Source organism: Scardinius erythrophthalmus (genome assembly GCF_964197995.2).
Source record: "Scardinius erythrophthalmus genome assembly, chromosome: 6".
NCBI classification, from domain to species: Eukaryota; Metazoa; Chordata; class Actinopteri; order Cypriniformes; family Leuciscidae; genus Scardinius; species Scardinius erythrophthalmus.
The window spans coordinates 43,726,628-43,798,716 of NC_138226.1; the positions used below are offsets into that span (position 1 = coordinate 43,726,628).

Sequence of the window (72,089 nt, forward strand, 5' to 3'; positions counted from 1 at the left end):
CAAAAAAACTCTTGAAAAACAAGCTTTAAAAGCTTGAAGTTTGAAGGTTTTCAATTGGAAAGTTTTAGATAGATAGATAGATAGATAGATAGATAGATAGATAGATAGATAGATAGATAGATAGATAGATAGATAGAAGCAGCCTACTTCAGTGTGACATTTTACCATATTATCATGCTTAACACTGAGAATTTGAATAATTTTGTGATGATCAAATATCATAGGTTTGGGCGGATGGCGGGTGGATTTTTTATTTTTAACAGCAGATCCGGGTGACTCAGTGTGCACCAGATTAATGAATTTATCTTTAAAATGTCAAAAATTTCTTCCGGGGGGGCATGCCCCCGGAACCCCCTAGAGGTACCGAGTTACACCCACAAACACAGTAGGCTATATAATGGTCTATGAAAAATACAAATTTTATTATCTTATTATTAAAATACATGATCAGGATTTTACCACCTCAGCCTAGTTTGGAGCCTGATATAAAGTACTGAACATCTTTCTTTCTTTCGTTCTTTCTGTTTTATTGCTTTAAAAATAAATAGCATATTAAGCCAATTAAGCAAAAACCTGTCAACAAAAGTCTGAAAAAAAAAACTGGTATTACACTTGACATTCTGTCCCCCTCACTTTTGAAATGATGGCTACGCCCCTGCTCCCACTGTATAAAAAAATGCCTAAACACAAGTTAAAAAAACTATACGCACCTTTACAAAGAAACTGACATAATTTCATAACAAGCATTAAATATTCCTCTACCTACCTAATAAAACTAATGCAATATAAATCACTATATTTACTATTATACTATATAATATTATAGTATATATTTACTATATTTATTTATTACTACATAGTATTCAATATAAATATTGCACATTTCTGCCCAACCATGGTAAATTACTACAGTAAATGTGGTAAATGTTTGTAAGGGTGATTAGGGGATTTAAAGTCTTCTAATTTCGTTCATGCCACAATGTTTCTCCTGCTTTCCTCATCAGTCTTGTTGGGAATGTTGAGGCTGTTTCATCCGATTTAATACTAATTAAATCATCGAGTGATTTGTGGTTTGTAACAGAAATGTTTCTGTCGAACTGAAACGCTTCCACTGGTTGTCGCAACGCTGTTTAATATTAGTGTGTCCGGGACCGGGAGTAAACGCAACTCCGCGCTGGGCCGTGTTTAAACAACTAAACAACTGAAAACATCGCTATTTGTTGTAACTGTACTGAACGAGAAACCGCTTCAGATGATTCAGTGACGGAGCGGTCCGAATGAATCCGAATAGTTTTAGACCGTTATGCAAGCGCGTTTAGAAAGAATCGAACCAAAAGAATGATTCATTCACAAATGATTGGTAGCCTATCGCTGGTTCAGTCGACACAAATTCGGGACACATATAATAACTGCTGAAATATTCACACGTAAAACGTTTCTCAGGTCAATCGGAGCAAAAAGAGGAGGAGGGAGGTTGGTGCCGTGGGGCCGCATGGAGATGATTGGCGGGCCGCATGTGGCCCGCGGGCCGCCAATTGAATAGCCCTGATCTAAACACTTCATGTTCAATATATCATCAGCGTCTCAGTGCAGTTTACCAGATATCCTGAGCAAATCATCATTTACATGATCAACTCACTCTAAAACTCTTCTGTCCTGTTTTCTTTCACTTCTCCAGGAAGAACATGAACACACTCAGTGAGTTTTTCTGCTTGTTTTCTCAGTGACTTACATTGTAGGAAGTCGTTCCTGGTCCTGGGAACAATGTTGGACAAAGTGACTGTGGAAATCAACAGACATGAAGAGTGTGATTATCATGTCAAGAGAAAATGATCCCTGCATCCGTTCCTAAGACATTTCTAATATGATCTTCTACATAATCTGAGATGATGGAGGATAATTTCTGAGAGCAGAATCTCCAGGACTTTACCTCTGTCAGAGATCTTCTTCAGCTCCTCTTTGCAGAAATCCTCCAGTTTGTCTCTCAGCTGACGGACAGATTATCTCACGCCATCAAAAGAGGAGAGAGAACTGAAGGGATTGTCATTTACGTCTGTAGATTCAGGAGGAGCTGAGAGAGACTGGAAACTCTAGAGAAAACAGAAATCAAAGCTCATCACCTCCACACTTCATCAATAACTTGCTCTACTGTCAGATTTGTGCGGCTCTTGTTGATCTTTAGTAACTCTCCTCAATCCAGCACTTTCGCAGCATCAGCTTCATTCTTCTCATATTCATTATGTGACATTAGAGACACAACTCTAGCGTTTGCCATTTACACTATATATGAACTTCCTAGGAAATCATTTTAAGATCAATATTAGCTTGAGAAATACATGATTTTAATTAGAAATACTGCGATCATAAATCCAAATTTATTGTGTTTTGAAATTATATATTTAAAGGGATAATGTGTAGTTTTTTAAGTATTTTATTATCAAATATCAATATTTTTATTCATAAATATGTCATCAATGGTGTACAAATACCTCTGCCAATGATCTGACTTTTCCTCATAAACAAAGAATTTATTATCTTTATATATATGGGACGGGTAGGTCCACGGAGGCTTCCATGCCGTTCCGCCATCTTGAAAAACTATAATAGCAGAGAGGGACAAAAAGTACTAGGCCAACGCGTTTCCACAACGCATTTTCGTTCAGAGCCAGCATCATGTGACTGAAAGCAGCTGAACCGGACAAAAAGATTTGAGAGACGCTTGTCACTGCCCCGGCAAGTTTAAAAGGCTGCACTGCACGGTTATTTATAATGGAGGACCATACTTATGTGGAGCCACAGGACCGGAGATTGCAAAAAACAAGGGTTCAGGAGAAAGCTTTCAAAAGAGATGCTGAAGTTGCCTGCTTTCTTCTCAACAGGTAAGTCAATGTTACGGTCTAAATTACAAGCTTTTTTTCATTGCTTGGTCGCTTCTCTGCCTTTGGAAACTTTCAATTCTATCAAACATCCGTTTGTTCATTGTGTCAAGTTGTCGTTTGTTTGAAATAACAAACCTGTTCACCCGAAGGAAAACTTGATGAAGTGCTATTAGAAGCATCCTGTCATAGCTTTTTGGTACATAACGGCTACCTTTGAAGCAACACGCATTTAAAAAAGCGAGGCGCTGTAGAGCACTATTCATTTGAATGCAAAATACAATTTCACCACTAGATGGGAGAAATTCCTACACATTGTCCCTTTAAAAAATAAATTGCCAGAATAAAAAATAAAAAATTACAGAAAAGAAGAAAGTGATTCATTTAGATGTGGAAATAAAATCGAGAGGTCAGTAATAAACCAACATCTATCTCATATTAAATATTTTAAATAATCATATTATTATCCTGATCAAATGCATCGATCTCTATCTTAGCCGTATTTTATCACGTAAATTGGACTTACAAGTTGAATTACATTCTTTAATGGGAATGTCATTGAAGCCTTTGTTTTATTCACAGAATTAAAGGGCCAACTTTGTTAAATTCATATTTGTGTGATGAAAAGGCATTAATATGTGATATTTTTGTCTTTTTAAATTAAATTTACTATAAAACGTGAAGTACTAAACAATACTTTAATAAATGCTTGGATCTGGGGTAATATAACTTTTAATAAAGCAACTTTTTTGAAAAGCTAGTTTTGGCTACTGTTGCATTATTGAAAGTGAAGAAACAATACTGTTGTATTATTAAATGCAATAATATAACATTTTTCATTTTATTCTAAACATTGTCCATTTATGTTTCGTTGAATACATCGTGTGTCTAGAGATTGGCTTGGAGTGAATATAGAGCGAGGTTTTTTATTAGTGATCGGCAGCGAGTGATGAGGAGAGAGAAATGATCAACTAGAAATCTCAATAGAAAGTAAACTGGACAATCAATTTACTATAAATGAGTTTAGATTTGGATACTGTGCAAACTTTCATTGCTAACAAACTACACTGAACCACCGAACGCTAATGTTGTTCCTACAACCAATATGAGAACAGAAAAAAAGGAATGAATGTACATCAGTTGGGAATCATTTCAATGTTAAGAAACAACTTATTTATATAAAGCCACTTTTCCACCGAAATTACTCTGAACAATTTTTCACAACTTTTTTTCTGCCAGACCTGTTGCTGTCTGCGTTTCCACCGCGGTCTAAAGTACCGTGAAGATTAGGCATATAGTCCAGTGACGGTCACATTGTTGATTCGAATAGCAAACAGTTGTACAACTGTTTGTTTAAAAAAAAATGGTGGATGAAATAAAAATGCTGTGTGGAGTCAACCAATCAAAATGCGGCATTAACGTTCACTAAGTTTAGTCTTTTGATCTTCCCTCATATTTTAAAATATAAAAAAATATATAAATATATATAAAAAAAATCCTCATTTGGTGGTTTAAGCAAACTTGTATGGTCATTTAAAAAAAGAAACATCACACTTCAATTTTGACCACTACTGTATGTTTTGTGTGGTCAGTGCCACAATAGTGCTGTTTCAGACCTGATCTGTATGAAATGTGTATTTCTCTCAGGCGCGTTCACTACTGCTAAGATCGCGAGTCAGCATCGTCAACTTCATCTTCAACTTCACACGTCAAATATCGGCCTGTTCACATCGGCCATATTTTGACATCGGAACGATACCGATGTGTAAAAAAAATGACCATATCGGCCGATATTATATCGGCGGCCGATATATCGTGCACCCCTACAAATTAGTTATCTTTTATGATTATTTAGAAAAGAAAGCTTTAGCGTAAGTTCGGCTGGGAAGACTCAATTGTTACGTCACTTATTACTTTCTTATCTAACCAATCATGTTCTAATACTTGTAGTATAAAAGATCGGTACTTACACATGTCTGAGTTCGCAGATACTGATGCTTTCATTCCCCTCCATCCCCCCCACCACCACTTCCAGGATGGTCCCTTCCCATACCTCCAGGGGTTCGGCTGCGCTCCGCCTTCGTCTTCAGGCAGGAAATGCAGAGCCCGTACTCTCGGGTTGCAAGCTACGGACGTGGCGCCAAAAAAACGTTATAGCATATATTGCTTGCTGGGATGTTAATAAATGTATAATTGTTACAGTATTTATTCTCCAGAGTCTTTCTGATAGAACTTTTTCTTCTAAAGTTCACAAAACCGACACATTGTAAGTAATCTGAATTGTTTAATTGTTTTCAGTTTTATTAAATTGTTTCTTGAAATTTAGACAAACTTATATTTAACTGAACTGGGCTGGGATTTCTATTTCTCAGCATGCTTTGTAAATGCTAAAATTAAGTGTTTTATAATATTGTTTGTACAAGATTAATGTTAAGTGGGAGATATAGCTATATTTTTAGGAGGGTTCCATCATGGTGATGAGTAGAGCATGAGTTTGGTTTGAGAACAGATATACAGTACGTTATATGTTCAATATTGTCATAGTCCAATTCCGAGTAAAATGTTACACAATGTTGGGGTGTGGGGGGCCTGAGATCCTGACTTTGCTTGGGGCCCACAAAATGGTAAACCCATCCCTGACTGGAGATCACGTCGGGGTCACCACTTTGTAAGGAGGTCTTTACATTATCATACAACTGCATGACCAATAACACCCTCTATAACTATAAATACAGTATGTCTTGTCATGTTACTTGTCAGATTGTCGCCCACACATTGACAAAATCCTGTGGGTGAGTGGATCAACCTACACAATAGAAGCAGTTTCTTTCTATCCCCACTGCCCTTCCAGAATCTTGTCCCGTCATGGCCGCCACCCTTCCAGAGTCTTTTCCCGCCGAGAACACCCTTCCAGAGTTTCTTCCCGCCAAGAACACACTTCCAGAGTTTCGTCACGTCATGTCTGCCGAGCCTGAGCTTCTTCACGTCATGTCTGCCGAGTCTGAGCTTCTTCACGTCATGTCTGCCGAGCCTGAGCTTCTTCCCGTCATGTCAGCCGAGCCTGTGTCTTCAGATGAGATGGCCGTCGCGCCTGAGTCGGCTACGGAGGATGCAGGCTCATCATGGTAGCCACGGCTGTTTTGAGTGTGTGGGCAGCGTACACATCGTTTCCGTTCCCGTGGGCCCTCGGCCAAGAGGGTCGTCGCTGTAAAAACAGCGTATAGACTAGACTATAGTGTTGACAGTGTTGCCACAGTTATTTTGAGAAATTACTGATTACTCATTTAAAAAGTAACTTAGTTACTTTACAGACTACTTGATTTTAAAAGTAACTAAGTTACATTACAAGTTACTTTATAAGTTACATTCAGCTGCTGCCGACAACACCCCCGCCGCCTCAACATAAAAATGACAACCGGTTTTGCCGACACTCACTTTATTGGAAGTGCATTTTTAACAGTAACGTCAACAATGTATCCCCTGATATTTTAAGTTGAACTTAAAAACTTTTTCCTGAAAAAAATACATGTTTCTACAAAAAATAAAATAAAGACAGTCTTTCTTGACTTCACTTAACATAAATACTTGTTTTTCTAAAAATAGTCTTTCTCTTTCTTTCTAGTCTTTCTTGACCTGACATATTTAACTGTTAACACTGTAATGGCAAAACTTACTATGTATAATCTACATTGCTTATGAATGTAACTATTAAATTATTTTTAACATGTTTTATGAACATTGAACCTGTTGTTCACAGCATTAGAGCAGCAAGGAGTGGTTTTACAAAACAAAACAAGTGTATAACACCACATGTAGGCTGATATCATGTCTACTTTTGTTACTTTGGCCTAATCTTATGTTATAATCCCATGTTATGAGTAAACCAGTGGTTGTACCTCATTTACAGAAGCTTCTCAAAACTTTTGTCATAAAGTCTATTTCTTCTAGGAGTGAGCACCAAACCCCCTAGACTGAAAAGCCGCTCCACAGGAGCACTTGATGGGGTTGGAGTGTTATACTTCAAGAAAATGTTCTTTATGTTTTTAACCCCCTGGGGTCGACGGTATCGCCGGCGATACCAGCTCGCTTTTTTTCAGTTCAGTTCAGTTCAAAAGAAATTAATTTTGCTCTGTGGACTTTGATATTACAAGCAAGTTTCATACATCAATCGATTCTGTTAAATGTGTATTATTTTTGTGTATACTCACAATAAAAACAAAGTGTTGTGCTTTTTGCCAAATAAAGAAAAATAAACGTGATGCGAGTTCTGCCTTCTCTCTGTCAGTGAAGACCATTCTGAAACGCGTCCGAAAATGAACTGTAACTCAGCGAATGCTCAGTCAAACAGGCATACAGACACACAGGCATGAAGCTTGAATTATCTTCTTTTAAATGAGGTAATTTATATAAAAAACAAATATTCTCATCTTGTGAAATCTGTATTAAAAGAGAGCGATTCCAGTCGAGCTAATTAGAGCTCATTCAAATGTAATGTGACTCCGCCCACGGAGAGCGTGTGCTATTCAAACGCAAATTACTGAGGCAATCCAAGCAAACCTGTGAACGCCCTCCTATCAGCTCGAGAAAACACAAGTTTAATCATATCATTGTAGCCTACGTGTTTACACCATCTGGCAGCGCTGTGAGGAATAATAATAATGGAAAATCTACCTCAGAGTGCGGGTATTGCAGGAGAGAGGATCCGAATATGTAGTAAGTTTTTTTTCCTCCTCAAGTTAATCGCGTTTCTGTGAATGAATGAACGGCAGCCGCAGAGATGCGCGCTGTTTATCACAGCTCGCAAAAAGACAGTTTAAATTTAAATTGCGTCTCTGTGTGAATGAATGATGATGTTTTAGCAAACTGTATTGCTATACTGAGTTGAGTAAAAATCGACAGAAATATGTTGAAATAAAATGTAGGCTATTTGTATAAGCAACGTATTAAACTGAAAATTAACATTTATATGCCCTAATATTTCATAAAAACAACGTTACAGTCAGGCGTTTCTGTTTGTGAATGAATGTTTCGGTTTTAGCAAACTGTATTGCTATAGTGAGTAAATATAAAATTTAAATAAAAGTTTATTTTTCTTATAATAAAAATGAAAGACCTATGTTACAGACATATGAAAGACCATTTCGTTGATTAGTTTTGGATAGATTATACATTTTTACTGTAAAATATCTGCCACCTCAAATAAGCTTTTGTTTGCCAATATTTGCTCATGTTAAATATAGTATGTTTTGTCAAAAATAAAGTTATCAAATAATCAATCAAATCCTTAATTTTGAAATATGTATGATAAATTGTAAACTTTAGTTTTTACAAAGAAAGATTACACTTGAATTGTTGTTGTAATTGTAACCTTTTTAATAAAAAAATATATATTTACAAGGTAGATGTAAACAAACTATTAAAAGGTAAATATAAGCCTTTTCTTTAAATAATTTTTATTGTGTTTTATTAGTGACAAATTTGGGGAGAGGAAAAATATTCCAAATCTGAAAATACAGTATGAGAATTAACTGCACAATTACTAGACATGTTTTCCTTGGATATTATAGGCCAAATTGCAAGCACAATATGTGGAAAAATAAAAAAGAATTGAGATGCTTCCAACTGTTGCTCTTGCATTCTTGTGGCTCAGTGACTCACCTGAATGAATAGCTCATTAAGTATGCAGGCCCCATTGTCTCTTCAGGTGTGAACCACTAAATATGCATGATCGTTGACGCCCACTCCGCATATTGCCTTTCCAAACAAAAAGTGCTTTGCAAAATTCAAATCAATGTATTGTGTTATGTGAATGATAAGGCAGGGTGATTTTCACATCATTTTGAAGAAAAAACACTAGGTGATGACATCCATTAGACAAAAGTCTTATTGGCACATGTGTTTTATGGCCTTATTTCAGAAACTTTAGTTTTTAGTTTTTTCAATAACCATGCATAAACATTATTCTCTCAAAAATGCAGACAAGTACATTCTTGTTGCTCACATATTATGGTAGCCCTGTTTGTGCTAAATAGTGTGTAATTTTTTTTTTCCATTAATATGTTTATAAGTGAAAAAAAAGAACATAAACAATACCAGGCAGAGGTCGAGGCAGGCGGCAATATCCAGAATCATAAACGGTAACAGGCAAAAGGTCAGGGCAGGCAGCAGACAAGGAAACGGGAGTCGATGAACAGTCACAGGTCAATATACGGAGAATCAATAACAGAGAGTAAACGCTTGGTAATGTTAGCCGGGGCAGAACAAGACTTCGCAATGTGTGAGAGTAAGAAGGCAGTTTATATGGAGAGGAGAATTGGGAACACCTGTGCGGGTGATTATACCTAGGTACGGGGCTTATGGGAAATGAAGTTCAATACTCCGGTGAAGGTGTTCTTTGATGAATGGAGAGAGCCACAGAGGTGCGATCTATGACAGAGCCCCCCTCCTGCGAGCGACTCCTGAAGCGAGGGCCGGTGCGACGCCGAGGTCTTCCACAGGGTCTGGGAGAAGGTCTCGTAGGGTGGTTTTGATGAAACTCTGTGGTAAGTGCGGGATCCAGTATGTCCTGTGATCTCACCCAGGATCTCTCCTCTGGACCATACCCCTCCCAGTCGATCAGGTACTGTAACTCCCTGCCTCGGCGTCTGGAATCGAGAATCTCCTTTACTCGGTAAGCCTCCTCGCCCTCGATGATGATTGGAGGGGAGCTCTCCTCCACAGCCTCATCCTGGTCCCTCTCTCCACTCGGAACACCAGCAGGTTTGAGCAATGAATAAGCGATAAGTGGGAGGTAATGCTAGACGGTATGACACTGGTGTTATTATGAGCGGTCATATAGGGATTGTCAAAGTTTTTTTTTTTTTTTTTTTTGTCATCTACTGAATTTTTCGTCAACGATACCAGGGACACTGAAACACCGGGGAACATGAAATTTGGTGGGCATGTAGCCCCACTAGACTTTTACGGAAAAATTTCGTTTGGTCCCCGGGGGCCACTCCCCCCCCCCCCGCGCTGGGCCCCCCCAAACCCCAAAAAATGCAGTTTTTCCTAAATAACTACCTGAACCGTGGCACCGAGGATGAAGAAATTTTTATGGTATGTTGGTCTTAAGGGCCCACATCAACCTAGCCCATAATCGATTGTCAAAGTTTTTTTTTTTTTTTTTGTCATCTACTGAAATTTTTCGTTAACGATACCAGGGACACCGAAACACCGGGGAACATGAAATTTGGTGGGCATGTAGCCCCACTAGACTTTTACGGAAAAATTTCGTTTGGTCCCCGGGGCCACTCCTCCCCCACGCTGGGCCCCCCCAAACCCAAAAAATGCAGTTTTTCCTAAATAACTACCTGAACCGTGGCACCGAGGATGAAGAAATTTTTATGGTATGTTGCTCTTAAGGGCCCACATCAACCTAGCCCATAATCACTCATTTGTGATTTGCGCCCCTCCCATAAAAAATGAAAATGCAATATTATTCTGCTTTAATCGCCCCTATCTTCAGTTGAGATGTTCATAACTGCACCATATTTCATGTGTATGATTAACTTGACATCCTCTGGGGGTATGCTATGTTTCGTAGAATTTAAAGGTCCCGTTGCATGCGATTCCATGTTTCAAACTTTAGTTAGTGTGTAATGTTGCTGTTAGAGCATAAATAATATCTGTAAAATTATAAAGCTCAAAGTTCAATGCCAAGCGAGATATTTTATTTAACAGAAGTTGACTACAAAAAACGGCTCGATTGGACTACACCCCTCTACATCCTGCATTAGTGACATCACCAGAACCGTTTCTTGACTAACCTCCGCCCACAGGAATGCTCCCTCAACTCTACTGGCTACTTGCGCACTTCTTATAACTTAGCCTACTGTGTTTACTCAGCTCTTACGGTGATTTTCTGAAGAAAAAAACTGACGCTTCATCTTTTGTGAGATGTACAATAAACTTTATTAAACTCATCAGTATATGTTTGATCATCATTCAAACAGCAGACTTGTAGGCTATTAATAAATAATGGATACATAGCCTACAAGCAGATGACAAATACGTTATAATAACCGTAATTAAACTACTAAACCATACCTGTTTCATCTCTATACAGCACTCTGACTCTGTAGGCATTATTGTCCGACTCGAAATGAACGCCGTTACTGAGAGTTTCTGATATTATCATTATCATCATTCCGTGAGATGAATTTTTCCTGACAGACTGAGCACGAGCTCATGAAGCTCCGCCCCCTGTGTCGTCCAGCAGCACCTCATTTGCATTTAAAGGGGACACACTGAAACGGCTCGTTTTTCTGAGCCCTAAAAAATGTCAATTTAAACATGCTGTAAAAAATGATCTGTTGGGTATTTTGAGCTCAAACTTCACATACACACTCTGGGGACATCAGAGACTTATTTTACATCTTGTGAAAAGGGGCATAGAATGGGACCTTTAATCCATGGGGGGGGTATAAAATAAATTAATTTATGTGCACATTTAGTGACTGTACACTCATCGGCCTGTAGATGGTGGTGTTGAGCGAAGGGTTGCTGGTTTAGGATGATACTGTCACTAAGGTTGCCAACTGTCCCAAATTAGGCGGGACGTCCCGTATTTTGGGCCTAATTTATTTGTCCCGTGCGTGACCTCCCGTGTCCCGTTTTTTGACAAGCTGATAAACCACTGACTGATACAACAGCAACAGCAGCAGTGCTGACCACGACACTTGAGAATGATCACCGACCCCTGTCATCATCCAATCACAGCTTTTTTTGATCACTGTTTTGAGACAAATCATTGTTTGATTTGCGAACATCCTCTGCCGTCTGGTCGCTTCCGCTTCAAGCCGGACTCGTCTCGCGCTAACGGTAATTTCCTTTCACTGTCCACGTTTTGATTTCGGCTAATCAATTTTGGCGAATGCAAACAACGTGATTATTGTTCATGAGTCTAACATCCAGCCACGCAAGAAAACATGTAATCTACCTGAGGGAATAATATGCTCAAAAACATTTCTGATCATTATTAATGTTTTAAAGATTTTAGAAAGTACATAGAAAGCTTTTGTAACATTATCTTAACTGTCACTTTTGATTAATGTAATGCATCCTTGCTGAATAAAAGTAGGCAATTACTTTCTTTATTTTTTTTTCCCAAAAAATAATCTTACTAACCCCAAACTTTTGAACTGTAAGCCTAGTGTATAATGTTAAAAAAGCTTTCTATTATAGACAAATGCTGTTATTTTGAACTATGGTTTGTTTGTAATGTGACTTTTTTCATGTATGACATTAAAATTATTTTTAGAATTAAATACATAAATAGGTTAAGCAATACAAATGTGTTTATGTCTGATAACCTTTTAAACACAAACTTAACTGCAGACACTGAAATGACGTACACTGTGTGATACAGTACAAATATTTTGAGTGTCCCTCATTTTCCTATAAATAACCACGATTGTCCCGCATTTTCCTTTTCTGAAGTTGGCAACCCTAACTGTCACACACACACACATGCAGGAATACAAACAAACGCAAGCATGCACACACACACACTGACATCCATACGCACAGACACACACCCATACACACACATACAAATCCACATGCACAGACACACACACGCGCACACACATGTATGCACGCATACATACACGCACAGACTGTTTTATGGTGCTTATCCCTAAACCTTCTACCTTATTTTGTTTATTCTCAGGTTAGGTAAAGTCAGTCAAATTCGTTCTAAACAATAAGTATATAAATGTCCATACTTACAATTCAGTCGAAAGACTGCTCCGTGGTTTAGTTCAGCTCAATATTTGGTAAAACAGAGACTTAAAGCAGGCGAGCTTCTTAAGTTCAATTAAATGTATTTTTTATTAAATACAGGTTAACTAGTTTACATAAAAGGTACTAATATATAAAATAAAAATAAAAGTAAATCAAAACCAATTAATCTACAATCTTTCATCTTCATGAGGCGCAATGGCAAGGCATCTAACACCGGAGAGGCCGTCCTTGGTGAAACAGTGTCTAACTTTGACATTCTTTACAATACTTTTTATAGTCCACACACCCTCCGCACAGATTCAGTCCTTTACAGACAATCTGTCCAATCCAAAGTGTTGAACTGTCCTCCGTTCTGGAAACCCCCTTGTAACTCTATATATAAAGCTCTTTCCTTTGTTCTCCTTTGTTTGCTGCTCTGGACCCTCTGCCTTTCTCCTGCGTCTCATGCTCCTCATCAAACGGGTAATGCTTGCCATTTCTACTTTGCTAAGTTACATGCTTTTCACTACTTAATGTTACTTCTATCTATTGATTAAATGCTTAAACATGAGTACATTATTGTCGTTTCTTGCATGCTTTATTACAATGAAAAGATTATTACAAAAACAAGTTGCAGTGTCTCTCTGAACACAACAGTTCAATAATAAAGACCTTCACAAAACCATCTCCATTGTCTTTCTTAATAAAACAATTTCACAATAAAGGCTTTTACCAAACAAGTTGCATTGTCTGTTCTTAATAAATCAGATTCACAAATAAAAGACTTTTACAAAACAATTTACAGTGTCTTTTCTTATACAACACTCTATTCTACTTGGTTATAAAGTTAGTTAGTAACATACATACTTTATATATGAGGGTTACAGATTAATACAGAATAAATTGCATATATATATTTCACTTCTAAAACTACAATGGTGATTAATATCATATCAGCCCATATATATGAGGCGTTCTAATAGAATAAATTGCATGTTTACTTAACAAGACACACACACACACATACAGACACACACATACACAAACACACACACATACACACACACACAGACAGACATGCACATACTACTACTTTGTTTAGGTGTATACATAAACACGCAATACAGCCAAATTGCTCCACGTCATTTATTTTTGTGGAAAGCCAGTGCAGGCCTGAGCGGCGGTCATATTTTGTACCGCCATGCGGTACATCTAGTTTGTCTAAGAATCTTAAAGGGACCCACGTACCTAGGACTTAGTTTCTTGCTGAGAAGTCGAAGACGGAGGTCCCTGAATGACAGCCACACCCACTGTCCTGGAACGTATTCAGGTCCCCTTCTCCGGTGACGATCAGCCTGTTCTCTGACTCTGCGAACCGCTCGTTGAAGGTGTACGTGAGCATTATTCCAGGTCTCTTCACTTCTATGAAGCCAAGTGTTAATGGCTGGGAGATCGGTGGGTTCCCCGGACCAGGGAAACAGAGGAGGTTGATACCCTAGCACACATTGGAAGGGAGTGAGGCCAGTAGATGGTTTGCGCAAAGAATTCTGGGCGTACTCGGCCCACATGAGGAAACGGCTCCAATCCTGCTGGTTCTGATGACAGTAAGTGTGTAGAAAGCTTGCGAGTTCCTGATTTAACCTCTCTACTTGACCGTTGGACTGTGGATGATAGCCAGATGTCAAATTGACGTTAATGTTAAGTTGACCACATAATGCCTGCCATACACGAGAGGTGAATTGAGGACCCCGATCGGAGACTATATCCTCAGGTAATCCGTACAATCTGAAAACTTGTTGCACCAAAGCTTCTGCTGTTTGTAATGCTGTAGGTAGTTTGGTCAGGGGAATGAATCTGCAAGCCTTCGAGAATCGATCAACCACGGTCAGAATGGTTGTGTAGTTCTGGGAGGGAGGTAGATCGGTTACAAAGTCAATAGCAATGTGAGACCATGGACGTTGTGGTACAGGTAGTGGCTGAAGTAAATCGGCCGGTCTCTGATGGGACGATTTGACAATGTTTGCAAGTGATGCATTGATATACGAAGGTGATCACATCGGCTTGAAGCGTCGGCCACCAGAAATGATTCATTGTTAAATGAGTAGTGGCTGTGATCCCGGGATGTCCAGCACTGTGAGTATTATTGTGCGGAGACAGGTAGGCACGTAGGTACGATCTGGAGGGCATTCAGATTGTTCCTCACTTTGTGCTGAAGCAATCTCAGTCATTATGTCTCACTGGACTGGGGCGAGAATCAGTGTTGCCGGAAGTATGGGATCAGATGTAGCAGGACTAGAGGAGCTGTCAAACTGATGCGACAGCGCATCGGCCTTGCCGTTCTTAGAGCCTGGGCGATATGTTACTTTGAAGTTGAATCTGGTGAAGAAGAGGGACCACCTTGCCTGTCTGGGGTTCAATCTTTTGGCAACCTTAATGTACTCTAAATTACGGTGGTCAGTTAGTTCCGTAAAGGGCAGATGAGCTCCCTCCAACCAATGCCGCCATTCCTCGAATGCTGTCTTCATCGCCAAGAGTTCTCTGTCACCCACATCGTAGTTTCGTTCTGCTGGGGTAAGTTTGCGGGAATAGTAGGCACAGGGGAATAATTTCACTGGATTACCATGCCGTTGTGACAGTATAGCCCCGACTCCTGTATTGGACGCATCCACTTCCACAATAAACTCCCGCTCAGGATCTGGATGGTGTAAAATGGGAGCTGTAGTGAACATTTCTTTGAGTCGTTGAAATGCTGCAACACACTCGGATGACCACTTTAACCGCTGACCTCCGCCCTGAAGTAGAGAGGTGAGGGGTGCTGCCGTGATGCTGAAGTTTCTAATGAATCGACGATAGAAGTTGGCGAAACCCAGGAAACGTTGTAATTCCTTCACATTGGTAGGCTGAGGCCAATTTACAACTGCTCGTACCTTGCCGTTATCCATGGTCACCCCCTCGGCACTGATGATGTAACCCAAGAAGGCGACTTGCGTTTGATGAAACTCGCATTTCTGTATTTTGGCGTACAGTTGGTTCTCAATGAGACGTTGAAGAACTGCTCTTACATCTTTCACGTGATCTTCGAAAGTCTCTGAATAAATAAGGATATCATCAATGTAGACAATGACGTTCTGATTAAGCATGTCTCGGAAGACCTCGTTGACAAATGACTGGAATACAGAAGGACTGTTGGCGAGCCCGAACGGCATCACGTGATGTTCATAGTGCCCCGTTGCTAAAAGACTTTCTGATTATTTATCAGTTTACACAGCAGAATTAGTGGCAGTTATAATAGGGTTACAATGGGTGTAGAGGTTAAACCGGATAGGGTTGTAATTTTCTCTGATTCAATCGCTGTTTTAGGAAGCATCCAGTCGAGGAAAAGGGATAGAGATGATCTTATCATAGAACTCTTTCAAAATTGGTTTAGGATCCATAGATATGATATTGATGTGCAGTTTTGTTGGGTGCCAGCTCATGAGGGACTGAAAGGAAATGAGAGTGCTGACTTGCAAAAAAAGAAATTACAATATCAATTCCATTAGGAAAAGGAGAAGGGAAAGCCCTGATTAAGAATAAAGGTATGGAGATTTGGCAGGAAAAGTGGGATGAAGATTTGAAAGGAAGGAGATATTATAAAATTCAAAAATCAGTTAAAATAAAGATCTATAAAGAAAAGAACAGAAGAGAGGAAATAATAATAAAAGACTCAGATTAGATCACACAGGATTAAATAGTTCGTTGGCTGCTCTAGTGAAAATAAATAGTAAAAAGTGTGTTAACTGTGTAGGGTTTTGGGAACAGAAGGGGAGGAAGAATGGGTAAGAGAGATCAGGAGGGCACTTTCAGCTTTTTAAAATGCACTAGATTGAATAATAAAAGTGACATGATGATTCACACTCTTGTACAGTAGGTGGCGGTATGCACCTTTAAAAGTTGTTTGCGATCCGCCAGAAAATGAAGAAGAAGAAGCAGAAGAAGAAGAAGCCGAAGAAGAAGAAGACGAAGCAGAAGAAGAAGAAGCAGAAGAAGAAGAAGAAGAAGCAGCAGAAGAAGAAGAAGCAGAAGAAGAAGATAATGCACCCTGAACTGGCAGGTTCTTATAGGGGATTATATAAACAGGTTTTAAGGGGATTTCCGGAACTTATGACTGTTCAAGACTTCGGATTTGTCCTTAAAAAAACTAATGAATTATGAGAAGATTTACAAAGATGAAGACCTCAAGAACTCAGATTGTGAACACAAGGCTGACATGAGAAGATTAAGGAACGGCCTCTCCGGTGTTAGATGCTCTTGCTATTAGCATTTCCTGCAGACAAAGCTTGTAAACGATTTGTCTTTGACTTTCTTTTCTTTTTATATATTAGTACTTTGTATGTAAACTATTTAACCTGTAGTTAATAAAAATATATTTAATTGAAACTAAAAAGTTCACCTGCCAAAAGTCTCAGAGATTGAGTCTTCTGTGACCGATTTACTGTAAGTATGAAAATTCAAATGCTTATGATTTAGGACAGATTTGACCTTAACATTACTAACCTGATAATAATCAAAATTAGGTAAAAGGTGTTTAAAAATTGTGCACCATAAATCAATACATATGCGCATATACATATACACACATATACATATACACAAGGCACACATAAGAGATGATGAGAAAATATTTTTATTGAGTTTAGCAGGGAATATTATATCATCTTCAAGCTCAGCACTCACTCAACCATAATCTGAACATGTTATTTCACTGACAGAAGCTCAGCTGTAGTATTAATGTAATAAAGAGAAAGTATGAGACTCTATAACATCTCAGCGTTTATGATTTATCATGCAGCTCAAAGCATTATGGATAGAATCTCTCTACAGTCTATCCTGATTCATCCACACAGTTTCACTGATGATGCAGGATAAACCCCAAACCCAGGATAAAGCGGTTGAGTGAATGTGGTCTGGACTGTGTGGATGAGGCTCATCGTGTCAGAGACGCTGTAGAAGGACAGAGTTCCTGCACTGTGATCCACATACACTCCTATTCTACTGTGATCCACACGCACTCCTGTTCTACGCCTGATGAACTCTACAGGGAGTTCAGTCTCTATGTTATTGTGTCTGAATGAGAAACTGCAAGGAGAGCAGAACAAACTCCAGGACTGATCATTAGGTCCAAACCCACACTCATTACCCGCTCCCTTCCTGCTGATGCTCTTATATGACACTGATATACACACACCAATAAAACCACTCGGCTCAATCTCCCAGTACCAGCGTCCACACACACTCTCTCTACACAACACCTGAGCATAATGATCAAATCCGTATGGATGATCAGGATACGACTTAACTTGGCAAGTGTTAGTAATCACTCTGTTCCTCTCAGACAGACGGAGGTGTTCATTCACTGTGTTCAGATCCAGATTGAGCTCATGGGAATCTGATGGAGATAAAACACATCAGAATCAGGAATTATGAATCTGTATAAGGAAAAAGGTTGACTTATGTCCACTATAAATTAGATAATTGTTGTTTACTAAAGCTGCTTTAAAAAAAATTCTATTGTATAAAGCGCTATAAAAATAAAGGAAACTTGACTTGAGAGATAAAGTGAATCAATGCATCCCTCACAATTCCACACTGTGAAATAAATGAATTAAATTATCATTGCTCTTATAGCATTGATCAGGAAAATTAGGCTCACATTTAATAAACGTCACAGGGTGAAATGTACTGTAACGAACTTTCAGTCTATATCCACCTTTTTCCTGACAAACGTTTTAGATTAAGAGTGGCACTTCCGGTTTGGGGAATTTCCACACAAAAAGACTGAAACAAATCATTTGAGATCATAAGGTTGTGCCACAAATAACCATTATCCAAAGCGCCTTTGCTTTCCATTTCTATTCCTCCTGATTATTTTCTTTTTTTTTCATTTGTATTCCGCCTACATATGAAAAAAAGACAACATATACTGCACATTTGTCTTCTGCTCTCCCGATTTAATTTATGATATATCCCATGAATAATTAATTAGAATACACTGAGAATTTCTAGTTTCCCCCCCTAAATCCTTACGCCGGATGCTTTAAAACATACTTCTCTCCCCTTTTAACTTCTAATCTCTATAAGCAGTGTTTACTGGAATGCTTTATTTACTGGAAAGCGGAGGAATACAATATTTATTGTCAAAATGACGGAAATATCATCTCTCAATCCTTCCGTTAAAGGAGAACTCAGGTCAATTTTAACATTGAGCTCATTTTTTTGTACATTTGGAGTGCTGTCAGTACAGAGAACAACGACAAAAATCAGTGTTGCCTACACCGTGTTATCCTCTTTTTAAAATGTGCACCCTGTTGACTTCAGTGGGGCAAGTTTTAAACCTGCTTTTAGCCTCTTAACATCCTTGATGTGTCATTACAAGTGCACAGCTAATGTGAGTGATTCCTTCAGAGTGAACACGGTGAATCTGTCTGCAGTAGATGTGAAAGATATGGATAAAAATTATGTTTATTCAGCCAGCGCAAATACCTGTGTTTACTTCCCGTTTTCGGTCGAAGTCCACAGTAGTCGATTGTCAAGTTCACGCGCGTGATCATAGGTAACTAAGCAATAGTGGAGAACTCGACAATCGACTACTGTGGTCTTCGGCCGAAAACGGGAAGTAAATACAGGTATGTGCGCTGGCTGAATAACCAGTAAATCGAGAGCTTCGCCTTGCGGCTCAGCTCTTTCTTCACCACGACAGACCGGTACATCGACCGCATTACTGCAGAAGCTGCACCGATCCGTCTGTCAATCTCCCGTTCCATCCTTCCCTCACTCGTGAACAAAACCCCAAGATACTTAAACTCCTCCACTTGAGGCAGGAACTCTCCACCAACCTGAAGTGGGCAAGCCACCCTTTTCCAACTGAGGACCATGGCCTCGGATTTGGAGGTGCTGATTCTCATCCCAGCCGCTTCACACTCGGCTGCAAACCGTCCCAGTGCACGCAGAAGGTCCTGGCTTGATAAGGCCAACACGACAACATCATCCGCAAAGAGCAGAGACAAAATTGTGTTGTCCCCAAACCTGACACCCTCCGGCCCCTGGCTGCGCCTAGAAATTCTGTCCATAAAAATTATGAACAGAACCGGCACCAATATGCACCGGGAACAAGTCTGACTTACTTACTGCCGGCAATGCAAACCAAGCTCCTGCTTTGGTCGTACAGGGACCGGACAGCCCTTAGTAAAGGACCCCGGACCCCATACTCCCGGAGCACCCTCCACAGGCCGCCGCGAGGGACACAGTCGAATGCCTTCTCCAAATCCACAAAGCACATGTGGACTGGTTGGGCAAACTCCCATGAACCCTCCAGCACCCTGAGAGAGAGTATAGAGCTGGTCCAGTATTCCACGGCCTGGACGAAAACCACACTGTTCCTCCTGAATCCGAGGTTCTACTATCGGCCGTATTCTCCTCTCCAGTACCCTGGCATAGACTTTCCCAGGGAGGCTGAGAAGTGTGATCCCCATGTAGTTGGAACACACCCTCCGGTCCCCCTTCTTAAAAAGAGGGACCACCACCCCGGTCTGCCATCCCAGAGGCACTGTCCCTATCCGCCACACGATGCTGCAGAGGCGTGTCAGCCAAGACAGCCCCACAACATCCAGAGACTTGAGGTACTCAGGGCGGACCTCATCCACCCCCGGTGCCTTGCCACAGAGGAGTTTCTTAATTACCTCGGTGACTTCAGCTTGGGTGATGGACGAGTCCACCTCTGAGCCCTCAGCCTCTGCTTCCTCAATGGAAGACGTGACGGCAGGATTGAGGAGATCCTCGAAGTATTCCTTCCACCGTCCAACGGCATCCCCAGTTGAGGTCAACAGCTCCCCACCTCTACTGTAGACAGCGTTGGTAGGGCACTGCTTCCCCCTCCTGAGGCGCCGGACGGTTTGCCAGAATCTCTTCGAGGCCAGCCGAAAGTCCTTCTCAATGGCCTCACCGAACTCCTCCCAGGCCCGAGTTTTTGCCTCCACAACCACCCGGTTTGCAGTTCGCTTGGCCTGCCGGTACCCGTCAGCTGCCTCAGGAGTCCCACAAGCCAACCAGGCCCAATAGGACTCCTTCTTCAGCTTGACGGCATCCCTTACTTCCGGTGTCCACCACCGGGTTCGGGGATTGCCGCCTCGACAGGCACCGGAGAACTTAGTTTACTTAAAATTTAGTTATTATTATTAAGGAAAATACAAATTAATTATTTTCTCAAGCAAATATAATACACAACATTTTTGGAATTTAAGAAAATGCCATATACACTCACCTAAAGGATTATTAGGAACACCATACTAATACTGTGTTTGACCCCCTTTCGCCTTCAGAACTGCCTTAATTCTAAGTGGCATTGATTCAACAAGGTGCTGAAAGCATTCTTTAGAAATGTTGGCCCATATTGATAGGATAGACTCTTGCAGTTGATGGAGATTTGTGGGATGCACATCCAGGGCACGAAGCTCCCGTTCCACCACATCCCAAAGATGCTCTATTGGGTTGAGATCTGGTGACTGTGGGGGCCATTTTGGTACAGTGAACTCATTGTCATGTTCAAGAAACCAATTTGAAATGATTCGAGCTTTGTGACATGGTGCATTATCCTGCTGGGAGTAGCCATCAGAGGATGGGTACATGGTGGTCATAAAGGGATGGACATGGTCAGAAACAATGCTCAGGTAGGCCGTGGCATTTAAACGATGCCCAATTGGCACTAAGGGGCCTAAAGTGTGCAAAGAAAACATCCCCCACACCATTACACCACCACCAGCAGCCTGCACAGTGGTAACAAGGCATGATGGATCCATGTTCTCATTCTGTTTACGCCAAATTCTGACTCTACCATCTGAATGTCTCAACAGAAATCGAGACTCATCAGACCAGGCAAAATTTTTCCAGTTTTCAACTGTCCAATTTTGGTGAGCTCGTGCAAATTGAAGCCTCTTTTTCCTATTTGTAGTGGAGATGAGTGGTACCCGGTGGGGTCTTCTGCTGTTGTAGCCCATCCGCCTCAAGGTTGTGCGTGTTGTGGCTTCACAAATGCTTTGCTGCATACCTCGGTTGTAACGAGTGGTTATTTCAGTCAAAGTTGCTCTTCTATCAGCTTGAATCAGTCGGCCCATTCTCCTCTGACCTCTAGCATCAACAAGGCATTTTCGCCCACAGGACTGCCGCATACTGGATGTGTTTCCCTTTTCACACCATTCTTTGTAAACCCTAGAAATGGTTGTGCATGAAAATCCCAGTAACTGAGCAGATTGTGAAATACTCAGACCAGCACGTCTGGCACCAACAACCATGCCACGCTCAAAATTGCTTAAATCACCTTTCTTTCCCATTCTGACATTCAGTTTGGAGTTCAGGAGTTGTCTTGACCAGGACCACACCCCTAAATGCATTGAAGCAACTGCCATGTGATTGGTTGATTAGATAATTGCATTAATGAGAAATTGAACAGGTGTTCCTAATAATCATTTAGGTGAGTGTAGTTGCCTTATAGTTCTGCGCATAGTAGTTCTCAGATCTGCGCATGCGTCGCGACTGAGTGCGTTGTTGTGTTTGGAGCTCCGTCGAATTAATTCAGAAACCTTGTTTTTCTTCTTTACACTCTTTTACAAACGAACTTTTTTCATTTTTATAGCGTGTGAACATATCTGGAATACTATTCTCCTTAAAAAAACAATCGGATTGCTCTGATATCGCTACATATATCCAACCTTTCGAACTTCCGCTACTAGCCTTAGCCCGCTAGCATTACACGCGTGGTCGCGCCTATCGATCGACTTATTTACACCTGTATCACTGAAAGCTATAATTCGCCATTATAGCACATCTGCTATAATGGCGAATATAACGGATGTGTGTCTAACGTTACCTTTGAGTGCAGGTGAGGACACCTTCGAGCTGCATTCTGTGCAGTTAGAGCTGGAATCCGTGGAGAAGCAGATCCGCGACCTACTAGAGAGACAGGCCGAGCTACGAGATCGACGTTTCGCGCTTGAAACATCACGCGCCGATGCTCACAAGTCAGTGGTTAGTAACCTTTTGACTCCGACCTCGTCTACTCCATGTGTTTCTCTGCCCAGGATGCGATCATCCCTGGTTTCATTCACTCCGGCACTGACACAACAACATGGACCGTGGGTGATTCCACAGCGGAAGACGCGGGCCAGGACCAGAGCTAGGACCTCTCCGCCCCTCCTGGCCTTCGAGATCTCCACCCCGAACCGCTTCTCCCCTCTACGCGAGACGGAATGCGACGCTGTGATCATCGGCAGTTCCATCGTCCGGCATGTCCGTGCTACCATAGGTAAAGGTAAGGTTCGCACTCACTGCTTTCCTGGTGCTCGTGTTCTCGATGTCGCTGCACAGGTTCCCGGGATTCTGAACGGTGACGAGCCCGTCGGAGCTGTCGTGCTGCACGCGGGAACGAACGACATCAGGCTACGGCAGTCGGAGGTTCTGAAGAAGGACTACAGGAGCCTGATCGAGACGGTACGCAGTACATCGCCTGAAACAACGATCATCGTGTCTGGACCGCTTCCCACCTACCGACTAGGACACGAAAGGTTCAGTAGATTATTTGCTCTAAATGAATGGTTAATGTCATGGTGAAATGAACAGAGACTGCTCTTTGTAAATAATTGGAATCTTTTCTGGGAGCGACCTAGGCTCTTCCGTGCTGATGGCCTTCACCCCAGCAAAATCGGAGCGGCTCTTCTGTCGGACAACATCTCCAAGACGCTACACACCATATGACTAGTAAGTCAAAGTCCAAATCGCACTCTTTGCTGTCCAAACTTAATTGATATAAGTACCAATGTAGAACATTATATTGAAACTGTGTCTATTCCTCGTTTAGTGAGATCAAATAATAAATCTACTGCAGGATCTAAGAAAAATCTAATTGTGATTCAACCAGAAAATCTCAATATTAGTGAACAAAAACAATTTATAAAGCTAGGTCTTTTAAACATCAGATCGCTTACACCTAAGGCGGTTATTGTAAATGAAATGGTCACAGATAATAGTTTCGATGTACTTTGCCTTACTGAAACCTGGCTTAAACCAAATGATTATTTCGGTCTTAATGAGTCTACTCCTCCTGGATACTGTTACAAGCATGAGCCCCGTCTGATTGGTCGTGGCGGTGGTGTTGTTATAATCTATAAAGATATTCTTACTGTTACTCAGAAAACAGGTCACAGGTTTAATTCGTTTGAAGTACTTGTGCTAAATGTTACTCTCTTAGATGTAAGAAAGAAATCCATATTATCTCTAGCCTTGGCTACTGTATATAGACCGCCAGGGCCTTACGCTGATTTCCTAAAAGAGTTTGCAGACTTTCTCTCAGATCTTTTGGTCAATGTCGATAAAGCATTAATTGTTGGAGATTTTAACATACACGTAGATAATTCAAATGATGCTTTAGGGGCTGCGTTTACAGATTTATTAAACTCCTTTGGGGTCAAGCAAAACGTAACTGGTCCCACTCATCGTCTTAATCATACGCTAGATTTAATTATATCACATGGAGCCGATCCAACCGATATAGATATTATACCGCAAAGTGATGAAGTCACTGACCATTACATGGTCACTTGCATACTACGTACCGCTGAAATTTGTCATGTTGCGCCGCGTTATCGACCAGGCAGAACAATCCTTCCAACAACTATAGATAATTTCTCAAATAGCTTACCTGATCTATCTCAGCTGCTCAGTGAACCCAAACAAACAGATGAACTAGAGGAAATGACTAGCACTATGAGCACCATTTTCTCTAGTACATTAGACATCGTTGCACCAATTAGATTAAAAAAGGTTAGAGAGAAAACTAAAGCACCATGGTACAACAGTGTTACGCATGTTCTAAAGAGAGAAAATCGTAATTTAGAGCGTAAATGGAAACAAACTAATCTAGAGGTCTTTAGAATCGCATGGAAAGACAGTATGTCACGTTATAAAAAGGCCCTAAAAGCAGCCAGGGCTGAGCATCTCCGCAAACTAATAGAAAACAACCAAAATAATCCTAGGTTTTTATTTAACACCGTCGCTAGACTAACAAATAAACAGACGTTACCGGAGCAAAATATTCCGTTACAGTGTAGTAGTAATGATTTTATGAATTTCTTCACTGAGAAAATAGAAAGCATCAGAAACACAATTGTAAATGTACAATCTTTAATGGTGTCTTATGATTCAGCCTCAATTATCACCCCGCAAGAACAATTACAGCGCTTTGCAACTATAGGACAGGAAGAGTTAAATAAACTTATCATTGCATCTAAACCAACAACGTGTTTATTAGATCCAATACCAACTAAACTACTGAAACAAGTGTTACCTGTAGTGGAAGAGCCTCTTCTCAATATTATTAACTCGTCTTTATCTTTAGGTTATGTTCCAAGAATATTCAAGTTGGCAGTTATAAAACCTCTTATTAAGAAACCACAATTAGATCATAATAACCTAGCAAATTACAGACCCATTTCAAATCTTCCATTTATGTCTAAAATACTAGAAAAAGTTGTGTCCGCTCAACTGTGCTCTTTCTTGCAAGAAAATGATATCTATGAAAAGTTTCAGTCTGGATTCAGACCGCATCATAGCACAGAAACTGCGCTCGTTAAAATCACAAATGATTTACTTTTAGCTTCTGACCAAGGCTGTATCTCAATACTAGTTTTACTTGATCTTAGTGCTGCGTTCGATACTATAGATCACACAATACTCTTAGACCGACTACAAAACTACACTGGTGTTCAGGGACAGGCATTAAGCTGGTTCAGATCATACTTATCAGACCGTTACCATTTTGTCTGCGTAAATGGGGAAAAATCGAAGATAACGTCAGTAAACTACGGTGTACCGCAAGGATCTGTGTTAGGCCCTCTGCTATTCTCAATATATATGCTGCCACTTGGTAATATTATAAGAAAACATGGAATTAATTTCCACTGTTATGCTGATGACACTCAATTATATATTTCATCACGACCAGATGAAAACGCTAAATTATCTAAATTAACAGAGTGTGTTAAAGATATAAAATACTGGATGACATGTAATTTTCTGCTATTAAATTCAGATAAAACGGAGGTATTACTTATTAGTCCAAAAAACTGCCCACAAAACCTCTTACAATACAACTTTAATTTAGAAGGGTGTCCTGTTACTTTATCCTCTACAGTAAAAGACCTGGGTGTTATATTAGACCGCAACTTGTCTTTTGAAAATCATATCTCATATGTTACAAGAACAGCCTTTTTCCACCTTAGAAACATTGCTAAGCTACGTAACATGCTATCTGTTTCTGATGCAGAAAAGTTAGTTCATGCATTCATGACCTCGAGACTAGATTACTGTAATGCTTTATTAGCTGGTTGTCCTGCATCCTCAATAAACAAGCTACAGTTAGTCCAAAATGCCGCCGCTAGAGTTCTTACTAGATCAAGAAAATACGATCATATAACACCAATTCTGTCGTCTCTACATTGGTTACCTATAAAGTTCCGTATCAATTACAAAGTATTGCTACTGACCTATAAAGCCCTAAATGGTTTAGCTCCTGGGTATTTAACGGAACTTCTATCGCCCTACAATCCATCGCGCTCTTTAAGATCACTAAATTCGAGGCTTCTGGTCATTCCTAGGATATCTAAGTCCACTAAAGGAGGGAGAGCGTTTTCACATTTAGCTCCTAAACTCTGGAATGGCCTTCCTGATATTGTTCGAGGCTCAGACTCGCTGTCCCAGTTTAAAACTAGATTAAAGACGCATCTCTTCAGCCAGGCATTCACATAATACTTACATTTTATACTACAGTTGAATCAGATTGAATGCATTAATATTGCGAACAGCAGCTACGCTAATTATTTCCCATATGCTTTTCTGTTGTTATCTTGGGACGCTAGTCCCGAGGTAAATACAGATCGTCAGCTCCAGTTTGTATCCAGCCTCTCATGGAAACTACAGATTCTCCAACACCCGTGCAGAGACGACTCGGCGCCTGTGAAGAGACGACTCGACGCTGGCGATGTTTATGCCCTAAATCAATACATGATTAACTAACTGTATTTCTCTATGTACATTTCTGAAATGCACTTCCTGTAAAGCTGCTTTGAAACAATATGTATTGTGAAAAGCGCTATACAAATAAATTTGAATTGAATTGAATTGAATTGAATTATAGTTGTAACTATGCTTAATAATTGTGCTGCAAATATGAAACTAGGATTTTTGCTCAACATCAAAACTAAACTAAAAGTATCATAGGATTCAAAATTACTGCAAATTTTAATCCTGTTAAATATTGCAGTTAGTCTGTTGGCAGCATTTGCCATACGTAATGAAAGACAGAATGTGCATTCAAACTGTTGATTTAGTTTGGGCATCGGACATTCTGCTTCGAGATGATGAAAGTTTATTTCCCCCATAACTGAATAAGCGTTCAGCGGGAGCACTAGGAGGCAGTGTGGTGTTATACTTCATGAAGAGCTGCTTGACCAAGGGATAATAATTAGGATAATAATTAATAATTAATTAACTCTTAATGTTCAATATATCATCAGTGTCTCAGTGCAGTTTACCAGATATCTTGAGCAAATCATCATTTACATGATCAACTCTAAAACTCTTCTGTCATGTTTTCTTTCACTTCTCCAGGAAGAACATGAACACACTCAGTGAGTTTTTCTGCTTGTTTTCTCAGTGACTTACATTGTAGGAAGTCGTTCCTGGTCCTGGGAACAATGTTGGAGAAATTCACTGTGGAAATCAACAGACATGAAGAGTGTGATTATCATGTCAAGAGAAAATGATCCCTGCATCCGTTCCTAAACATTTCTAATAGGATCTTCTACATGATCTGAGAGGATCATTTCTGAGAGCAGAATCTCCAGGACTTTACCTCTGTCAGAGATCTTCTTCAGCTCCTCTTTGCAGAAATACTCCAGTTTGTCTCTCAGCTGACGGACAGATTCTGTCAAGCCATCAAAAGAGGAGAGAGAACTGAAGAGATTGTCATTTACATCTGTAGATTCAGGAGGATCTGAGAGAGACTGGAAACTCTAGAGAAAACAGAAATCAAAGCTCATCATCTCCACACTTCATCAATAACCTGCTCTACTGTCAGATTTGTGCGGCTCTTGTTGATCTTTAGTAACTCTCCTCAATCCAGCACTTTCACAGCATCAGCTTCATTCTTCTCATATTCATTATGTGACATTAGAGATACAAGTTCTAGCATTTGCCATTTACACTAAATGTGAACTTCCTAGGAAACCAATTTAAGCTCAATATTAGCTTGAGAAATGAATGGTTTTAATTAGAAATACTGTGATCATAAATCCAAATTTAGTGTGTTTTGAAATTATATATATATAAAAAAAAAAAAATTGGCAGAATAAACCAAATAATTAAAAATAAATTCCAGAAAACACAAAAGTGATATTTTAGTTATTAAATACTTTAAATAATCATATTATTATCCTGATCTAATGCATCAATCTCTATCTTAGCTGTATTATATTGTGTAAATTTATAAGCAAAGTTTGCCCTTTAATTCTGTGAATAAAACAAAGGCTTTAATGATCCAGCAAATATGCCACTGTGGGCCCACTGTGGGTAAGTGTGGGTTTTCTGTGGGACAGTGTGGGCAAGGGCAAACCCTTTGGGGCCCCATTTAAGAAAACCCACACGGGCCCCTAGTGGGTTAGCCCATGCGGGGCCCATAGCAGTTTTGCCCATTTGATCCCCCATTAGGATTTACTGTGGGCAACCCACTGTGGGACTGCCCACAGAAAACCTACACGGGCCCCCAGTGGGTTAGCCCATGCGGGGCCCATAGCTGTTTTTCACTGTGGGGCCAACTATGAGGGTTTACTGTGGGCAACCCACTATAACAGTACAGTTAAATCATTGTTTTAAGATTAGAAGCTCAGGGTTAATCAAACTATTTTAACGATCCCGTAAAATGTCATAAATGTTATTTCATTCAACAGTCCATCCCATACTTATCTAAAACAGCACACAGTCAACAAGATAGCAAGACAAGTACATCTTTACCTGTTTGCTTGTAGCAGCTGTTCCCAGACAGAATGATAAAGTCAGACATACCACCCAGTTAACACAGAACGTTCCCCTAACGTTAGTTTTTGGTTCCTGTTTGATTTTTTTGGGAACCAAATACTAACATTAGGGGAATGTTCTTTTTTGGTTTTATTTTTATGTAACCATAAAATAACGTTCCCAGAACGTTGCTGGGTGGTTACTTTTAAGTAACTTAAAAATAACTTATAGAGAACGTTCCCTAAAGGTTATTTTTAAGTTATTATTTTGCAACCATAAAATAACGTTCCCAGAACGTTGCTGGGTGGTTACTTTTAAGTAACTTAAAAATAACTTATAGAGAACGTTCCCTAAAGGTTATTTTTAAGTTATTATTTTGCAACCATAAAATAATGTTCCCAGAACGTTGCAGGGTGGTTACTTTTAAATAACCAAAAAATAACTTATAGAGAACGTTTTAATGGTTATTTTTAAATTATTATTTTGCATACATAAAACAACGTTCCCAGAACATTGCTGGAAGGTTATTTTTAGAATAACCTAAAAGTAGCTTATAAAGAAAGTTCCCTAATGGTTATTTTTAAGCTATTATGTTGCATAATTGACTGGAATCAATTGTAAGACTTAGTACCACATAGCCTACTGCCCTGTCACTAAACGGCACATCAGGGACCAAGCGCTGCGTATTATATATCTGTAGGCTGTCATGTCTTATAAGGGTACAGAAAGAGAGTTATAAAATAGGCTACTATGAAAATCTGGACAAAATAATACAAATAAAGAAACTATGTCATTAAGAGTGGAACACAATGTACTCAGCTCACTGAGGTTATAATTAAACAGGTTTTATTAAAATAGGAACAAATGGAACAAACCATCGTTTTCAAGATATTTTATCTGATTATCAAATGATTTATGTAAATGCTGCGTGACTTTTACGTTTTTTAATGGGAGCGCGCGCTGAACATTCGAGTTGCATTTGAACTGGAGTGGAGGGCGTTACCATGGAAACGGGATGACAGCTCAACTGACACAAGCAGTAACTCCGTCTCTCACTGTTGTTTTTACTACTTTCAGGTTAGTTTAGTTAGTCCCCAAACTTACACAAATAATACATACAAATGCTTCTGACACATTCTTTCATGTAAATGACATGCTTCCGTTGAATATTTACTTTATAGAAATTATTTAGTGTCTTCAGGAAAAGTTCGCTAGCATCTCAACTGTTAAGTTAACGTTAGCTGTAACTGTTACTAGCTAGAGGTAGGTTAACTTGAGCTGTAATTATATAGCCTGACTTCATCATACTCATATTCTAGGCAGAATGTGAGTCTGATACTGCTCCATAGCGCTTTCATTATGAGGCATGTCTTAACTGAAGCAGGAAAAAAAAACTCTGAACTCAATTGGATAGACCTACAACCAATCAGAGCAACGCAGTGAGCCACGCATAGTTGTCAACAGAGCTCAACTGCACACACACAGGAAGAAGTAGTGAAGTAATGAGTAAAGTAATAATAAAGCACTCCATGAGGGCGACCAAAGGAGAAACCACAATGACCACAGCATTTTCATTGCGTCCCATCTTCTTAGCGACCATCGGAGTCAGCTGATAAATTAAACTTATGCCGAATCCCGTAGGAAGGACGGCAAACACATCTTTTCGATCGACAAATACCTTGATTGCGGTTCTCTGTTCGTCTTTTAAAATGAATGCGCTGTCGATTTCTTTTAACCCTCTGAGGTCGACAAACGCGCCGGCGCGTTTTGCTGGATTTTCTCCACATTGTAGCACTTTAAACTTAAATTTCTCCGTCATTTATGGTCATACAGAAAAAATAAATATAAAAAAAGAATCTGTGGTATTTCTACTTTTGTATGTGTCCACTTCCAATCAAATCAAAACATTGTGCTTTTGTAAAATAAGGAAAAAAAACAGTGTGTGCGTTCTGCCTCTCCGTCGCGGTGAACTTTTTTTTCTTGAGCACGTCTATAAACTGAAACAAAACTCAGCGAATACTTGTTACACATTTATGAGCCATACACCTTTATAAACATTTAAGTGTGTACTTTTAAATGATCGGATTCAAAACGAAAACAAATATTCTCTGTTTAAGTAATTTGTATAAAACCAACAAGATTTCCAGCTTCTCAAACGCTTCCTAATTATTTTTAATTCGGCCACGCCCACTCGCGCAAAAGATATTCACATGCAAATCTCCACATGGAACGCGATCGCCCTCATTACCTCAACAACAAAACACTTCACTTCACTTTTCGTCGAGTTTGAAAGACGTGCCTGAGCTTACATTGGATTTACATCAGAAGAAGAAGAACGATATTTGAAGACAAGAAAGATAAGGTAAGAAATTCTTACATATTAGTTTGCTATTGTTGCATAAATTTCACATTGCAGTTGAACTGTTGCTAGATATATGGTGAATATTATAATATTTAGACCCGTGTTTACTGTTACTGTGTTTGTGGATATCTGCTCAAACGTAGATAGGCTATGTATATGGTAGGCCTAACCATAATGTTTTATATTTGATCGCAATCGCGTTTTAATGTATCATATTTTTGATCGCGATCGCGTTTTAATGTATCATATTTTTGATCGCGATCGCGTTTGAATGTATCATATTTTGGAAAAGCAAAACGCTCCAAACGGCTTCATGTTTTTACTATTATCTCATTTCATATCATCATAGCGAATGGAAACATTTGAAGTAACATGATAATCAATATATTTTTCTCTAGCTTAGTTGTTACTGAAATCTTTTTGAAAATATATATAGGCTGCTATATTGTTATTATTTTATGCAGCACTGGCATAGCCTATACCTACAAGGCACAACAAACCTGGTGTTCATTATATATTGTTGGAAACATTTGTGTGAGTGTGTGTATTCTGTGAATTTTAAAAAGCAATTTTAACAAGAAAAATCTAAAATGTATTCCCAAAATCGTGCAGGCCTTTCTCTTGATATCAGTATGTTCACTTTTTTTTTTTTCAGGGCCCAGATGCCACTGAGTCCTGCTGACTTCAACATTCACAGTACATGTCTCTGTACATGAACATGGTAAAGTGAAAATCAAACACCTTAGAAAATGAAAGGTATGTACAATGTTTTTAGGAATGGCACAAAGGTCTCTTTCTTCAATAAGTGCTTTTTTGTTGTGTATCTTTAGATTATGTTGTGTTGTAAATAAATCCAAACAATTTTAAAAGCCATTCTTTTTTAAATCTCCTCATTCTTTGTGCAAGGTTGGTCAGAATGATGGGCCCTGATAAGCTCCTAATAGGGCCATTAGGGAGGTTCTTTGTCTTTCTCAGGTGTGGAAAGCTTTCATATTAATGAGGTGATCCGCCCCTTCGCATATTGCTTTCTAACACAAAACACGTCGTAAAATTTTTAAATCAATATATTGTCTTCTCTGAATGAGCAGTCAGGGTGATTCTCACATCGTTTTGGAGCAAATATTCTAGGCTACGTGATACAATTTTCAAAAGTCTTGTGAAGAAATAATCAGTATGGGTTTCATGACCTTATTTCAGTGAGAATTTATTTTTGTATTTTCACAAACCACGCATAAATGTCATTATCTCAAAACTACAAACTTTTACATACATGCTGCTGATATATTATTGTAGCAGAGTTTGTGCTGAATACAGTGTAATTAGACTTTAGCCATGAAAATGTCACAAGTAACAGAAATAACCACAAATGTCAGAGCATGTCAGAACACCTCCAGGGCCCAGAAAACAGCTCAGACCTCAGAGGGTTAATAAAAGACATGATAGCGGAATCTAAACATCTCTATTCTCCAGCTGCAGTCGTCTTTGTTGAAAACCAGTTCAACCCAAGCGCTCTTTGGTGACGTGGGTGATTACGTAACCGCAGATCATCTGTCCATCATCGATAAAAGCCCGCCCCCGCAATTTGATTGGCCCGGCCTTCTGGGAGCCGGGCATAATTACTCCTCAACGGATCGAGTCCAGACCGAACTTCCCGACCAAAAAATGTTGTGGTGGAGTTCGGGCTGGCACCCAGGCTAGTAATTATAAACAAATCTAGTGTTAGGTGGGCGGAGACTTGGCTTCACACACACACACACATGATCTATACTCTACTCATTCATGTTTCTACCGTCAATGAGTGATGTATCATACGGAGCTTAAAACTAAACTTTAGTAACATATTGTATTTTAGTTGATGTTGTCTTGAACAGTTTTTTAAATCTGTAAGCGAAGGACCGCATTCTAACTTTTTCAGATAACGTTGTAAAACGTACGAATACTAAACCATTGCATTTTAACTTTATACATACATTGTTTTTAAAAAGTTTTTAAATGATTGTGGAAAACAAAACTCTTCTTTAATTAAAAACAACTCACTGATCTGTTACCCAATACATAGCTGGTGTGGGAGGGGTCTTGGTGTGGGAGTGGTCTAGGGATGGGAGGTGTCTAGTGGTGGGAGGTGTCTAGGGGCGGAGTCTACGTGTACCCAGTGTCCAGACCTCTGAGATCCCATTCTAACTTTTGGGGTGTAAGAGTGTGGTCACTTTTCGTTGAACTCCTCACAAGGACTTTGTAATTTTTGGAATTAAAATCTCTACACCTTTGGATATGGATAAGCGTTTTGGATATAGCCTACCTTTTGGATAAAACTTCGGTCTTGGATATTACTTTGGTGTTGGATAAATCTTTCGAGCTTTGGATATACCTTTTGGATATACATTTGGATATACATTTCATGTGGAATATACCCTAGGATATACCTTTGGAGATAATAAGAGTTTTGGCTCTCTTTCAACAAATGGTATGTACAAACGTAAGTCAGTTTTTAAATGTACGTATGTGTTTATGCGTTTGATATGTTTTAATATTTGTTTAATGTCTTAATACTAATACATTTTGATAGCTTTAAGATAATGCAATTTAAACTTTTTCATTTAACATTTTACAAATGTGTGAGAACACTAAAGATAAGTGTATTTTAACTCTATACAACGTTTTATACACATTTAAACACAATGTAATTGTAAAAGTACAGCTTTTCTTTAAATGTATGTTAGAAAAGTACAAATTTAAATGTGGATCGTAGGAGAATTTTCCCACGGTCACATGACCTGTCCAGAAAGTGGGGAGAGGTGTGGATGTTTGTAGGGAAGGGGGCCATGGGAAAATTTTCCCACCGTCACATGACCTGTCCAGAAAGTGGGAAGGGGTGTGGATGTTTGGTGGGAAGGAGGCTATTTTATTTTTTGATACTGTGATTTTTAACATGATATGGTTTTAATATTATGTGTTTGAGACACTTTCTAAAGATATTTTATGTAAAATGTAACATTTTATAAATAATGTGTGGAAGTTAAATGCTTATGGATCAACATTGTTTTTTAAAAAAAGATATCTTTTTGTAATGAAAAAACTCTCTTAACTCGTTTTACTTTTCTGTAAATGACTGAACATTGATTTTTCAATGTTTTAACATTTTTAAAATGTTGTTTTAGATGTTTTAACAAATTTTGATAACTTTAAGAAAATGCAATTTTAACTTTTTCATTAATGTTTTAACATTTTACAAATGAATGAACGCTAAAGATATGTGTATTTTAACTTTATACAATGTTTTATACATCTTTAAACACTATGTAAAGGTGAAAGTACAACTTTTCTTCAAATGTATATTAGAAAATAAACTATTTACTTGATATAATTTTAATACTTTATATGTTGTTTTAGATGTTTAATTCTAGAAAATGTTTGCAATTCTAAATATATAATTTAATATATAATTTAATTCAAAATATTTCCTTGGTTCACACCCATAAGGGGAGGAGCATGCATGGGAAAAAAAGCCACCGGTGGAAAGGGGCGGGGCAAGCTTGGGAATATTCCCATGTCAAAAAGGGGGCGGGGCTTAAGGGCAATAAATCACTCAAAGTGACATATGCTACACTATAACCTCTCTCTAAAGGGTGTGTTTTGGGCGTAACATGCAATAAACCAATAAGATTCTCATCTCCCCTTCCCGTTCGCGCCATGGCGGATTCGCTATTAACATGGAGAAATTTGCAAGTGGTAAAACTGAATGCTTCTCTAGCGAGGAAACGGATCTGCTCGTGCGTGAGGTTAAAGCGATCAAGCAAACCATCTACGGGACAAAGTGTTCTCGCGTTGTGGACCCACCTATAGGCGCATATTAGTAACACGCTCTTTAAATAACAACAAATATATTGTCCTGTTCTTCTGGATCTCTGTTACCTGCAGGAAATGTATGTGATCCTGTGTGTGTGAAAGCTGCTCCAGCTCAGCGTCTCTCCTCCTCAGATCATTGATCTCCTGCTCCAGTCGCTCCAGTCGTTCTTCAGCTCGACTCACTGCAGTCTTTTCCTGATCTCTGATCCGCTGTGTCGCCTCAGAGCGGCTTCTCTCAATGGAGCGGATGAGCTCAGTGAAGATCCTCTCACTGTCCTCCACTGCTGTGTGTGCAGAGCGCTGTTAGGACACACATCACAATCACACAGTGAGCTTCAGTGAGTCCTGACTGAGACTTCTCAAACTTCTCTTCTTCTCCAGACTCACCTTATAAGACTCTACAGCCTCTCTCAGCTGCTGAAGATCTTTCTCTCTCTGCTGGATCCTCTGCTGGAACGACCTCTGCGTCTCCTTCAGCTGCTTCTGCAGCACAAACCAACAACACAGATGGCACTTTATACTGTCACTATATCATCATGTGAAGAGTTTTAAAAAAGTTTGCCTTGATAAATGTTTACGGTGTATTTTCACCATATTTTCTGTTAAGATAATATGAAAATATGAAAGTTCACTTGCAGCTTCTGTTCACTTCTGTAACGTCTGCAGTGTGAATGATGTTTCCTGATCATATGGTGCCAATATAAATAGTGTCAACATTATTTCATCCTTGTCTAGTTTCATACCTGTTTCTCTGTCCTCTGTGCTGCAGCTGATACAGTGTCGTGGTTTTTATGATCGTCCATCGTACACAGCACACATATAAACTTCTGGTCAGTGCGACAGAAAACCTCAAGGAGTTTATCATGTGTTTGGCAGATCATCTCCTGCAGTCGTCCAGTGGCATCCGTCACTTTATGTGGCTTACGGGAGTGAAATTCCTCATGACGGTCAAAATGAGTTTGACAGTAAGACTCCAGACACACCAGACAGGACTTGACGGCTTTGTATTTTCTTCCAGTACAGACGTCACACTGCACATCTCCAGCTCCAGCGTAACAGTCAGCAGGAAGTTTAGTCTTCTTCAGTTTCTCCACCACTTCAGCCAGCATGGTGTTTTTAGCTAAAGCAGGTCTTGGACTGAAGGTCTGTCTGCACTGAGGGCAGCTGTAGACTCTCATCTGATCCTCCTGATCCCAGCAGCCTGTAATACAGATCTTACAGTAACTGTGTCCACAGGAAGTGGTCACTGGATCCTTCAGGAGATCCAGACACACTGGACACATTAACTCATCCTGAGAAAATCTGGCTTCTGCCATTTTACTGCACGAATACTGAGACACAAACACACAACAGCTCAACTGCACTTTAGTTTCTCTTTCTCAAACTCTTCCTGCTTCCTGGTTCTGTGTTTGAGTGACGTGTGCAAAACAGGTTTATCAAGTCTATAAACCATCATAAAGCCTCATTCCTGCTGAGTTCAGATTCTACAACAGTAAATGCAAAAACATTCACTGTAAACCCTAATGCTCAAAATAATTAATTGGTTTGAGAAGGGTACATTTAAATTAAACAAATTAGTTATCTTTTATATGTATTTAGAAAAGAAAGCTTTAGCGTAAGTTCTGCTGGGAAGACTCAATTGTTACGTCACTTATTACCTTCTCATCTAACCAGTCATGTTCTAATACTTGTGGTATAAAAGATCGGTACTTACACATGTCTGAGTTTGCAGATGCTGATGCTTTCATTCCCCTCCATCCTTTCCACCACCACCAGGATGGTCCCTTCCCATACCTCCAGGGGGTCGGCTGCGCTCCGCCTTCGTCTTCAGGCAGGAAATGCAGAGTCCGTACCCTCGGGTTGCAAGCTACAGATGGGGCCTACGCCAAAGAACTTTATAGCATATATTGCTTGCTGGGCTGGTAATAAATGTATAATTGTTACAGTATTTATTCTCCAGAGTCTTTCTGGTAGATCTTTTTCTTCTAAAGTTCACAAAACTGACACATTGTAAGTAATCTGAATTGTTTAATTGTTTTCAGTTTTATGAAATTGTTTCTTGAAATTTAGACAAACTTATATTTAACTGAAACTGGGCTGGGATTTCTATTTCTCAGCATGCTTTGTAAATTAAGTGTTATATAATATTGTTTGTACAAGATTAATGTTAAGTGGGAGATATAGCTATGTTTTTAGGGGGTTTCCATCATGGTGATGAGTAGAGCATGAGTTTGGTTTGAGAACAGATATATGTTATATGTTCAATATTGTCATAGTCCAATTCCGAGTAAAATGTTACGCAATGTTGGGGTGTGGGGGGCCTGAGATCCTGGGCCCACAAAATGGTAAACCCAACCCTGACTGGAGATCACGTCGGGGTCACCACTTTGTAAGGAGGTCTTTACATTATCATGCAACTGCATGACCAATAACACCTTCTGTAACAATAAATACAGTCTTACATGTCTTGTCATGTTACTGAGGGTGTTACTGATACATCCTTTTCAAATTTTTTGGCTTTCAGATTGTCGCCCACACATTGACAACATCCTGTCGGTGAGCGGATCATCCTACACAATAGAAGCAGTTTCGGATTCTCTTTCCGTCCCAACTGCCCTTCCAGAGTCTTGTCCCGCCAAGAACACCCTTCCAGAGTTTCGTCACGTCATGTCTGCCGAGCCTGAGTTTCTTCATGTCATGTCTGCCGAGCCTGAGCTTCTTCACATCATGTCTGCCGATCCTGAGCTTCTTCACATCATGTCTGCCAAGCCTGAGCTTCTTCACGTCATGTCTGCCGATCCTGAGCTTCTTCACGTCATGTCTGCCGAGCCTGAGTTTCTTCACGTCATGTCTGCCGAGCCTGAGCTTCTTCATGTCATGTCTGCCGAGCCTGAGCTTCTTCACATCATGTCTGCCAAGCCTGAGCTTCTTCACGTCATGTCTGCCGATCCTGAGCTTCTTCACGTCATGTCTGCCAAGCCTGAGCTTCTTCACGCCATGTCAGCCGAGCCTGTGTCTTCAGACGAGATGGCCGCCACGTCTGAGTCGGCTACGGAGGATGCAGTGCTCATCATGGTAGCCACGGCTGTTTTCTGTGTGTGGGCAGCGTACACATCAGTTCCGTTCCCTTTTCAAACTGGCGCAATGCTTATTTGCTGTAGAAAATGCATGATTTGATTAGTTGAACATGAAGAGGACTTATCCATCTGGCATGGCCGCTCGCTCTAACGTTAACCTAGATAAATGTTTGCTATTATTTGGTGCATATCCAAGTGTTTGTGCGGAGTGTGGAGCGAGCACTGCCTGACATGGAGGCGCCGACGCGGTCACTTGCATTTTCCTATCAACAGTGGAAAAACTTAAAATACTCCATTTCTGGTCATACAGAAAAGAATACATCATTTGACTACTTTTATTTGTGTAAACTCACAATAACAAGAAAACGTTGTGCTTTTGTAAAAGAAAAGAAAATGAACAGGACACGGTTTCATGGTCTCTGTGAATTGGAGAGCATCTCAAAAATGAACTGAAAAACAACGTATAGACTAGCCTCCAGTGTTGCCACAGTTACTCTGAAAAAGTATCTGATTACTGATTACTCCTTTAAAAAGTAACTTAGTTACTTTACAGATTACTTGATTTTAAAAGTAACTAAGTTAGATTACAAGTTACATTCGGCAGCTGCCGACAACACCCCCGCCACCTCAACATAAAAGTGACAACCGGTTTTGCCAACACTCACTTTATTGGAAGTGCATGTTTTTACAAAAAAATAAAATAAAGACAGTCTTTCTTGACTTCACTTAACATAAATACTTGTTTTTCTAAAAACATAAAATAAAGACAGTATTTCTTGACCTGATATATTTAACTGTTAACACTGTAATGGCAAAACCTACTATTTATAATCTACATTGTTTATAAATGTAACTATTAAATTCTTTTTAACATGTTTTATGAACATTGAACCTGTTGTTCACAGCATTAGAGCAGCAAGGAGTGGTTTTACAAAACAAAACAAGTGTATAACACCACATGTAGGCTGATATCATGTCTACTTTTGTTACTTTGGCCCAATCTTATGTTATCTTATATCCATGTTATGAGTGAAACAGTGGAGTGGGGCGAGTAAACCAGTGGTTGTACCACGTTAACAGAAGCTTCTCAAACCTTTTGTCAGAAAGTATATTTCTTCTAGGAGTGAGCACCAAACCTCCCAGACTGAAAAGCCGCTCCACAGGAGCACTTGATGGGGTTGGAGTGTTATACTTCAAGAAAATGTTCTTTATGTTTGAAAACTGATGCAGAATCTAAAGGTCATAGGCTGACCTCAGGTAGTCCATGACTTAATTTTCTGCAGAATAGGTCTCCTCTGGCTCTGCCTCTAAAGTGAAAAAGTCCATCTCACCTTAGCTGGCAGATGTGGTGGGCACACTGGCAGGGCTCTGTGCTGCAGGAGCAGTTGTACGGCGGCACTCTGCTGTCAGAAGCTCTTTTACTTGCTCCCTCCTACCTGCATCTCTCAGCCATCTGAGTTTGAATTGTGGACAACTGACAGCTGTGAAAAGGGCATCTTTGTCGTCCAGCACACCGGCAAAACGAGTCTGGATAGCCTGAAAAAATATAATTGATATGTTTATGCCTACAAGGCCTACTATTTATTATGTCATTGAATTACTTACAAACCATGCCTAATGTGGGATCAATATTATGATTATTATTTTGTTTTAGGTTACTTACTGACATTTGTATTTTTGTATTTTTTTTATCTTCTTTTGCAATGATAATGACTATTCTGTTCCATGTTCATGAATAGTGTGATGCAAGAAATTTAAACTAGCTTAAAAGATGGAGCATACCTGCACTATGGCATCTGGAAGGCCTGCAGTCATCCTGGAGAGGGCATCTTTCACATCCAGGGTCTTCTGCATCAGAACTTCAAGTGTGGGTAGTAAAGTCCCATAAGGACAGTCACCTTGTAAAATGTCCAGTGCTGCAGTCAGAGGCTTCATGGCGGTGCAGTTCTCATGCAGGAACTGCTACTCTTTGTCTTTGAAGCACTTAACTCCCAGCTTGATGCACAGAGTATTCAGCTCACTCATGGGGATTTCTGCAATTCTCTTTACAGCATCAAAAAATGAATTCCACCTTGTGGATGTTGGTACCAGGAGCTTTCTTTTGCTGACTTCCTTCACTGTTTCTGATGCAAGGGTAGATCTACTTGATTTGGTCCAAAGAGCTGTGCATTTTGCTGTGCTGCTCCTATACACAGCCTTGCTCTCTGCATTGGAAGTTAAATATTTCTCCACATCATTTGTGGAAATGAGGTTGATGGTGTGTAAAGCACACCTGTGGTGCGGGGGAAGAGACAGCTGGCAATCACTTTCCTCCTCAGCTGAGAGGATTTCTGACAGATCTAAAAAAAGTGACATCCTCATCTATGGGGGTGGTCTCTCCCTCCTCCGTCTCATCATCGGACTCTGTGACAGGCTGATAAACAATAAATGCCTTGACAAAGTTGGATCCATTATCAGTCACTGTTGCAACTACTTTGTTGAGTAGTCCATATGAAGAGTGAATGTTTTCGATTTCTGCACCAGTAACATCATACGTGTGTCTACCGCCAATTCTCCCACATGCCAGTGCAGCCTTGTTGCGCTCTAATGTGGATCTACTGATCCAGTGGAGTGTTACTCCCATATAACTTCTGTTGTTAGCAAATATCTGCGGTAGTTGACACAAAGTCGACCTCATTCAGCGTGGCCTTCAGATTTCTCTCCATCACTGCATACTCCTCCTCCATGTAAGAAGAAAAAGCTGTTCTGTGAGGCAGCGCGGCATTGACAGTAGTAGGGATCTTGTTTATTATGGCACGAAACGAGGGCGAGTCAACCGTGTTTAATGGCAGCATTTCCTCTACAACAAACTGCCCAACCAACTTCTTCAGCTCTCCCCCACTTACTGGTTTTGCACCGGAGTCCAGCTTTTGTTGTTTGGGTGGTGGGGGACTTCCCTCTCTCTGCTTCACATCACCTGGCGGGACTTGCTCTGTAAGTTTGACTGTGCAGTGCTGTGACTCCAAATGTTTTTTTTTTCAAATTTGACGTAGTGTTTCTGTAGCTAGATAGCACTTTGTCGCCAGCACAGAGTGTACAACGAACCTTAACCCCCTGAGGTCGACAATCACGCCGGCGTGATCTGCTCGTTTTTTTTTATATCAGTGCAAAATACTCTGTTGATTTTGATTTTACATACTTGTATTGTACATCATTCAAACTGTTAAATGTCTTCTTTTATTTGTGTACACTCATAATAAAAACAAAATGTTGTGTTTTTCGTAAAACAAAGAAAATAAACATGATGCGCGTTCTGCCGTCTCTCTCAATGTGAAACTCATTCTGAAACTCATTCTCAGCGAATGTTTGTCACACAGACTTGAAACGCATGTCTATACAACGCTTGGAATCTCTATTTTAAAGTATGTAAATTATATAAAAAACAAATATTCTATTTTAAAGTAATCCATACGAAAGCAGCGGCATGTACAGTTTCTCAAACGCGTCCTCATTAAATTTAATTTGAACACGCCTACGAGCGCACGAGCGATTGACATGCAAATGATCCATGCGGAGAAACGCAGACCTGTAAACGCCCTCATCACCTCAAAACAAAGAAGTAGAGACTTCGTAACTTACTCCTTGTCAACGCGATTTGAAGACAAGAAAGATTTAAGGTAAGAAATTTTTACATATTAGTTTGTTATTGTTGCATAAATGTCACATTGCAGTTGAACTGTTGCTAGATATATGGGGAATATTATAATATTTAGACCCGTGTTTACTGTTAAGCCTACTGTGTTTGTGGATATCTGGTCAAACGTAGATATGTATGGTAACCATAATGTTTTATATTTGAGCGCGATCGCGTTTGAATGTATCAGATTTTGCAGCGCGATCGCGTTTGAATGTATCCGATTTTGCAGCGCGATCACGTTTGAATGTATCATTTGAAAATTTGAAAAGCAAAACACACCAAACGGCTTCATGTTTTTACTATTATCTCATTTCATATCATCATAACGAATGGAAACATTTGAAGTAACATGATAATCAATATATTTTTCTCTAGCTTGGTTGTTACTGAAATATTTTGGAAGATTTATACTGCTATCTATTGTTATTATTATTTTACCCAGCACTGCGCATAGCTTATGCCTACAAGGCACAACAAACCTTGTGTTCATTATATTATATATATTGTTGGAAACATTTGTGTGTGTGTGTGTGTGTGTGTGTGTATATTGTGAATGTTAAAAAGCAATTTTAACCAGAAAAATCTAATATTTATTTGCAAAATCGTGCAGGCCTTTCTCTTGATATCAGTATGTTCACTTTTTTTTCAGGGCCCAGATGCCACTGAGTCCTGCCAACTTCAACATTCACATGAGTCTCTGGAACATGAACATGGTAAAGTGGAAATGGAAGTGGAACACCTTGGAAATGAAAGGTATGTACAATGTTTTTAGGAATGGCACAAAGGTCTGTCTTTGAAGTGTTTTTTTTTGGCATTTGTTGTGTATCTTTGGGTTATGTTGTGTTGTAAATAAATCCAAACAATTTAAAAGCCATTCTTTTTTAAAACTCCTCATTTACAGTATTGTGAAAGGTTGCTCAGAATGATAGTTGCCTGATAGCTCCTAATAGGGCCGTTAGGGGAGGTTCTTTGTCTTTCTCAGGTGAGAAAAGCTTACATATTAATGAGCTGCCGCATAAGGCTTTCTAACACAAAACACGTCGTAAAATTTTTAAATCAATATATTGTCTTCTCTGAATGAGCAGTCAGGGTGATTTTCACATAGTTTTGCAGCAAATATTCTAGGCTACGTCATACAATTTTCAAAAGTCTTGTGAAGAAATAATCAGTATGGGTTTCATGGCCTTATTTCAGTGAGAATTTTTTTTTGTATTTTCACAAACCACGCATAAATGTCATTATCTCAAAACTACAAACTTTTACATACATGCTGTTGATATATTATTGTAGCAGAGTTTGTGAACAATAAGCTAGAGAACAAGAAGCTACGGGGAAATCGATTGGTGGAGGACTATGCATGTATATTAACACCAAGTGGTGTAGACACCATATCATTAGACACACCATCAATTCCCCAAATCTAGAACTCTTATCAGTTTCCCTAAGACCTATATATTTACCACGAGAGTTTGGGCAACTATTTGTATGTCTAGTGTATATTCCCCCTGACGCAAACTACAAAGCGGCTGCAGATGCGATAAATCACCACATACAAGAACTTGAGGCAGTGTCCCCAGACACTCCTAAATTATTCTGGGTGACTTTAACCCCCTGAGGTTGGCAATCACGCCGGCGTGATCTGCTCGTTTTTTTTTTATATCAGTGCAAAATACTCTGTTGATTTTGATTTTACATACTTGTGTTGTACATCATTCAAAGCTGTTAAATGTCTTCTTTTATTTGTGTACACTCATAATAAAAACAAAATGTTGTGTTTTCCGTAAAACAAAGAAAATAAACATGATGCGCGTTCTGCCGTTTCTCTCAATGTGAAACATTCTGAAACGCGACAGAAAATTACCTGTAACTCAGCGAATGTTTGTCACACAGACTTAAAACGCATGTCTATACAACGCTTGGAATCTCTATTTTTAAAGTATGTAAATTATATAAAAAACAAATATTATATTTTTAAGTAATCCATACGAAAGCAGCGGCATGTACAGTTTCTCAAACGCGTCCTAATTAACTATAATGTGAACACACCCACGCGCGCACAAGCGATTGACATGCAAATGATCCATGCGGAGAAACGCAGACCTGTAAACGCCCTCATTACCTCAAAACAAAGAAGCAGAGACTTCGTAACTTACTCCTTTTCATTGAGTTTGGACGACTGTAAGCTGTGCTGTGCTGTGCTGTTTACCTTGAATTTACCTCGGATTTACCTCAGAAGAACGCGATTTGAAGATGAGACGATTTTTAAGGTAATACATGTTAAACTGGTCGTGCCAGATTAAAATGTATGTTATGTATGGATATTTTTATATTCTATAATAAAACACAGCATGGTAAAAGTAGGCTAATATATATATATATATATATATATATATATATATATATATATGTGTGTGTGTGTGTGTGTGTGTGTGTGTGTGTATTCTGTACATTTTAAAAAGCTATTTTAACCTGAAAAATCTAAAATGTATTCCCCAAATTGTGCAGCATAGTTTCTCTTGATATCAGCATGTTCACAGCTGTTTTGTTGTTGTTGTTGTTTTTAGAGGAACAAGATGCCACTGAATAAGTCCTGCTGACTTCAACATTCACATAAGTCTCCATACATGAACATGCTAAAGTGAAAAATCAAACATCATGGAAATGAAAGGTATGTACTATGTTTCAGGAATGGCACAAAGGTGTGTGACAGTTCAAGTCTCTGTCTTTAGTTCAGTGTGTTAAATAATGTGTTTTTTTGTCATTTGTGTATCTTTGGATTATGTTGTGTTGTAAATAAATTAAAAACAATCAAAAAGCCATTCTTTTTTAAATCTCCTCATTCTTTGTGCAAGGTTGCTCAGAATGAAAGGGCCTGATAGCTCCTAATAGGGCCGTTAGGGGAGGTTCTTTGTCTTTCTCAGGTGAGAAAAGCTTACATATTAATGAGCTCCCGCATAAAGCTTTTTCACACAAAACACGTCGTAACATTTTTAAATCAATATATTGTCTTCTCTGAATGAGCAGTCAGGGTGATTTTCACATAGTTTTGAAGCAAATATTCTAGGCTACGTCATACAATTTTCAAAAGTCTTATGAAGAAATAATCAGTATGGGTTTCATGAGCTTATTTCAGTGACAATTGTTTTTTGTTTTTTCACAAACCACGCATAAATGTTATTATCTCAAAACCACAAACTTTTATATAGTTGCTGCTGATATATTATTGTAGCAGAGTTTGTGCTGAATACAGTGTAATCAGACTTTAGCCATGAAAATGTCACAAGTAACAGAAATAAGCACAAATGTCAGAGCATGTCAGAACACCTCCAGGGCCCAGAAAACAGCTCAGACCCCAGAGGGTTAATGGCTGCTCTTTGTCATCTGCATTACCTCACTATCAGCAATATGTGAATTGCGCCAGGCGTGGATCAAAAATATTTGATCTATGTTATGGCAACATAAAAAATGCTTACAAAGCAGTCAACAAACCAGCGATAGGCGGGTCAGATCATAACACTGTCTTTTTATTGCCCTCTTATCGACAAAAACTGAAAAGGGAAAAATCAAAAATCGCATCAGTGCGTGTGTGGGACGATGACAGTGTGACAGCTCTGCAGGGCTGTTTTGACTGCACAGAGTGGAGCGTTTTTGACTGTGTAGATCTCGACGAGCATACGGATGTTGTCACGTCATATATTAACTTTTGTGTGGATAATGTGATCCCGACAAAACGTGTGAAACAGTTTGCTAATTCAAAACCTTGGATTACAACCGAAATTAAAATTCTGTTAGTGGATAAAGAAAGAGCATTTAAAGCAAATGACAGGTATGGAGGGAAGCTGATTCAGAAGAAAATACAGACGAAAATCAAACAGGGCAAGAGACAATATAAAGACAAAGTTGAACAACAACTTAAGGAAAATAACTCACGTATGGCATGGAGGGCTATTAAAACTATCATAGGTCAAAATCACCACTCTAACACCCCGGAACATACAGTCGAGCAAGCAAATGCCCTGAATGAACACTTTGCGAGATGGGAGAGTGACGTGCCAGCCAATCCAATAAGCCTTGATGGAAGAGCAAGTGCCTCAATCAGGATAAGCTGTGAGGAAGTGGGGCGGATCTTCTCCCATATAAGGACAAGGAAAGCTGCCGGCCCTGACAGGCTGGAAGGCACCATCCTAAAGAGCTGCAAAGAACAACTGAGTCCGGTGTTCAGAGGACTGTTTCAGAAATCACTTGACACACATAAAGTCCTAAAGATATGGGAAAACAGCGGAAATTTTACCACTTCCTAAGAAACCCAAACCAGTTGGAATGAACGATTTTAGACCAGTAGCACTCACTTCTGTTGCTATGAAGTGCTTTGAGCAGATCATTTTAATTCATCTCAAAATACAAACCAAAGCTCACATAGACACATTACAGTTTGCTTATAGGGAGAAAAGGGGTGTGGAATATGCTGTCACAACCCTTCTGAATGGAATTTACAAACATCTTGAAACACCTGCCTCTCATGTACGCATCCTGTTTGCAGACTTCTCTTCAGCTTTTAATACCATCCAGTCACACATGTTGATAGAAAAGCTGACAAACATGGGTGTAAACCTCAATCTTGTAAAGTGGATTCAGAACTTTTTAACAGGCAGACAACAGTATGTGAGGGCGGGTCACAGCCAGTCTAGAACCATCATATATATATATATATATATACAGGGAACATCATAAAATAAATTTATCAAGAATTAAATCTATCAGTTTACCCAATCTCCGTTTGTATAACGTGTATTAAAATACTTTAAATAAACATAATCTTTTAACTCTTTTTTTCTCAGTCACTATAACATAATTTTCTGATCATTAATCAGTTAAAGCACATCAACTAAACATTTTTATGAACAATACAGAAGTAATGTTTCTCAATCGACATCAATTGGAATTCCTTTTGAAACCCAGTGTTGGGGAAGTTACTTTTAAAAAGTAGTGTTTGCTCGTTACTCGTTACTTTTTAAAAAAGTAATCCGTTACTTTAGTTAGTTACCCCGTTTGGAAAGTAACTTTTTACGTTACTCGTTACTTTTACGTTACTTTTATGTTTCTTGACTTTGGGCAGAACCCAATATCTGTTCCTAAATATGTAGACATAAAGTTATACAATGGAGGACATAACAGGTAATTATTTTGTGCTCTTTATTATAAAAAATAGTACCAATTTCGAAAGAAAAAGAGTCCTTCTCATTGGCGCTGCTGTGTGCGGCAACTTTTATTCTCAGCCGGCTCTGCATCATGGGGTAGAGTGCGACACTCCGCGATGAGCAGCGCGCCCGCTTCTCTCCGCTCCGCTCCCCCTATCCACCGAACTTTAAATTTCGGCAACAGCCAATAAAGCGCTCCTGCTCTCTAACACCGGTGCGAATCGCGTCTTGATAGCATAGGACAAAATGATATAGAAGACATAAGCTTAGTTTTCAGACATACGACTCACTCTAAGGGAGTAGGAGAAAAAAAAGAGATTTTGAGAGAAAAAAATATATTTTGTTTAAAAGTACACATATTCAAGCTTTCTATAGGCTATATTTCTCAGGTCTGTGAGACAAGTATAGCTTATCCGAGTTTCGGTTCATTTACAGTATGGAGACGAGCTCAGTTCACGCGCTGGTGCCGTCATGATTATTTTGCATGCTATATTTACTTATTTATTAAATTCAGGCAATTAATTGGTTGGTAAAACATTGATTAAAACTAAGATAAAATTAATACAAAACGAAATTCGTTTTAAAGAAAGTCTTTCTACTAAAACAAACTTAATAAAGTGGTCTAAATCATGTCTGCCCACTCCATTTATCTCCCGATATATTGCACAAAATTATGATCTTACTCATGCTTTTCCCTTTTCATATAATCAACATAGATTAAATTATTTATTTATTTATTTTATTTAAACAAAAATATGAAACATTGATTAAAATTAAGATACAATTAATACAAAACGAAATTCACTTTAAATACAGGTTTTCTACAAAAACAAACTTAATAAAGTGGTCAAAATCATGTCTCCACACAAAATTTTTATTTAATTTTATTTAAACATAAATATGAAACTAATTTGTTTTCTTCAGTTCTCAACAGTTCTCTTCTCTCAAGCGCGCAGCTGAGGCAGTGTCGCTGTCAAATATATCCATGGGAAAAGTAACGTTGCGCCGAATTGAAAAAGGAACTACGTTTCGTTACCAAATTTTTAGTAGTAACGCGTTACACTACTTTTTACCCGAAAAAGTAGTTACGTTACTGTAACGCGTTAACCCCCTGAGGTCGGCTGTCGCGCCGGCGCGATGGGCTCGTTTTTTTCCGTATGAGTGCAAAAAAAAAATAAAAATAAAATAATAATTTTTATCTTATATGCTTGTGTTATACATCAATCGATCCTGTTTAGTGTGTATTTTTTTTGTGTATGCTCATAATAAAAACAAAGTGTTGTGCTTTTTGCCAAATAAAGAAAAATAAACATGATGCGAGTTCTGCCTACTCTCCGTCAGTGAAGTCAATTCTGAAACGCGTCCGAAAATGAACTGTAACTCAGCGAATACTCAGTCAAACAGGCATACAGTCACACAGGCATGAAGCTTGAATTTTCTTCTTTTAAATGAAGTAATTTTTATGAAAAACAAATATTCACAGTTTATGTAATATGTATGCAAAGAGAGAGATGTCAGTCGTTCTCATCTCAGCTAATTAAGTTTTAATGTGCTCCGCCCACGGAGAGCGCGCGCTATTCAAACGCAAATGTGAGGCGATCCAAACAAACCTGTGAAACGCCCACATCAGCTGGATAACACACCGCGAGTTCACTTTCAGACTTATGTACTTTACGATGCTGTGAGGAATAATACTATCTTGATAATAATCCTGCAAAAATTTAGCTCAGATGATCTGGAAGTATCATTTCGAGGAGCAAACGGATCCCGCTGAGGAATTAGGTCAGTTCTGTTTGCTTTGTTCTAATCTGAATGAATGAACGCACAGATGCGTGCTGTTGTGGAGCTACAGCTGGCAAAAATACTGTTTAAATATGAATTGCGTTTCTGTGTATGAATGAATGAACGAACGAACGCACAGATGCGTGCTGTTGTAGAGCTACTACAGCTGGCAAAAATACTGTTTAAATAATATGAATCGCGTTTGAATGAATGAACGCACAGATGCGCGCTGTTGTGGAGCTACTACAGCTGGCAAAAATACTGTTTATATAATATGAATCGCATTTGAATGAATGAACGCAGAGATGCGTGCTGTTGTGGAGCTACTACAGCTGGCAAAAATACTGTTTAAATATGAATTGCGTTTCTGTGTATGAATGAATGAACGAACGAATGCACAGATGCGCGCTGTTGTGGAGCTACTACAGCTGGCAAAAATACTGTTTTAATATGAATCGCGAATACAAAGAAAGATTACACTGGAAATATTGTTACAATTTTAAATGTTGTTGTAATTGTATAACCTTAATTGTATATAAAAAAAAATATATATATATATATAAGGATAGATGTAAACAAAATCTTAAAAGGTCATTATAAGCCTTCTCTTTAAATAATTTTATTATGCTTTATTAGTGACACATTTGGGAAGAGAATATATTCCAAATCTGAAAATACAGTATGAGAACAATTAACTGCACAATTACTAGAAATGTTTACCTTGGATATTGTACAATTTGCAAGCAAAATTTGTGGAAAAAAACAACAAACCAGTTATATATTGTCCTTGCATTTTTGTGGCTCATTCACACACCTGAATGAAAGGCTCATTACGTATGCAGCCTCATTATGCGGGCCCCATTGACTCCACAGGTGTGAATCACGCCCACCCGCATATGGCCTTTCCAAACAAAAAGTGTTTTACAAGATTTAAATCAATGCATTGTGTTATGTGAATGATTAGGCAGGATGATTTTCACATAATTTTGAAGAAAAAATTCTAGGCAACGTCATCCATTTGTCAAAAGTCTTATTTACATATATTTAGAATGTGTTTTATGGCCTTATTTCAGAAACTTTAGTTTTTTGTTTTTGAAAAAACCATGCATAAACATTATTCTATCAAAAATACAAACATGTACATGCAAGTTGTTCATATATTATGGTAGCCCTGTTTGTGCTAAATAGAGTGAATTTACACCTTTGCCATTAATATGTTTATAAGCAACTGAAAAAAGCACAAATGTCAGGGCATGTCAGAACATCTCAAGGACCCCAAAAACCCCTCAGACCCCAGAGGGTTAAAGTAACGCATTACACACAACACTGTTGAAACCCATGAACATACTTCCACAATATCTTACGTTTATATGAAAAGTTCAAACATCTTTTGTCAGAAAACATGAAGCAGCGCCACCTCGGACGGGGAATGAAACGAGACAGAGAGAACAGCCCGGAAACTATCAGCTGTCACTCCTCGTCTAAGCGTCCTGGACACAGTGGTGAACAGGGTAAAACATAAAACACAAAGACCACAAATCTACGTGAGATGAAACCCTTAAATGATCTACTGAATTCGGGAAGCAAGATGGCGCCAGTGTACTCGGCTTGCCGTTTCTCCCATTTGTCTCAGTTTGTTGTACCTTTGGTACCTGTTCATCTGACATCCGTACTGTTTGTATTATACACGGTGTTACACTGGTATCATGTAGTCTCAATATTGACATACAATCATCAAGACTTACTCAACATTCAAAGCAGTATGGGAGATTTCCTCGGATTTTGTCCTGCTCTGCATTCTTGTTTTCAGTCCTCGTTCAACCAACCTGTGGTTGAGTTCGCTCGCCGGCTACCTTGCTGCGTTCCTCCTCTAAGGAAGCGCCGCAGGAAGAGAGGCTGTCGTGGTGGTGCTCGGGTGAGAATCAGACGGGCTATTGTTTCTTCTAGACAACCTATGATGGCGTTTCCCTTGGCTACTATCAGCTTGGAGGGCCTTCATTTGATGTGACAGTCACGGGATTATAGATATGCTTTTCATCTCCCTGTTGTCCCGGACTTCACTCACTCATCTATTTACTCTGCTACTCCGCGTTTACGGATTCGCCGGAGAGGAGTGAACTGTCAGATTTTACATCAATTGGACTTTGTTCACCTGGATTTGGCTTTGTCAATACAGCCTCTTTTGAATATGGCCCTAGTCAACACCAGGTCCATATGCAACAAAACGTTTATTTTAAATTACTTTTTTACCAGACGTAACTTGGATATTCTATTTCTGACGGAGACCTGGGCCGGTGTTTGTTGAGTTGTCAGTCTTCGAGGAACTTTGTCCTTCAAACTGTTGCTTTATTAGTACCCCAAGATCTGCTGGTAGGGGTGGTGGTGTTGCTATGGTTTTTAAATAATCACTTAAAAATAAACACTGTTTCTGTCCGGAGCTACTCATCGTTTGAGGCACAGTGTGTAACATTACAGTCTGCCTCCTTTGCGCTATTCTGTGCTCTTATTTACAGGCCACCTAACTTGGCTGGGGCTTTTGTAAATTATTTTTCAGATTTTTTAACTTCTGTTGTTCCGTTGTATGAACATATGTTACTATTGGGTGATTTTAATGTACATGTCTGCTGCCCTGGGCGTCCCGTGGTTGCTGAGTTTTGTAATGTCCTGGACTCATTTTACTCAACATATGAATCAACCAACACATGTCCTAGGTCATACTCTTGATCTTATTATGTCATATGGGACCCCTGTAGATAATGGATGTATTGAAAATCCTTCTTTTTCTGATCATAAGCCCATTGTATTTACGATCCCTGTTGTCAGCTCTGTCACTCTGAATAAGTCTGCAGGCTTTTATTCTCGCTTTGTCCCTTTTAAGATAAAACAACCAAAGCAAAAATTGTACTATTGGCTGGATAATAACACTTGCTGTCTCAGACAGGTGTGTCGCAAAGCAGAGAGGAGATGGAAGCATGATCGTTTAACTGTATCTTTTGAGATTTTCAAAGAGTGTTTGGTTAAGTTTCAGAGTGCTGCAAAGTCAGCTAGATCAAATATTTCTCTGATTTAATTGCTAAACACTCTCATAGACCTAAGATTTTATTTTCCACGATAAATTCTGTAATTAGTCCAAGGTCTCAGTTTCATGGTGAACCCTCGGCTGAACGCTGTGAGAGATTTTTAACATTTTTTGCTAATAAAGTGTTAGTGATTCGTTCATCCTTCACTTTACAGCTTCCAGATCAGTCTTCGAATTATTTTGCTAGTCCGTTTTTTCTTTCATAATTTTGAGCATGTCTCTTTAACGGAACTTTGTGAAGTGGTTAACAACATGAAGACAACTATCACCACACTTGATGTTATACCTTCTGATATTTTAAAAGCGACTTTTCCTATAATTGGTCCCAGTATCCAAGCGTTGATAAATTCATCTTTGGCATGCGGTTGTTCAGCCTTTGCTTAAGAAACAAGGTTTGGATGAGGGTTACTTTAATAATTATAGGCCTGTCTCTAAGCTATCATTTTTATCAAAACTGCAACTTTATTTTAAATGCTGCAAATTTACTAGAACCTTTTCAATCTGGTTTCACTGCCCACCATAGTACAGAGTCTGCACTGTTAAAAGTGTTTAATTACATTTTACTTGCAGATGACACCAGTAAAAATGCCGTATTGATCCTACCTGATCTTTCGGCTGCCTTTGATACTGTAGACCATAGTGTTCTAATTTGGCGTTTTTTTGGTATCAAGGGTACGGCCTTACAGTGATTTAGATCATATCTTAAAGACAGGTCTTTTTCAGTGGAGAGAGGTACATTTTCTTCATGTTCTGCACCTATAATTAGTGGAGTTCCTCAGGGATCGATTTTGGGTCCCCTTCTTTTTAACTTGTATATGCGTCCATTGGGGGATATTATTAGGAAGCACAATGTTTCGTTTCATTTTTATGCAGATTATTCATAGCTGTACCTGCCGTTAAAAGCTGGCGATTCAATTCAAACTTTGTTGGAATGCATCGGGGACATTAAGAAATGGTTAGCGCTTAACTTTCTCCAGATTAATGAGGACAAAACGGAGACAATTGTTTTTGGTTCTCCAAAATTGAGTAGTAGTATTATTAAAGAGCTAAGCAATCATTTCCCCTCTGTTTCCTCCCAAGTTAGGAATCTTGGTGTAATCATGGACTCAGAATTGTGCTTAACTAAACAAATAAATTCCGTGGTTAGGAATAGTTTTTATCAATTGCGGACTATTTCCAATATTAAATCGTTTTTGTCAGTGCAAGACTTGGAGAAGGTTACGCATGCTTTTATTACCTCACACCTAGATTACTGTAACTCTTTGTATCTGGGTCTCACGCAGTCATCTCTTGGTCGCCTCCAGTTAGTACAAAATGCAGCTGCAAGGAATATGATCATGTCACCCCAATTTTAGCATCCCTTCATTGGCTCCCGATTCATTTTAGAATTCAGTTTAAAATCTTATTGTTTGATTTTAAAGTTCTTAATAATCAAGCTCCATTATTGTGTCCGAATTCCGCCCCCCGTCTATGGAATCAATTGCCTCTGGACATCCGCCTTGCACCTTCCATTAACATTTTTAAATCAAAATTGAAAACATACCTCTACTCTCTGGCGTTTTGATACTCAATATCCTTGTTTTACTGTTTGTTTTGTGTGGTTCTACGTTACTGTCCTTTTATTTCGTTTATTTTTCTTACTATGCCTGTCCAGCACTTTGGATAGCTCTGCTATGTTGAAATGTGCTTTATAAATAAAATTTACTTACTTACTTACTGAAAAACAGGTGCAGACACAGCAGAGAATATAAAAGAAAATGGAATAGGAGACAGGTGTGGGAAATCAGCTTGTGATCTGTGCGCAGCTGCGCTGAATCAGCACTGATTGCCCAGGTCACGAGCTGCAGAAAATAACAGGACAAACACAGACAACAGGGAGAAAGAAAATAATAAATTTACTTAGAGCAGTGGCTGGATATGATTGGGGGACTGATAAGCAGTCACTAGATGAAATATACAGAGATATTATGAGATCAACAATTGATTATGGATGTATAGTCTATGGAGCAGCAGCTAAGACAATAAAACATAGACAGATACAGTATAGAGCTCTATGGCTGTGTATTGGAGCCATAAAGTCAACCCCCATTAATGCTGTTCTAATAGAAGCAGGTGAAATACCATTGGAGCTCAGAATAGAAAAATTGTCACTTTCATACTGGATTAGGTTAAAAGGATGTATAGAGGAAAACCCCACAAATATATCATATCAGAACTGCTGGGAATGTGACAAATTTAAGAGAAGTGGATTTGGATGGACATTGAAAGGAAGAGCTAGGAAATATGGCTTGGAGTCTATAGAGTTCACTAGGACTTCCCCAATTAGTAATATTCCACCATGGCTTTATCCAGCAACAGAAGTAGATATTAATAAAATAGAAAAAAAGAGAAAATGGCAAACGAATGAAGTGGGTAACAAAGCTAGTCTATATGTAAGAAATAAGTGTTTCAACCACCTTAAAATTTACGCAGATGGGTCAAAGAATAAGCAAGGGAGTGTGGGAACCGGTGTATTCATTCCTGAGTTTAAATGCTAAAAGACTTTCTGAGTATTTATCAGTTTACACAACAGAATTAGTGGCAGTTATAATAGGGTTACAATGGGGTGAAGAGGTTAAACCGGATAGGGTGGTAATTTGCTCTGATTCAGTCGCTGTTATGGGAAGCATCCAGTCGAGGAAAAGGGATAGAGATGATCTTATCATAGAACTCTTTCAAAATTGGTTTAGGATCAATAGATATGATATTGATGTGCAGTTTTGTTGGGTGCCAGCTCATGAGGGACTGAAAGGAAATGAGGGTGCTGACTTGCTTGCAAAAAAATAAATTACAATATCAATTACATTAGGAAAAGGGAAAGGGAAAGCTCGGATTAAGAATAAAGGTATGGAGATTTGGCAGGAAAAGAGGGATGAAGATTTGAAAGGAAGGAGATATTCTAAAATGAAAAAATCAGTTAATCAGACGGGTGTTGGATCTAAAAAGGCGTTTGGGGAAGGGGAGGAAGAAGGGGTATGAGAGATCAGGAGGGCACTTTACACAAGGCCATATACATGCCATATACACAAGGCACACATAAGAAATAATGAGAAAATATTTTTTATTGAGTTTAGCAGGGAATATTATATCATCTTCAAGCTCAGCACTTACTCAACTATAATCTGAACATGTTATTTCACTGATAGAAGCTCAGCTGTAGTATTAATGTAATAAAGAGAAAGTAAGAGACTCTATAACATCTCAGTGTTTATGATTTATCATGCAGCTCAAAGCATTATGGGTAGAATCTCTCTACAATCTATCCTGATTCATCAACACAGTTTCACTGATCCACAATAAATCATAAACCCAGGATAGAGCGGTTGAGTGAATGTGGTCTGGACTGTGTGGATGAGGCTCATCGTGTCAGAGACGCTGTAGAAGGACAGAGTTCCTGCACTGTGATCCACACACACTCCTATTCTCCTGTGATCCACACACACTCCTGTTCTACTGTGATCCTCACACACTCCTGTTCTACGGCTGATGGGCTTTACTGGGAGTTTAGTCTCTATGTTATTGTGTCTGAATGAGTAACTGGAGGAAGAGCAGATCAAACTCCAGGACTGATCATTACGTCCAAACCCACACTCATTACCAAATCCCTTCCTGCTGATGCTCTTATATGACACTGATATATCCACACGTTCACCACTACACTCAATCTCCCAGTAACAGCGTCCACACACACTCTCTCTACACAAAACCTGAAGATAATAATCAAATCTGTCTGGATGATCAGGATACGACTGAATCTGTGGGCAAGTGTAAGAAATCACTCTGTTCCTCTCAGACAGACGGAGGTTTTTATTCACTGTGTTCAGATCCAGATTGAGCTGATGGGAATCTGATGGAGATAAAACACATCAGAATCAGGAATTATGAATCTGTCTGATATTTTAATGTATCTTAACACTTCATGTTCAATATATCATCAGTGTCTCAGTGCAGTTTACCAGATATCCTGAGCAAATCATCATTTACATGATCAACTCTAAAACTCTTCTGTCATGTTTTCTTTCACTTCTCCAGGAAGAACATGAACACACTCAGTGAGTTTTTCTGCTTGTTTTCTCAGTGACTTACATTGTAGGAAGTCGTTCCTGGTCCTGGGAACAATGTTGGAGAAAGTGACTGTGGAAATCAACAGACATGAAGAGTGTGATTATCATGTCAAGAGAAAATGATCCCTGCATCCGTTCCTAAGACATTTCTAATATGATCTTCTACATGATCTGAGATGATGGAGGATCATTTCTGAGAGCAGAATCTCCAGGACTTTACCTCTGTGAGAGATCTTCTTCAGCTCCTCTTTGCAGAAATCCTCCAGTTTGTCTCTCAGCTGACGGACAGATTCTCTCACGCCATCAAAAGAGGAGAGAGAACTGAAGGGATTGTCATTTACGTCTGTAGATTCAGGAGGAGCTGAGAGAGACTGGAAACTCTAGAGAAAACAGAAATCAAAGCTCATCACCTCCACACTTCATCAATAACCTGCTCTACTGTCAGATTTGTGCGGCTCTTGTTGATCTTTAGTAACTCTCCTCAATCCAGCACTTTCACAGCATCAGCTTCATTCTTCTCATATTCATTATGTGACATTAGAGACACAAGCTCTAGCATTTGCCATTTACACTATATGTGAACTTTCAGGGATAATCAATTTAAGCTCAATATTAGCTTGAGAAGTACATAATTTTAATTAGAAATACTGCGAATTCTGACATCCAAATTTAGTGTGTTTTGAAATTATATATTTAAAAAATAAATTGGCAGAATAAACTGTGCACAGATCACGAGCTGATTTCCCACACCTGTCTCCTATTCCATTTTCTTTTATATTCTCTGCTGTGTCTGCCCCTGTTTTTCAGTAAGTAAGTAAGTAAATTTCTATTGGGTTAATGTTTCAGACTTTGCATATTATGGTTAACCAAAATCATATGTGTGGCATGTTTGGTGTCTATAAACTCCAATCTTCGTTTCCCATTTGTTAATTTACATTACATTTTGCTAACTTTGTGACGCATTAGTATTATAAGCATCTTAAAGATTCTTGTGTTAAACATCCAATCAAACTACATGTTCAAAGGCCTGCTTGAACAATAGGTCATAAAGTAAAATTTCCCTCCAAAGGGAAATCTTCTCATTGGCTCTTGCACCTCCAGAGGGTGTGACATCTTCACGCCTTAAAAACACAAGATCAGCTCTCTTAGCTCTTAGCTCCCTCTCTTAGTCCCTTTCTGAGATGCTGACGTGAAGATGATGCTGAAGTAGAAGTTTCTAAGTACCCCCAAGCTTGTGCCAGGCTGCGGCCTTGTCTTTCCATTCACCAAAGATACTCTGACTACCATCATTTAACTCCAATACTTTATGGGCCCTATCTTAACGATCTAAGCTCATGGTCTAAAGCAGTGGTTCCCAACCCTGCTCCTGGAGTACCCCCAACACTGCACGTTTTCTTTGTCTCCCTAATCAAACACACCTGATTCAACTCATCAGCTCATTATCACATGGGTTAATGAGCTGATGAGTTGAATCAGGTGTGTTTGATTAGGGAGACAAAGAAAACGTGCAGTGTTGGGGGTACTCCAGGAGCAGGGTTGGGAACCACTGGTCTAAAGAGCAAGGCGCAAGTGCACTTAGAGCGTGACCAAATCCACTTTTGCTAGTTTAACGACGGGAAAAATGGTCGGCGCTCCCGGCGCATGGTCTAAAAGGGTTGTTCCCATTCTCTTAATGAGTAATGGGTGTGTTTTGGGCATAACGTGCAATAAACCAATCAGAGTCTCATCTCTCATTCCCTTTTAAAGCCAGTTGCGTTCGCGCCATGGCGGATTCGCTATTTACATGTAGGAATTTGCAAGCGGAAAAACTGAACGCTTCTCTAGCGAGGAAACGGATCTGCTCGTGTGCGAGGTTAAATCGCGCAAGCGTTGTGGACCCGCCTATAGGCGCATATTAGTAACACATCTTTAAATAACAAAAATATATTGTCCTGTTCTTCTCGATCTCTGTTACCTGCAGGAAATGTATGTGATCAGGTGTGTGTGAAAGCTGCTCCAGCTCAGCGTCTCTCCTACTCAGATCATTGATCTCCTGCTCCAGTCGCTCCAGTCGTTCTTCAGCTCGACTCACTGCAGTCTTTTCCTGATCTCTGATCCGCTGTGTCGCCTCAGAGCGGCTTCTCTCAATGGAGCGGATGAGCTCAGTGAAGATCCTCTCACTGTCCTCCACTGCTGTGTGTGCAGAGCGCTGTTAGGACACACATCACAATCACACAGTGAGCTTCAGTGAGTCCTGACTGAGACTTCTCAAACTTCTCTTCTTCTCCAGACTCACCTTATGAGACTCTACAGCCTCTCTCAGCTTCTGAAGATCTTTCTCTCTCTGCTGGATCCTCTGCTGGAACGACCTCTGCGTCTCCTTCAGCTGCTTCTGCAGCACAAACCAATAACACAGATGGCACTTTATAATGTCACTATATCATCATGTGAAGAGTTTTTTTGCAAAAAAGTTTGCGTTGATAAATGTTTAAGATTTTCACCATATTTTCTGTTAAGATAATATGAAAATATGAAAGTCCACTTGCAGCTGCTTTTCACTTCTGTGACGTCTGCAGTGTGAATGATGTTTTCTGATCATATGGTACCAATATAAATAGTGTCAACATTATTTCATCAGTGTGTAGTTTCATACCTGTTTCTCTGTCCTCTGTGCTGCAGCTGATACAGTGTCGTGGTTTTTATGTTCGTCCATCGTACACAGCACACATATAAACTTCTGGTCAGTGCGACAGAAAACCTCAAGGAGTTTATCATGTGTTTGGCAGATCATCTCCTGCAGTCGTCCAGTGGCATCAGTCACTTTATGTGGCTTACGGGAGTGAAATTCCTCATGACGGTCAAAATGAGTTTGACAGTAAGACTCCAGACACACCAGACAGGACTTGACGGCTTTGTATTTTCTTCCAGTACAGACGTCACACTGCACATCTCCAGCTCCAGCGTAACAGTCAGCAGGAAGTTTAGTCTTCTTCAGTTTCTCCACCACTTCAGCCAGCATGGTGTTTTTAGCTAAAGCAGGTCTTGGACTGAAGGTCTGTCTGCACTGAGGGCAGCTGTAGACTCTCTTCTGATCCTCCTGATCCCAGAAGCCTGTAATACAGATCTTACAGTAACTGTGTCCACAGGAAGTGGTCACTGCATCCTTCAGGAGATCCAGACACATTGAACACATGAACTCATCCTGAGAAAATCTGGCTTCTGCCATTTTACTGCACGAATACTGAGACACAAACACACAACAGCTCAACTGCACTTTAGTTTCTCTTTCTCAAACTCTTCCTGTTTCCTGTTTCTGTGTTTGAGTGACGTGTGCAAAAATAGGTTTATCAAGTCTATAAACCATCATAAAGCCTCATTCCTGCTGAGTTCAGATTCTACAACAGTAAATGCAAAAATATTCATTGTAAACCCTAATGCTCAAAATAATTAATTGGTTAGAGAAAGGTACATTTAAATTAAACAAATTAGTTATATTGTATGATTATTTAGAAAAGAAAGCTTTAGCGTAAGTTCTGCTGGGAAGACTCAATTGTTACGTCACTTATTACCTTCACATCTAACCAATCATGTTCTAATACTTGTAGTATAAAAGATCGGTACTTACACATGTCTGAGTTCACAGATGCTGACGCTTTCATTCACCTCCATCTTTCCATCACCACCAGGATGGTCCCTCCCCATACCTCCAGGGGGTCGGCTGCACTCCGCCTTCGTCTTCAGGCAGGAAATGCAGAGTCCGTACCCTCGGGTTGCAAGCTACAGATGGGGCCTACGCCAAAGAACTTTTTAGCATATATTGCTTGCTGGGCTGGTAATAAATGTATAATTGTTACAGTATTTATTCTTCTTTCTGGTAGAACGTTTTCTTCTAAAGTTCACAAAACTGACACATTGTAAGTAATCTGAATTGTTTAATTGTTTTCAGTTTTATGAAATTGTTTCTTGAAATTTAGACAAACTTATATTTAACTGAAACTGGGCTGGGATTTCTATTTCTCAGCATGCTTTGTAAATGCTAAAATTAAGTGTTATATAATATTGTTTGTACAAGATTAATGTTATGTGGGAGATATAGCTATGTTTTTAGGGGGGTTCCATCATGGTGATGAGTAGAGCATGAGTTTGGTTTGAGAACAGATATATGTTATATGTTCAACATTGTCAAAGTCCAGTTCCGAGTAAAATGTTACGCAATGTCGGGGTGTGGGGGCCTGAGATCCTAACTTTGCTTGGGGCCCACAAAATGGTAAACCCAACCCTGACTGGAGATCACGTCGGGGTCACCACTTTGTAAGGAGGTCTTTACATTATCATACAACTGCATGACCAATAACACCTTCTGTAACTATAAATACGGTATGTCTTGTCATGTTACTGAGGACGATACTGATACATCCTTTTCAAATTTTTTGGCTTTCAGATTGTCGCCCACACATTGAAAACATCCTGTGGGTGAGCGGATCAGCCTACACAACAGAAGCAGTTTCAGATTCTCTTTCTGTCCCCACTGCCCTTCCAGAATCTTGTCCCGTCATGGCCGCCACCCTTCCAGAGTCTCGTCCCATCGAGACCACCCTTCCAGAGTCTCGTCCCGCCGAGAACACCCTTCCAGAGTTTCATCACGTCATGTCTGCCGAGCCTGAGCTTCTTCACATCATGTCTGCCGAACCTGAGCTGCTTCACATCATGTCTGCCGAGCCTGAGCTTCTTCACATCATGTCTGCCGAACCTGAGCTTCTTCACGTCATGTCTGCCGAGCCTGAGCTTCTTCATGCCATGTCAGCCGCACCTGTGTCTTCAGACAAGATGGCCGCCGCGTCTGAGTCGGCTACGGAGGATGCAGCACTCATCATGGTAGCCACGGCTGTTTTGTGTGTGTGGGCAGCGTACACATCGTTTCCGTTCCCGTGGGCCCTCGACTAAGAGAGTCGCCGCCGTTCCAGAGTCTTGTTCCGTCGAGGCCGCCGCTATATCTGAGCCAGAGCCTTTGGCCCTAGTCCCCCAAGCTGCCAGCATCGCCCTGGATTCTGCATACCCTGCTCAGCCTCTGGATAAAGACTTCAGGACGCCCACCTCCCCTCCTTGGTTGAGGCGAGGACACGCCTACCGGGAGGGGAGAGTACTGTCACGGTCACCAGCTCCTCACTACATTTCCCATCATCCTCCCTGGCCCTCACGCTAACCTTCCTCCATTTTAAAGCCTAAACGAATTTTAGGCATTGCGGTGCACAACAAATCTTTTAAATTTTTGTCTGCCTCGCTGCCTGCTGTGAGTGTGTTTGCTTCGGTGCTGTAAGCTCCGTTTAAGCCTCGTATTTCTTTGTTTTGAACCATCATTTACTACAATTTGTAGTTGTTTATACTACTAAAATACATCTTACCCAACATCTCAGATTAACCTGACATCGCTAGCTTCCGTTACTACTAGCACAACACGCTAGTAATTCGCTAGCCTGTTAACGCACCACCCGTGTGCTCAGCTATTTTTTTTTTTTTATCCCGCACGCCCGCGCCTTTGAGTTCATAAAAAGCTCAGGTGAGTAAGAATCAGTCAACAAACACGGTAAGTAATGTTTTGTCCTGTTATTGTCACCTGCACTTCATGTCACATGTTTAGCATAGCCTCTCTCGGTCGGCAATATAGGATTTATATGTGATAAATGTAAGGAGACAGTTAGGTTGACGGAGAAGATTTCAGAATTAGAGACACGCATCCAAACATTAATTGAGGATAGTAAGAGTGCAAGAGATTTAAATACTACTTTGGATGCGCCTAGCATAGTGAACTCTTTACATGAGTCGGTTCTGGCTGAAGTAGAGCCTGCGCAGCCAGGCAAATGGGTGACAGTGAGGGATCGCTCTAGTCGCGGATCTAAAAACCACTCTTCCATTCCGATTACCATAACAAATGCCCCACTCAGTGAAACACCCACTGAGAATGATTGTGCCCTAGTTATTGGCGATTTCACGGAACGTGAAAATAGAGACACCAGCCACCATAGTCACATGTTTGCCGGGAGCCAGAGCGCCTGACATCAAAGCAAATTTAAAAGTGCTGGCTAATGCTAATCGTAAATTCTCTAAGATCATTATTCATGTCGGCACTAATTATGTTCGACTCCGGCAGTCGGAGATCACCAAAATTAATATTAAAGAGGTGTGTGAACTCGCAAGTACGATGTCAAGGACTGTAATTTGCTCTGGCCCCCTTCCTGTTCACAGGAGTGATGAGATAGTTAGTAGATTGTGTTCGCTTAACGGTTGGCTGTCTAAGTGGTGTCCGCAAAATAATATAGAATTCATAGACAATTGGAAAAGTTTTTGGGGCAAACCTGACCTGTTGAAAAGAGATGGTATTCATCCCTCCTGGGATGGTGCTGCTCTTCTCTCTAGTAATATGGCACATAGTCTTAGAGCTCAAACATGACAATCTGGGGTTCAGGTCAGGAAGCCGACAGACTGGCTTAACCGACCGTCTGCTAGCGGCCTCGCGTCACCAAGGTCAGATAAATCCCATCACATAGAGCCTCTTTCACCTAGCTATCATCATATAGAGTCTGTGTCTGTTCCCCGAACTTGGAAATCCAAAAAACGTTTAAACCCATCTAAGGTTAAAAATTTAATTGATGTTAAACAAATAAAAAACAGATATAATACAGATGAGCAAATGCTAAAGCTTGGGTTGCTGAATATTCGATCGCTTACTTCAAAATCACTCAATGTTAATGATATGATTTCAGATAATAACCTAGATGTGCTGCGTTTGACAGAAACCTGGCTAAAACCAAACGATTACATTACTATAAATGAGTCCACCACCCAAGATTACTGTTATAAACATGAGCCTGGTCTGAAACGCAAAGGGGGTGGTGTTGCTGTAATTTATAGTAATATTTTCAAAACTAAGAAATCACGTTTTAAATATAATTCTTTTGAAGCATTGGTGCTTAATGTAAAAATATATAGTATAAACGATAAATCACGTTTGAGATTTGTGCTGGCTACTGTATGCAGGTCACCAGGGCACCATACAGACTTTATCAAAGAATTTGCTGACTTTCTATCAGAATTAATATTGACTGCAGATAAAGTACTAATTGTTGGTGATTTTAATATACACGTAGATAACGAAAAAGATGCATTGGGATTGGCATTTAAAGACATTGTAAACTCAATTGGAGTTAGAAAACACGTGTCAGGACCTACTCATCGTCGTAATCATACTTACCTAGTCTCGTGTAAATTACATTTAGCCAAGGCTGCAAAGCCGACTCCGTGTTTCAAATATGTTAGAACTATCACTTCTGCCACTAAAGACTGCTTTATTAATAATCTTCCTGATCAGTTTCATCATCTCAGCATCCCAGATAGCTTAGAAGAACTTGATATTGCAACAGAAACTTTTAACTCTCTCTTTTCTAGCACTTTAGACACAGTTGCTCCGTTGCGCTTAAAGAAGATTAACCCTCTGAGGTCGACAAACGCGCCGGCGCGTTTTGCTGCATTTTCTCCACATTGTAGCACTATAAACTTAAATTTCTCCGTCATTTATGGTCATACAGAAAAAAGAAATATAAAAAAAGAATCTGTGGTATTTCTACTTTTGTATGTGTCCACTTCCAATCAAATCAAAACATTGTGCTTTTGTAAAATAAAGAAAATAAACAGGGTGTGCGCTCTGCCTCTCCGTCGCGGTGAACTTTTTTTTCTTGAGCACGTCTATAAACTGAAACAAAACTCAGCGAATACTTGTCACACATTTATGAGCCATACACCTTTATAAACATTTAAGTGTGTACTTTTAAATGATCGGATTCAAAACGAAAACAAATATTCTCTGTTTAAGTAATTTGTATAAAACCAACAAGATGTCCAGCTTCTCAAACGCTTCCTAATTATTTTTTAATTTACCACGCCCACTCGCGCAAAAGATATTCACATGCAAATCTCCACATGGAACGCGATCGCCCTCATTACCTCAACAACAAAACACTTCACTTCACTTTTCGTCGAGTTTGAAAGACGTGCCTGAGCTTAGATTGGATTTACATCAGAAGAAGAAGAACAATATTTGAAGACAAGAAAGATAAGGTAAGAAATTCTTACATATTAGTTTGCTATTGTTGCATAAATTTCACATTGCAGTTGAACTGTTGCTAGATATATGGTGAATATTATAATATTTAGACCCGTGTTTACTGTTACTGTGTTTGTGGATATCTGCTCAAACGTAGATATGTATATGGTAGGCCTAACCATAATGTTTTATATTTGAGCGCGATCGCGTTTGAATGTATCATATTTTTGATCGCGATCGCGTTTGAATGTATCATATTTTGGAAAAGCAAAACGCTCCAAACGGCTTCATGTTTTTACTATTATCTCATTTCATATCATCATAACGAATGGAAACATTTGAAGTAACATGATAATCAATATATTTTTCTCTAGCTTAGTTGTTACTGAAATCTTTTTGAAAATATATATAGGCTGCTATATTGTTATTATTTTATGCAGCACTGCGCATAGCCTATACCAAGGCACAACAAAACTGGTGTTCATTATATAATATATTGTTGGAAACATTTGTGTGAGTGTGTGTATTCTGTGAATTTTAAAAAGCAATTTTAACAAGAAAAATCTAAAATGTATTCCCAAAATCGTGCAGGCCTTTCTCTTGATATCAGTATGTTCACTTTTTTTTTTTTTTTTTTCAGGGCCCAGATGCCACTGAGTCCTGCTGACTTCAACATTCACAGTACATGCCTCTGTACATGAACATGGTAAAGTGAAAATCAAACACCTTAGAAAATGAAAGGTATGTACAATGTTTTTAGGAATGGCACAAAGGTCTCTTTCTTCAATAAGTGCTTTTTTGTTGTGTATCTTTGGATTATGTTGTGTTGTAAATAAATCCAAACAATTTTAAAAGCCATTCTTTTTTAAATCTCTTCATTCTTTGTGCAAGGGTGGTCAGAATGATGGGCCCTGATAAGCTCCTAATAGGGCCATTAGGGAGGTTCTTTGTCTTTCTCAGGTGTGGAAAGCTTTCATATTAATGAGATGATCCGCCCCTTCGCATATTGCTTTCTAACACAAAACACGTCGTAAATTTTTTAAATCAATATATTGTCTTCTCTGAATGAGCAGTCAGGGTGATTCTCACATAGTTTTAGAGCAAATATTCTAGGCTACGTCATACAATTTTCAAAAGTCTTGTGAAGAAATAATCAGTAGGGGTTTCATGACCTTATTTCAGTGAGAATTTATTTTTGTATTTTCACAAACCACGCATAAATGTCATTACCTCAAAACTACAAACTTTTACATACAGGGTGCTGATATATTATTGTAGCAGAGTTTGTGCTCAATACAGTGTAATTAGACTTTAGCCATGAAAATGTCACAAGTAACAGAAATAACCACAAATGTCAGAGCATGTCAGAACACCTCCAGGGCCCAGAAAACAGCTCAGACCCCAGAGGGTTAAAGAAAATAGTCCAACGCTGTGGTACAACGAGCACACTCGGGCCCTTAAGAGAGCAGCCAGAAAAATGGAACGCAACTGGAAGAAAACAAAACTAGAGGTATTTCGCATTTCATGGAAGGAGAGCTTGATTACTTACAGAGAGGCTTTAAAAGCTGCTAGATCTGCTTATTTTTCAACCCTATTAGAAGAAAATAAACATAATCCTAGGTATTTATTTGAAATGGTGGCTAAACTAACGAAAAAGAAAGCTTCAAGCACCGAAGTTTCCAAGCAGCACAGCAGTAATGATTTTATGAACTTCTTCACTTATAAGATTGATAATATCAGGGACAAAATTATAACTATGCAACCGTCTACTACAGTATCGCATCAGGGAGTGCATTGTAGTCTCCCTGAGAAAAAATTTGATTCATTCGTTGCTATAGGAGAGGAAGAATTTACTAAACTCATTAAATCATCTAAATCGACAACATGTATGTTAGACCCTATACCGACTAAGCTACTGAAAGAAATACTTCCAGAGGTCATAGATCCTCTTCTTAATATCATTAATTCATCTTTGTCTCTAGGATACGTACCAAAAAACTTTAAGCTGGCTATGATTAAACCGCTTGTTAAAAAAACGCAACTTGATCCTACAGAATTAGTCAATTACAGGCCGATCTCGAATCTACCTTTTCTGTCAAAGATATTAGAAAAGGCAGTATCCTCACAACTGTGTTCCTTTCTTGAAAGAAATGATATCTGCGAGGATTTCCAGTCCGGATTTAGACCGTACCATAGTACCGAGACGGCTCTAATTAGAGTCACAAATGATTTGCTCTTATCATCCGATCGTGGTTGTATCTCTCTATTAGTGTTACTCGATCTTAGTGCTGCATTTGACACTATTGACCACAACGTTCTTTTAAATAGACTTGAACATTATGTCGGCATTAGTGGAAATGCACTAGCATGGTTTAAATTATACTTATCTGACCGTTATCAGTTTGTAGCAGTAAATGAAGAGATGTCTCATCGATCACAAGTTCAGTATGGCGTACCTCAAGGCTCAGTACTAGGACCGCTGCTGTTCACTCTGTACATGCTACCATTAGGAGATATCATTAGGAAACATGGAATTAGCTTCCACTGTTATGCTGACGATACTCAGCTGTATATATTACGAAACTTATCAATTCACAAAATTAACGGAATGCATAGCTGATATAAAAAATTGGATGACTTGTAATTTCCTACTTCTAAATTCTGAAAAAACAGAGTTTCTAATTATTGGACAAAAAACTTCCTCACGTAATAACCTAGAATACTGTCTAACACTTGATGGCTGCTCTGTTAAGTCTTCGTCGTCGGTTAGGAACCTGGATGTGCTCTTTGATACCAATCTTTCATTTGAAAGTCACGTGTCTAGTATCTGTAAAACTGCATTTTTCCATCTTAAAAATATATCTAAATTACGACATATGCTCTCATTGACAAATGCGGAACAGTTAGTTCATGCGTTCATGACCTCAAGGCTAGATTATTGTAATGCTCTACTGGGTGGTTGCCCTGCACGCTTAATAAACAAACTACAGCTAGTTCAAAACGCAGCAGCTCGAGTTCTTACCAGAACCAGGAAGTATGACCATATTAGCCCAGTTCTGTCAAAACTGCATTGGCTCCCTATTAAACACTGCATCAATTTTAAAATATTGCTGATTACTTACAAAGCACTAAATGGTCTAGCTCCGCAGTACTTGAGCGAGCTCTTAACGCATTATAGTCCTTCACGTCTATTGCGATCTCAAAATTCCGGCCAGTTAATAATACCTAGAATATCAAAATCGACTGCTGGCGGTAGATCCTTTTCCTATTTAGCGCCAAAACTCTGGAACAGTCTTCCTACCATTGTCCGGGAAGCAGACACACTCTGTCAGTTCAAAGCCAGATTCAGGATCCCTTTACCACTCTACAGATAAGGCGTTGTCGGGAAAATTTGTTTCGTGTTCCTACCCCGAAGCGACAAAATAAAATAAAATTCTTTATCAAAATTTATAAGGAAAGACAAGTACTTTGTTTAGGCTTGGCTTGTAGGGAATTCCAAACTTGCGCACATATATTCAAACGCACATAACTATACAGTAGACCCCATTCTAAATGTGCAATGCCCATCAGCGTTTCTCACAGGTTCGCGTTTAAAGTCTGTGTAGAGAGAATGGTGTCGTCTTAGCGGCCCCTAATTTAATAACAAATGATCGTTGCGACGGAAGCAAATCAATCAAAACTAACTTTAGCTGGAAAATAACTTTATTAAAGAACCGCTATAAAGCCAAAACAATCTCTGTTACCTTAAATTATACGCTTATCTATGTAAAGCTGCTTTGAAACTGACTTAAATGGTATTCAATGCAAAACAAAAATAAAAGAAATAAGTAGCCTATTGTCACGGTCACCAGCTAGTCTAGCCTGGCCCTCATCTGCATGCACTTCCCAATCACAGAGAATACTAATCACCTGCACCTGTTGTTTCTCAACCATGGACTATTTAAGCACACACCTCAGTCACACACATTGTCTGTTCTCACAAGTGAATACTAGACTGACACTCCAAATGCTACTTACCTATTGACAACGTCTCTACAACAGGTGTAGTGGTAAAAAAAGAGGTGGGTAAACTATAAATTCTGGTGGACCACAATGTGGTCACCCGGTAAGGTGGGCCACTGCCTACCGGTGTATGTGTATCCTGATGACATCGCTATAGGCTATCATTTGATGGTACTACCAAGGGTATCACTGGTTGTTCCCTCATCATAGGTCACACAATCACTATTCAATTCATACATTAATCTAAGTTCTTGTTAAAGAGACTCAAGAAGGAATAATATGGTTGAAATCTATAAAGTTTACTAAATGACAAAACAGAGAACAAAAATATTTAATAGAGATAGAGAGGGTGTCACGGTGGGGTAAATGCAAAAAGGTGCGAGGACTCAAGTGCAGGAGAAATATAGTTTATCATAAAACAAAAACAAATACAAATACAAAACAAAACCCACGGGGGGGGGGGGGGGGGGGAAACAACTAGTAAATACAAAACCAAAACAGAACATGAACTTACTGGGAAATGACAGGGAACAGGAGGCGAGGCGGGGCGGGACGGGACGGGAGGGACAGGGCAGGGCAGGGCAGGGCAGGGCAGGGCAGGGCAGGGCGGGGCAGGGCAGGGCGGGGCAGGGCAGGGCGGGGCAGGGCAGGGCGGGGCGGGGCAGGGCAGGGCGGGGCGGGGCGGGGCGGGGCGGGGCGGGGCGGGGCGGGGCGGGGCGGGGCGGGGCGGGGCGGGAGGGACAGACCAGGGCGGGGAGGGACAGACCAGGGCGGGGCGGGACGGGAGGGACAGACCAGGGAGGGACAGACCAGGGCGGGACAGACCAGGGTGGAGACTCTCCCTCGGGCGGCCAGGGCGGAGGAGACTCTCCCTCGGGCGGCCAGGGCGGAGACTTTCCCTCGGGCGGCCAGGGCGGAGACTTTCCCTCGGGTGGCCAGAGCACAGCGGAACAGACACCACCGGCTCAGGAACTGGAACTGGCACCACCGGCTCAGGCACTGGAACTGGCACCAATGGCTCAGGCACTGGAACCACCGACTCAGAAACAGGAACTGGCACCACCGGAAACAGCACTGGAACTGGCACCACCGAAACTGGCACTGGAACTGGCACCAACGGCTCAGGCACTGGAACTGGAACCACTGGCTCAGGCACTGGAACTGGCACCACCGGCTCAGACACTGGGACTGGCACCACCGGCTCAGACACTGGGACTGGAACTAGCACCACCGGCTCAGGAACAGGAACAGACATCACCGGCTCAGGCTCAGGAACAGACACCACCGGCTCAGGCTCAGGAACAGACACCACCGGCTCAGGCTCAGGAACAGACACAGGCTCGACGGCGGCCATCTTGTCAGGGGACACAGGCTCGGCAGACGTGACGTGAACAGGCTCGGCGGCGGCCATCTTGTCCGAAGACACAGGCTCGGCAGGCGTGACGTGAACAGGCTCGGCGGCGGCCATCTTGTCCGAAGACACAGCCTCGGCAGGCGTGACGTGAACAGTCTCGGCGGCGGCCATCTTGTCCGAAGACACAGGTTCTGCGTCGGCCATCTTGTCCGAAGACACAGGCTCAGGAACAGTCTTTGGCTGGGTAGACGTGACGTGAACAGTCTCTGGCTGGGCAGACGTGACGTGAACAGTCTTTAGCTGGGCAGACGTTGTATTTTCTTCCAGTACAGACGTCACACTGCACATCTCCAGCTCCAGCGTAACAGTCAGCAGGAAGTTTAGTCTTCTTCAGTTTCTCCACCACTTCAGCCAGCATGGTGTTTTTAGCTAAAGCAGGTCTTGGACTGAAGGTCTGTCTGCACTGAGGGCAGCTGTAGACTCTCTTCTGATCCTCCTGATCCCAGAAGCCTGTAATGCAGATCTTACAGTAACTGTGTCCACAGGAAGTGGTCACTGGATCCTTCAGGAGATCCAGACACACTGAACACATGAACTCATCCTGAGAAAATCTGACTTCTGCCATTTTACTGCATGAATACTGAGACACAAACACACAACAGCTCAACTACACTTTAGTCTCTTTCCCAAACTCTTCCTGCTTCCTGGTTCTGTGTTTGAGTGACGTGTGCAAAACAGGTTTATCAAGTCTATAAACCATCATAAAGCCTCATTCCTGCTGAGTTCAGATTCTACAACAGTAAATGCAAAAACATTCACTGTAAACCCTAATGCTCAAAATAATGAACTGGTTTGAGAAGGGTAAATTTAAATTAAACAAATTAGTTATCTTTTATGATTATTTAGAAAAGAAAGCTTTAGCATAAGTTCTGCTGGGAAGACTCAATTGTTACGTCACTTATTACCTTCACATCTAACCAATCATGTTCTAATACTTGTAGTATAAAAGATCGGTACTTACACATGTCTGAGTTCACAGATGCTGACGCTTTCATTCACCTCCATCCTTCCCACCACCACCAGAATGGTCCCTCCCCATAACTCCAGGGAGAACTCCATTCTTCCAGCACAGCCAAGAACGAGCTCCGACAGAGGTCCGACACTTTTTCACAGCGCTCCATTGACTTTAACGCAGGCGTCTCATATTTTTGGTCTCGGCAGGCTATTACCGTCGTAGTTTTATCAGAAATATGGTTAAACGTTGTGCCTGGGGCATTTGTAGATATGCGTTTCCCAGAGAGATTGGAGGGGGTGTCCGTTTCTTTCCCTTCCCAAAACCGAAGTCAAATCCTGACAAGTGTCGTCTTTGGATTAAACTGTGTGTGTGGACGTCCTCACAGTCAGCTAAACCCCTCAATGATCAACAAGCACACTTTTGTGTGCTCTGAGGTAAATTTTGCTTTTAACCTTACTGTGAAGTTATACTAGTTAGACAGTTTTATGCTGTTTTAGGTTATGATTTCGGTTCTCTACCCTAATTAATGAAGAATCAAGGTGCTAGCAAGCAAGCTTAGCGATAGTTTAGTTACCACGTAAGGCAGGATTGTATGTTTTGACTAGCGACTGGATGTTAGCTAACTTTGTTATTCAAGATACAAACACCTAACGTTAACGTTAGGTGTTTGTATCTTCAATATCAAAGTATCTTGAATAACAAAGTTAGCTAAAACAAACAGCATAACACTGTCTAACTAGTATAACTTCACAGTAAGGTTAAAAGCAAAATTGACCTTAGAGCACACAAAAGTGTGCTTGTTGATCATTGAGGGGTTTAGCTGACTGTGAGGACGTCCACACACACAGTTTAATCCAAAGACGACACTTGTCAGGATTTGACTTCGGTTTTGGGAAGGGAAAAAAACGGACACCCCCTCCAACCTCTCTGGGAAACGCGTATCTGTGTTACAAATGCCCCAGGCACAACGTTTAACCATATTTCTGATAAAACTACGACGGTAATAGCCTGCCGAGACCAAAAATATGAGACGCCTGCGTTAAAGTCAATGGAGCGCTGTGAAAAAGTGTCGGACCTCTGTCGGAGCTCGTTCTTGGCTGCGCTGTGATTGGTCAATCTACATTCTAGGGTGTGGCTTAGCCAAAGGCGAATTCAGTTTGATACTCGCTCCGATTGACCTGAGAAACGTTTTATGTGCGAATATCTCAGCAGTTATTATGTGTCCCGAATTTATGTCGACTGAACCAGCGATAGGCTACCAATCATTCGTGAATGAATTATTATTTTGGTTCGGTTCTAAACGTGCTTGCATAACGGTCTAAAACTATTCAGATTCATTCGGACCGCTCCGTCACTGAATCATCTGAAGCGGTTTCTCGGTCAGTACAGTAACAACAAATAGCGCTGTTTTCAGGTGTTTCACTAGTTGTTTCAACACGGCCCAGCACGGAGTTGCGTTTACTCCCGATCCCGGACACTATATTAAACAGCGTTGCGACAACCAGTGGGATGCGTTTCGACAGAAACCTCTCTGTTACAAACCACAAATCACTCGATGATTTAACTAGTATTAAATCGGATGAAACAGCCTCAACATTCCCAACAAGACTGATGAGGAAAGCAGGAGAAACATTCTGGTATGAACGAAATTAGAAGACTTTAAATCCCCTAATCACCCTTACATTTACTATGAATGTACTGTAGTAATTTACCATGGGTTGGGCAGAAATGTGCAATATTTATATTGAATACTATGTAGTAATAAATAAATATTGTAAATAT

At 39.9% G+C, this 72,089-nt stretch overlaps 2 protein-coding genes across 2 annotated transcripts; both read right to left on the minus strand.

Moving 5' to 3' along the window:
* Positions 1-17,286: 17,286 nt before the first annotated feature.
* On the minus strand, positions 17,287-36,336 carry LOC308692360 (tripartite motif-containing protein 16-like). The gene is made up of 6 exons (XM_081368296.1): positions 35,688-36,336; positions 35,332-35,427; positions 35,011-35,244; positions 27,577-27,736; positions 27,387-27,434; positions 17,287-18,066 (listed from the first exon to the last, which is right to left on the minus strand). Exons 1-6 carry the CDS (start codon positions 36,258-36,260, stop codon positions 17,513-17,515), a joined length of 1,665 nt encoding a protein of 554 aa, XP_081224422.1. The 5' UTR covers positions 36,261-36,336; the 3' UTR covers positions 17,287-17,512.
* Positions 36,337-54,840: 18,504 nt separating this feature from the next.
* LOC308692359 (tripartite motif-containing protein 16-like) lies at positions 54,841-59,140 on the minus strand. Its single transcript, XM_081368295.1, has 6 exons — positions 58,492-59,140; positions 58,135-58,230; positions 57,814-58,047; positions 56,080-56,239; positions 55,882-55,929; positions 54,841-55,642 (listed from the first exon to the last, which is right to left on the minus strand). The coding sequence occupies exons 1-6, from the start codon at positions 59,062-59,064 to the stop codon at positions 55,068-55,070; spliced, it is 1,686 nt and encodes a 561-aa protein (XP_081224421.1). The 5' UTR covers positions 59,065-59,140; the 3' UTR covers positions 54,841-55,067.
* Positions 59,141-72,089: the final 12,949 nt, after the last annotated feature.

Bases quoted from the DNA above. Each gene is read 5' to 3' on its own strand.
- LOC308692360 (XM_081368296.1), bottom strand. From the start codon at position 36,260: ATGGCAGAAGCCAGATTTTCTCAGGATGAGTTAATGTGTCCAGTGTGT. The intron at 35,428-35,687 runs GTATGAAACTAG...TTTGTGCTGCAG, and splicing joins CACAGAGGACAGAGAAACAG to AAGCAGCTGAAGGAGACGCA. The intron at 27,435-27,576 runs GTAAAGTCCTGG...TGATTTCCACAG, and splicing joins GAAGAAGATCTCTGACAGAG to TGAATTTCTCCAACATTGTT.
- LOC308692359 (XM_081368295.1), bottom strand. From the start codon at position 59,064: ATGGCAGAAGCCAGATTTTCTCAGGATGAGTTCATGTGTTCAATGTGT. The intron at 58,048-58,134 runs GTGAGTCTGGAG...GTGTCCTAACAG, and splicing joins AGGCTGTAGAGTCTCATAAG to CGCTCTGCACACACAGCAGT. The intron at 55,930-56,079 runs GTAAAGTCCTGG...TGATTTCCACAG, and splicing joins GAAGAAGATCTCTCACAGAG to TCACTTTCTCCAACATTGTT.